Consider the following 70,218-nt stretch of genomic DNA (forward strand, 5'->3'; position numbering starts at 1 on the left):
TCCAGTATAATCGGTCCGCTGAAACTCATCCAGTGAGAAACGTTCCGCGGTGCAAAATTAAGTGCGATTAAAATGCGTTAAAAAAATTTAACGCGTTATTTTTGTGTAATTAATTAATCTTAATTAACGCGTTAAAGTCCCGGCCCTAGTTTAGATATATAGCATATTCAATTCTGCAGGTCTGCACACATCTACAGCATCTATCCTTTTTAATCTAAATTCCGTGTTTAGTGTTTAATATGATCATATACACTGCAAAAAATGCTTTTCTTACTTAGATTTTTTGTCTTGTTTCCAGCCAAAATATCTAAAAGATCTTGAATCAGCAAGGATTTTCTAGACAAGTAAAAATTATTATCTTGTTTTTAGTAAAAACAAGTCAAAATGAAGTGAGTTTTTGCTTAAAACAAGCAAAATAATCTGCCAGTGGGGTAAGAAAAAAAATCTTATTTCAAGCAGACAACTAGATTATTTTTCTTACCCCATTGGCAGATTATTTTGCTTATTTCAAGCAAAAACTCACCTAATTTTGACCTGTTTTTACTAAAAACAAGACACTCATTTTTACTCGTCTAGAAAATCATTCCTGATTCAAGAATTTTTAGATATTTTGGCTGGAAACAAGACAAAAAATCTAAGTAAGAAAAGCATTTATAGCTTCCCTTGTCAGTGTGACATTAGCTCATTAGATGTAAGGCCTACAATAAATAGGGTCACACATTTCACACCCAACCCTCACACCACAGTCACTGTTCAACTCAGGGGTGTAAACGGTATTTTCAGAGTTTGTATGCTGCTAAATATAGATTCGTGGGCTAGTTAGACGGACAGGGTGGGGATGCTTTCAGCTGAACAGTTATATTCAGATTTGCTCTCAGAAACTGGCGTCGTGCCACTCAAAACAGGTCCAGTGTTGAAGTAACGGGCGCTGCTGACTGAACCGTTGTCTGAGGCTGACTAACGCAAGCGAGGGGAAAATGCTGCCGCTTTCCAGCAGCTACGCATGAAATTCAGATGACGTATGTAAAAGATCCAGCCGCATGCAATGAAAGAGGGCCCGCGAGCGCGCGCGCCCGCTTCTGTCCATTCAAAGAGATGAGCGCGCGTGGGTTTCAGACGGAAACAGCTAATTGTATGCTACATCCTTGAGAAAGCGGAATAAACAGGTGAGGGCGAGAAAAACTCGAAAGACCAGACAAAAGCAACATCTTCAGACAAAATACTACTTAAATTATGCCAATCCTTTATCAGAGCCGTCAGTTTGCTAATTCTTCACCACTTTATTTTAATTTCTAACGTTTTAAATTAAAAATTAAATTAAATGTAAAAATTAATTTAAATTTAACGTTGTTTTGAATTTTTGCATCGTATCTTTTAAAAAATACATTTGCTGTTTACTTTTTAAGGACTGCAGTAGTGGGTTTGCACTTAAATCACGATACTCAGATGTAAATAACAGCATGGATTGCACAGTCAGTGTACTACTAAAAACATTGTTTTGCTAATTTATGCTGTCTAAATCACGAAAAAAATGTGGAAGCTGCTAAATCACATATAAGGACTTAGTAAGTAGGAAAGGGCGCAATATTTCGACAGACTAAAGTTAATTGGTGGTAAAAAGGTATGTACGAGCAGTATTAATTTAGATATTAACCTAATATTTCACCTGACTGGAAGTGATAAGAACAAACATGAATGTTGTCAAGATTCTTACTGACAACAGTTTTTTGCACTCTTTTTCTTGATTTGTTATAACTTTTAGCAGACTATAGTACTCCAAATGTTTTTTCCCGGTCCGACCAATTAGTACAGCCCAAAACATGACAATAATTGACCATTTTCAGCAGCAGTAATCAGCAAAATATGCAAGTTTCGTTCAGTTCAGTGGCATAGTTTATGTTCAGTCCCAGCAATATGGCCGGTTGATGACGCGTGGTGAAAACATTGATTCGTATGATTCGTCAACTCACAATCTTGAGGCAGAAGTTGTGCTTTTTCGGGAACCAGTGCGAAAACTTGTGTGTAAAAAAATGTAGGCCAATGTGGAAAAAACAGCAGTTTATGTTTTATATAGTGTATTTAATTAATAAACAAAAGATAAAACTGTTTTCAAACAATGTTAACCACAGACCTTTAATTTACTCATAAATCCAAAACTGACATTTCAGACCGTTAGAGATTGAACCCGTGACTGGAAAACGTTAATTCTCTTCTGGGTTTTAGGGCCACAAACTGAAACTAAACAGCTGTATTTGTGCCTGAAATGTCAAGGACAGCACTGACGCAAAAGAGGACCTGTGAGTGATCCACAGTTTTATGAAAATGTGGAAGGTGTGGCAACATGAAAGGAGAAACTGGAGTTTTTTTCTTTACGCTGCATGGTGCCCCGGTATAGGCTCATTAGTATCAGGACGGCGCCAAGAACCATTATATAACTGACATTAACACTCCTAACTACAGCGCTTAGAAAACTCATGCATTCATGGAAAAATAGCAGTCCTGACGTCACAACCAGTAGCCTCAGACCCTTTTATACACACCTAAAAAAACTGATGGAAGAACAGAGGCACAGTCATACTGCACATGGGATGCGAGAACCTTTATACCGAGTTTGATTGATTCCAACATAAGGGGAAAAAATGTGGATCTTAGCGGTATATTTAAGTCAGTGTTAAACAATCTAAAATAGACTGAATTTAAATGTAAACAGTGCACAAATAACAGTCTACGCCCAAAATAACATCAGCTGAAGGTTCACTTGTAGCCTATATAATGCATTCTCCTCTTGATCTTGTGCAGGGCAGGAAACCGTCTTCCTTTCCTGTTTAGTCTATGACGTGATGACATTCTTTTTCAGTGCTTTCTTTTTGGGGTGCTTTCATCAGTTTAAATGTTGTATGATGAAACTTTAGGCAACTGCATAAAGGTTTTAATGTAGATATACACTACTAGTCAAAAGTTTTCGAACTTCAGTGTCACATGATCCCTCACAAATAATTCTAATATGCTGATCTGCTGTTCAAGAAACATTTTTAAAATTATTTTTATCAATATTTAAAACAGTTGAGTACTTTTTGTTCAGGATTCTTTGATGAATAGAAAGATTCAAAGATCAGCATTAATCTGTAATAAAAAGCTTTTGTAACATTATACACTATACCATTTAAATAATTATACTATACCATTTTTATAAAGAAAGAAATTATAGAAATCAATACTTTTATTTAGCAAGGATGCTTTAAATTGATCAAAGTGATAATAAAGACATTTATAATGTGGAAAAAGATTTCTACTTCAGATAAATGCTGTTCTTCTGAGCTTATTATTCGACAAAGAAATTTCTACTTAGCTGTTTTCAACGTAATAATAAATGTTTTTGAGCAGAAAATCAGAATATTACAATGATTTCTGAAGGATCATGTGACTGGAGTAATGATGCTATAAATTCAGCTTGAAAATCAGGAATAAATTGCATTTTAAAATATATTCAAGTAGAAGACAGTTTTTTTTAAATAGTAAAAATATTTGAAAATTTTACTGTTTTTTACTGTGTTGGTGAGCAGAAGAGACTTCTTTGCAAAAAAAAAAAAATACAAATCTTACTGTTCAAAAACGTTTAACTGGTAGTTTACCTTCACAAAAAAAAAAAATAATATTGTGATTGTAGTGAAAATTAAACAAGTAAAAAAAAAGGGTTAGCAGTTTGCTCTCATTCGCTATAAGAAACATTTATGTAAAGTCTCAGCATTACAGTTGAATTATTAGCCCAATTATTTCTCTCTGTTACACAACTGCTATTCATATATTTATATATAGAACAGATAAAAAAAGGAAATGAGTTCATAATCTAGCTGATGCAACTGAGCCGCAAGAGAGTTCAAGAGTAAGGAAAAAAATCCCTTATTCCGTGTACAGGACTAACGTCCCTCTTTCCCATATTAGGAGAAGAACAACTGTTTGTCATCATGCCGTATCTGAGTGAGGAAATAGACTGAGCAAACATTGCTCGTCAGTGCCCAGACGCAGTAAGTATTAGTCATGTGACATTACACTCGAGCTAGTCAAGCTGTGGCTTTCCAGTATAAGACTTAATATTTGTTAGACATTAACTGTTTTGGTCAGTGAGTGAGCCATTCAGAACTAAAACTACATCTGCTCTATGTACCAAAGTAATGCATAGGTAAAACCTTATTCTATTATGGACAACTCTTATCCACACTAAACTGACCTCCAGAAATGAACTGAAATAGCTGTTCTTCAGGGTGTGTTTGCAGCCAAAACAAACAAGTACATTTTCTAGTACGTGTGTTATTTACACATGCAGACAAACGTGAGTAGAGGCACTCATAGACATAGTGTGCACACACTGCTTGTGCCAATATGAAAGAACATTGAGGGATTTATTTTAGATAATGTGAGTGTTGTAGTGTATTAGCACTGCTAGCTATGTACATTAAAAACTTTTCTAATGAGTAAAAAAACAAGAACATAAAACTGAGGCCTATTATTTGCCTAATTGTTTCACATATTGACAGAATGACCACATTTTAACATATTTTTGACCCTGAGTATTATAGTAATTGGTGCTGACATAAAGATTTGGCACTATTTTGTTCTTAATATTTAAAAAAAACATGTTTTTGAGTAATCTAGTTGTATTTTAGATTACACAAACATTAAAAAAAACATTCATCTTACAAAAAAAACATGACATTGTTTTATGGGTAGGGGGGTTAAGTATAAAAAGTAGTAGACCGAAACTATACAGTACTAAACTAAGTTCTCTTTTGTGTCTTATTGCACTTAAACTGTCAAATACACACAAGTTTACATTAAAAAAACACAGGAGTTATACAAACAGGAGGTTATGTCTTTAATGGTAAACAGTTAGGGAAAAATTGCATGTTTATGTTAGATCTGTGTGGCAGCAGTGTAATAGACAGTAAATAAATCAATAAATCCACTGCTGTCTTGTCTCCTCTAAAGGCTGGGACTCTAAATAGTGTTCTGTGCAACCAACGACAGAACAGTTAGCATGCTTTGCTCAAACTTTTGCCATGGCGCTAGAACTAGTACACCGCTAAATTATGGCACCGTGGGTAAACGTGCAGATGAAGGAGCAGTAATGTTATACCTCACAGGGAAGGCGAAATCTGATGTGCTTGTTTTTTTACATGCTTGCAGAAAAAGGCTTACCAAAAGAAAGTTGTCCTTTTCTAGGTTAGTAGATGCACTGGGGACCTGAATATAGCACTTAAATGTGGAAAAAAGTCAGAGTTTCATGATATGTTACCTTTAAGTGTTGTTTTGTCAGCTAAATCTAGCATCTTTTTTGTCTTATTTGTTTAACAAGTAGACAGTTTTTGTCTGTTCTAAAACATTAGATGGTTGCTTATACTTCAACTAGTTAAAATAGAATCTCATGTAATTAAGCAGTAGGCCTGTATCAGGCAATTAGATTGATGTTGTCCTAATGATAAAACTCCATGCCTGCTGCAGTTACTGTAAGGTTGTGAACTCCAAGCACATTACGGGAGATATGCTGCATAAATTGTCACAAGTAACTTAATAATGCTGTTCATGGCTCGCTTGCGTGTTTCTAAATTTAGCATCAGTGCTTTGTCAGAGGTGATACAAATATTCCATGCAGCAGTCTCTGAATCTGCAACAGCAGACAAAGTACATTACTTCTGAATATCTTATTGTTCCAAATGAAGAGAGAAATATATTTATATCACAACATCTCTTCTTAATAATGGCTCTCAGTCTTCTAGTACTATTTTGCCATTTGAAGAAGTTTAGGTAAGTTCGTTAAACAGAAGTTAGTATTGTCATCTTAAAACTATGTACAGTATATTAAATCTTAGAATTTGGAGTTTCTCCAAACCAACTAGCACAAGTGTAAAAAGTGCAATATACTTGTGAAAGACATCTCTCACTTTTTTTATTGATCTCATTATGATTAAACCGCATGACTAAGCACCTGAAGAATGTATTTGTGCAAGATAATGAATATTCACTGTGAAACTCAAAGTTTCACACAAACGCTTATGTAAAGCAAGTTAAACCACTTTAACTCAAGCATAGGAAACTGAACTATCATAACACCCTTAGGCAACATCACTCAGTATTATCTTTATGTGGCGCTTTGGATCAAACATCTGCTTAATGACTACATGATTACTAGAGAGATGAAGAGAAAATCTCCAAGCGGTTACGTCAATCACATTTTGGTCCATTAAAAATGTCTCCTTTTTAGAGTTGGCGCTGCCTGCTTTTTGAGATTTTCTTGTTTTTGCTGGAAAGTTTTCGTGTAGGCCTGTGAGATAAGATATGGAGGCTTTCAGAGAGAAGTGGGTGGTTACTCTGATTACTAAGATGTTGAGTTGAAGAAACACTTTTTTATGCTTTGCTTTCCTGAAGTTCTCAGACTCCACAAATAGCAACCCCACCCCTAAAAAAAACAACAAACCTTAATGGTCATTAGATTAAGATCAGAGCTATCACCAGAAAGATCACAGATATGACAATGAGTATTTAGTTTTGTACAGCATTTGCTATTAAATTAATTCGTTTTTTAATGTCTTACTCGCTCATTGCCATCCTACTGGCAAAAACATGATGTGGTTTACGTCAAATGCTTTACCCGTGACAATTGTTCAGTTATTCCTGCTTTGGCACTGTGCAGTGAACCTGGCGCACCATGTTTTTCATTTTGGGTTTACTTGAAAGACAGTATGTTTGTACTGAATATATTGGACTCGTTGTATATTTAGAGTATGTGTGTGTGTATGTGTGTGTTTTGTTGGAGGGGGGGGGGGGTTGGTTGGTGGCGTCACTGGCAGTTGTATAATAGCACTGCTGTGCTACCAGAGCTACTTTGGTGGGTGTGTCTCCCAAACCTCCCATTTGTTGATTACACAGGGGCTCAGTGTTCCTTTCTCAGTCCACACATATGGTATGAATTAACTCAATTCACTTTTACCTCTGCTGAAAAACCAAGAAAACTAATTAAAACATCAGAAATATAAGAAAGACATTTCATATTCTTCCTTTAGGTTTCTAGAAGTGAGATTCACTATTTAGTTGACAAAATTCCACAAAACCACACTGGTGGAAATCGTGTTCACCAATGTGTAGTGGACTAGAAAGGGATAAACATGTGCAGCATGGAAATAAAATCATACAATACAACCAAACAACAGTAGTATAGAGCTGAGAAAGCGCAGCACCGCAGTGCAGGAGCGCAAACGATGAACAAATTACAGCCAGTTTGCAAATAGTGAGTAGCAGTTTGAGGGGGCATCGGCAATAAGCAATAGTTTCCTGATAAATTACTCACCTCCATGTCATCTAAGATGTTCATGTCTTTCTTCAGTCGAAAAGAAATTAAGGTTTTTGAGGAAAACATTCCAGGATTTTTCTCCATGGTGGACTTAAATGGTGGCCAATGGACTGAAGGTCCAAATTACAGTTTCAATGCAGCTTCAGAGGGCTCTACACAAACCCAGTCGAGAAAAAAGTCTTATCTAGCGAAACAATCGGTCGTTTTCTAAAGAAAAATGATACTTTTTTAACCACAAATGCTTGTTTTGTACTAGTTTTGACCTCACACATTACATAGTCATGTTGGAAATGTCAAACGTGACGCAGGCGGAAGCATCGACCCAGTGTTTACAAAGCGAACATGCAAAGAAAGTCAAACAAGGTAAAACAACAATGTCGGACAATTTTGAAGTTGGAGGAGAAAATGAGATGGAGTTTTTCGCCCTACCCTAACCTTTTGAACCGAAGTACACAGACGAAGAACTAACCGCGTGTGACTTTTCCAGTGTAATAACGTAATGCGTGAAGACACGCAAGTGCATTGCAGAGCTAGTGCATTTGTTGTTAATAAGTTTTTAAAATGGCCATTTTTCCTCAGCTGGGATCATGTAGAGCCCTTTGAAGCTGCATTGAAACTGCAATTTAGACCTTCAACCCATTGCCACCATTTAAGTTCACTACATGGAGAAAAATCCTGGAATGTTTTTCTCAAAAACCTTAAAAACCCTAAAAACCATTGGATGTAAAGTTCACTTTTGCATGTTGTTTGAACATAAATGTGTGTTAGCAGTGTGTGTACACATCTATCCTATAATGATCAAAATCCACCCAGTGGTTTTTATATTTAATCTGTAAAAATAATTTTCCCTTTTTCAAATCAAGCCATTCTCAGATTCTTGTTGGTGTGACGTAACACCGACAGAGGCCGATCCCACGATAGATTGATTGACATGGCCATCTTACCTTAGACCTACCCCGAGTGAGCTGTAACAATCCGATCGCCATTGTCTCGATGCCGGAACAGGGACGTAGACAAGAATGGCTCCTAAGCGATTGTGGTGTTCTAAACATAGTAGTCATTATTTACTCCCGACATCTGAAGTGAATGACTTTTGTTTGTGAATGGAATGCACCTCCTGATCTACATAAATGCGTTCGCGTGAATCATCCGTGATCCAGCTTCACTTACAGCAGAAGTGAGTATATGTTTTTTTTTATTAATCTTTGAAATCGACTTTCCTAATAACGTGCTAGTTAGCAAGTTTCGCGGCTAAACACACTAAAGTAAAGTAAGAAGAGAGGGGCGGGGTGAGCAAAGATCATTTGCGTTTAAAGGAACATGCAATAGAATGAGTTTATTTTTTGCAGAGCTGATTTTGACAAGGTAAAAGGGTGTTTTTTTACACTACTATTGAGAATTTTCAACCAAAGTATATTATAGACTTTTCATTAAGACCCTAAAGAATCATATGAACTTGTGGAAAATGGGCATCCGATGACCCCTTTAATTTCTGTTCAACTGAGAAAGAAATACATAGACATCTTGGATGATATAGGGGTGAGTAAATTATCAGGAAATTTTTATTCTGGAAGTGAACTAATCCTTTAAGTGATTTGCTCTGGCACAATGGTAATAGATAGGATACCTTACCTCCTCCATATGAGAGTGGACAAGAAAATTTGGCATATTAGCCATTAGATTTCTCACGCCACTAACTGTTGAAGGTTCTTTGCTATGCACTGGTGTTTATATGCTAAATTAACCCATGTTAGTCACTCTCACAGTTGCATGTCTATACGGTCACGTTTTGTGTAATCTTTATAGCTCAAGTAGAAGTATTATAAAGTGGTCCAATCTTCTAATCAGCCATGATACTTCTAGTTTTTTGAAAAATGTAGATGAAAAGCTTTTTTCAAAAAGCACAACAGAACTTACTGATGATACAGATTTATTTGACATCCATTATCATGATCAAATTATACTAAAATTATACTTAAATTGGTAACTTTTTTTTGGTACTGTACAGTCTTACTGTTTCAACTTACTGTTTCTTTAAGGAAGGTGAAGGTCATATAGAGTTTTTTTTTACGACTCGTCATCAGTCGGCCATATTGGCGACACTGAATGTAAACAATGCCACTGAACTAAAACAAAACTTGCTAATTATTGCTTAAAAAGATCAACTATTGTCATGTTTTGGGCTGTACTAATCGGACGAACCAGAAAAACATTTTGAGTACTATAGACTGCCAAAAGTTATAACAAATCAGGAGAAGAGTGCTAAAAATGGTTCGGGGAACAAAAGGTGTTTGTGGTTGGCCAAACTGAACCAGGATTTCCAGGGCAAGAATCTTGACAACATTCGTGTTTGTTCTTATAATTTCCGATTAGGTGAAAAAGTGTCTTAATACTGCTAATACGTATCTTTACCTATTAACTTTAGTTTGTCAAAATATTGCGCCCTTTCCTGCTCACTAAGTCCTTCTCTACATGATTTAGCAGCTGCCACACGTTTTTTCCCATGATTTAGACAGCATAAATTAGCAGAACAATGTGTTCAGTTGTATTTTAACCGTGCAATCCATGCTGTTGTTTACATCTGGGTATCTCCAATATGGCCGCACATCCGGGTAACTGACCAAACCGTGATGTAAATGCAAACTTTCTGTTGAGTGTTATACACTCACTGATTTAATAAAGTGTCAAAATCTGACCATGAATTTATAAGAGAATACTGATTAAGTAATGTTTTGTCATTAATATACACACACATTGTATCATTGTATCACCTGTGCGTGCAGGTAAGCATACACCAGTCATGGTGAACGTGCAAAAAAACTGTACTAAATATCATAACAAAAACATGCAGGTGTTTTATTTCCTTATCACTCTTAATATTTACAGCAAGCTCGTCATGTTTTGATGTTATCTGAACTTCTGATTTACATATCTACTTGACAACCAGTGGCATTTCTCCCTCCGTCGACCGTGTGCAAAGAAACTATTGACTTTGTCTCTGTTTTTTTTTTTTTTTGACTTTGTCTCTGGTGAATCTTATTTTAGGTACATCGCTGACGCTTTCGTGAGGGCTGAACTTTGCCCACGCCCTCTTCATGCACTTCCAGCATTCGTTAACTCGGTCTCCTCATGGTTGCAAGTATAGGTCTCTGCAGGAAAGTAATGGGAGTTACTAGATCGGGGCGTTTTTAGACCATGGTACCTGATTGGCTGACGTCATAGTGACGGTAGGTTTAGGGGTGGGGTTAGGTAAAGGGAATCATTTCGATATCATGATTTAGAAACACCCAGCAGTTTGAAAACACCCACAAAATTCAGAAACGCCCACGTTTGCTCTGCAGAGACCTCTTCCTCCATGGTTGTCTTACATCTCCCCGCGGAGGCGTGCCCACGCCGCACAAATACAGGCTGCAGACGCGCGCCTGACTCATTCGGTTTGTCAGAGAGTACAGTGAGGTAAGCAGAGCCGCGCTGCCCACGCTAAGAAGAACATGCGATTGTCTGGTACCATACCCACTCCCGACATTGTGAAACAACGCGTTCGTCTCAGTGTATCGTGAAGCGACCTAACCGCTATAATTTCTATTAAGGTGAAAAAAGTTCTAGGAGGTGACAAAAGATACAACGGTTTGGACGTCTACTTTCCGTTCAACTGTTTGTGGAGCACGCATGATTTACCTGTGCCGGACCGAAAGCGAAGATTGCATGAAAGGTGAGAGTCTTTCAGTGGCAAATTTTGGCTTTAGAAATGTGGTAGAGCAATATATATTTTTTAAAAGTTGTACAAGTTTAAGATTGTCTTCCAGCCTGACTAACTAAAGTGGCTGCTCATCTCAGCTTATTTTTTCTTTAGCTAGAATATTTAACTTTTTGAATGAACTGTGAACTAGGGATGGATGTCTGCCAGGCTCATTAGTCAACTGAACAAATGTTGCGTAAAACAAGTGTTTATTTAATGTTAATCTCATTTACTGCTATTAAATTTGTATTTGACAAGTTTACTTGGCCATAGCTGCCAGCAAAACCAAGGTAGAAGTAGAGCAAACAATGTTAGACTGATTTAAGTAAGCAATTGGGATCAGTACTTAAAAAAAGCAATATCAGTCAACCACTATAAAGTAATTGCACTGGCTTGTAATAATTAACTTTTGAAAAGTTGTGGATGACCATATGAGGACCTCTGAGTAAAGATGGAGAAAGAGCATATATTTTAGTTAAGTAAGCAATATCAATATTGGCGTCAGTTACTTAAAAAGCAGTATCAGTCAACCACTATGAAGTAAATTCACTGGCTTGTAATAATTAACTTTTAAAGAGTTGTGGATGATGACATGAGAACCTAAAATTAAAGATAGACTTTCATTTAAAGCAGTGTGTTTTTTTTAATGCTTAATGTTGACTGCAAAAAAAAAAAAACTTGTCTGTAGCTATTATTAGTCTGCGACTAGACTATGAGATAACCATCAGAATTGCTTTACATTTACGCCAACTGTATTTGAATGTTCTTATCATGTCTTATCATGTTCTTATCAAATGAGGCAACATAAACACTGGACAAATTATCCAACTGTAAATGTATATAGCATTTCACAGAGTACAATCTAATTAAGATGTTCACAAAGGTATTCCAAAGGAAAGGTCATTTCCTTACAGATGTGCTTGTGTCTGTAGATCAAATCAGTCTGGGTTATTTCATGTTTGCATTTTTCACATGACACGCTATTACACACCATTGTCTTCGGGACGAGAAATATTTTGAAGGTGGTGGGATGTCGTCTAAAGCTGTTTCCTGTAGAAAGTTTCTCCTCAACAATAGGCATAGGGGCTAAAAACAGTTGGAGGTCTGAGCGGTGACCAACATCAGAAGCATCTAGGGATGCTGAAATAATGGGGCGGAAAAAATAAAATGCAAAACAATGGTATCGGCCACATGGCCAGCATGGTGTGGGAATAAAAGTGAGATGTTTTTGGGAATGCGAGATAAAAGATAAACCAGCTGCGAGAGTTACATAACTTCTGCAATGCAGAACTACAAAACCCCTCTGTGCATTTAGACTTGACCTATGAGGCCCTTAAAGGCATGTCAACACTGGTTTGATAAAATACATTTTTGAAATGGGTGATGTGCATGTTTTAACACAAAGTATATAATTAAGGGAAATGCTTAAACGGGCTGTGAGAAGCAGGGTAAAAAAGGAACTTTCTTACTTTCCTTTTTGGGAAGGTCATATGTGACCCTGGACCACAAAACTAGTCTTAAATAGCATGGGTCAAAAATGATTGATTTTTCTTTTATTTTTCTTAACTTGTATTAAGTAAAGATCATGTTCCATGAAGATATTTGTAAATTTCCTACTGTAAATATATCAAAACGTAATTCTTGATTAGTAATATGCATTGCTAAGAACTTAATTTGGACAACTTTAAAAGTGATTTGCTCAATATTTATATTTATAACACCCTCAGATTCCAGATTTTCAAATAGTTGTACCTCGGCCAAATTTTGTCATATCCTAAGAAACCAAAAAAATTACTCTTATGACTGGTTTTGTGGTCCAGGGTCACATATACCATAGATATGGGTCATCAGTTCTTGAAATTTGATAAATTGGTACCATGTTGGCTATCAGACAATATTCGATATTTATTTTCAGTATCAGTAGTAAATATTTTCCAATATGCATGCTCGTTTTTGACAATTTGTCAGTCCACCCTTTTTTTTTTTAAACATAAACACAATCTTATGAATAAGCCCATTCAAAATGATGTAAAGTTAAACATTGCTAATTTGAAGTGGAAAAGGACTTCTCGGTGTCTACACACGATTATCGTTCTTTTTCCAGCAGAGTGTCTCAGATGACTCACAGACGACAGACGTTCTTCCACTCTTGCTAGACGCGAATGTGGCCTGTTTAATATTTGAAGCTCCTGTGTGGCATGCAGGAGGACACAATGCATAAGTGTTTGTTAATGCTTGACTGAAACCGATCCTATCCTGAGATCTTCTTGGGTGTGGGTTTATTTGTAGCCAATTTTCCATGAAGAGCTGACAGACAGTTGCAGTCAGATTACAACATAGGAACATAATGTTCTGAATCATTTTATGTTTAAACATTAAGTCAGTGCATAGCCAAGTCTATGAAGAGAAAAGTAACACTTGAACCACACAAGTACGTAAATATGAGCTTGACAACATCTTTTTGTCTTCCTCCTTTGTTTCAGATCTCAAGGCTATACACAGTTGCGCCACACTGGGAGGCTTACTGGACAAGCAGGAGAAGCATCCCTGTGACTCCAAGAAACTGTCTCCACTTCTATCTTCTCCCACAATGGCCCTGGCCTCCTTTCATCTGATGCAAACTCTAAAGAACTCTCCGGCGGCTCTGCGTCGGCGATTCCGCCGCGACCGAACGGAGAGCCTGTCTCACGGCGATCCTCTCTTCAAGGTGCACTACCTTGGCACCAAGAAGATCTTCTCCCTAGACTTGGAGCAGGCGGAGGACGCCATCGATCGACTGTTAGATGGGGCTCCTGGGAAGCTTTCTAAAGATCACGCCCTGGTAGTGCGAAACCGATATGTGGAAGTTAAAGAACTGAGCACCGGAAGACAGCTCACCAAGACCTACTTGCAGGATATCGCATACTGTGCCTCGCACACGGCCAGACCAAACGTGTTTCTGTACATCTGCAGGCAGCCCGGTCAGCAGCTGCAATGCAGAGTGTTCTGGTGCAGTCGGGCAGAAAGGGCAAAGGACATGACCGCTTGCCTGGCGATGTCGTTTCAACGAGCGCTCAATGACTGGCAAAGTGGATGCGCCACGCTGCCGCAAACGGAAGGGATTGCTAAAGACCCAGAGATTCCTGGTACACCCACACCCAAAGGGTCAACGTTGCCAGCTAGTTTGGGAAAAGGTGAGTTTAACCAGGACAGTGTGGAGACAGATGAGTAGTATTCTCAAAAAGCAAGATAGCAATTTTACATTTCTTCAATGTCTGTTTTAGAGTTTTAACTGTATTTATTCTTGATTTTGTGTTGCAGTCCGTTGGAAGAAGAGGGGGTCGGTGTCCCGCAGCCCCCTACGTGCCATTTCCAGAAGAGGTTCTGCCAGTGACAACTGGCATTGATGGTCCCCGTCCCACCCTGAACCTTGTCCACATTAATTCTGTGATGCTTGGGAGTTTCCAGCATGGAAAGTGAGGAAAAGGACAACCACACCTAGAACTGGTGGAACTTTTGAGCTTTGATAGAGTTTGTGACTCAAGTTCGGAGTCTGAATTCTGAACAGCCACTGCATTTGAGTTTACGGATTTACCAAAGTGATAGGTTTTTTGGCTTAGGAAATTAATGGGAAAGTCATGCTGGTTTAAATTTCGTCTCAGTTTAAGAGACAAGACCAAAAGTTCTTATCTGAGCTGGTATCTAGTTTGAAGACTTGTGTGTATCACAGAGTTGAGTTTTTCCAGTCAGTCTCCTCCTCTGTGTACAGTACATGTCTGGGTAGTTTGTTAATGTGATTGATGAGCAGCCAGACAGTTTTTGTTTGTATTAGAGGTGTCAGGTGAGGATCTGTGTGGAAAGTGGGTGGATGCATGATGGTAAACAGTTGCAGGACCAGGCCCTTTGGAAAAACTGTCTATATCCTAAATGCACAAAGGAAGCAATGCTTTTATGCTGTAAATGGCATTTTAAAGACGATCAGTTTTATTCTAAACTACTGTATGCTTTCACATGCTCTTTTTAATATGGCCAAAACAACCACACATTGTCAACTGATGATTGAATTAACATTACACCCTCAATGTGATCATTCACAGTGTTATTTACTGCATATTTGCATACTGAGTTGACAATCAGCACTCATTATAATTTGGCATTGGGAAGACAGAGGTACTGATTCCTGTTCCTGGTTGGTCTATCATAGCCATATCCTGCTTTGCCTGGTTCTACCTCAATTTGCCATTTTTATTCAGATTTTTAATTATTCAAGCTTTGAGCTTGAAGCGTAGGTTCTAATTCCAAACAGACAATGAAGAACAGAGTTCACAATATTGCTGTGTTCTCTTAAAATGAGAATATTTTCTCTATGCACCTGCATTCCAGCTGTTTTCAAGGCTTTTTTGTTACTGCAAATTTTTTTTTTTTTACTACATCAGCCAATTTTTCTCTAAAAAGAAAAAACGCCAACTAAGTCACAGTCTCCAGGCAACAGCTTATGACGTCAGAATGCTGACTTATTCAAAGGTATGCTTGCATAGAGACATGTCCTTGAAAAAGCAGCATTTTTATGTAGTTATAAATCACAAGTAAGCATTTTTAAGTGGCCTGTTCACATAAACCAAGTATTTTAAACAAGGACGCCCTGCTTCGCATGACTGGAACAATAGTACAATAGTACAAAAGATTGTCCAGCACCATAAGTGGCTATTTCCTTCACACTGTTACATACGCTCACTAAGAACTGCATCATATATAAAATAGTATACAGTCAGTGCCTCATGGTATTAAAAATTCTGCTTGATGTGTTAGGAAAATTACATCAAAGGATTTTTTTCTTTCATTTTATCCTTATGGATTTTATTTAAAGTCGTATTAAACCGTATCTCGCACTACAACAACCTCAGATCTGTTGTTGGATCTGTTCTGTCTGCTTTATGAGGTGTTCAATGTTCTATGAATGTTCTTGTACCTTATTTTAAACCTATTTCCTGTACATATTTAAATATTAAATGTATTTTATGGAATATTAAACTTTTTATACATGAAACATCTGTGTCTTGTATTCTATTAATTTATTAAACACACAAAAGACAGCAACACTCTTAAAAATAAAGCGATGCCATAGAAAAAAACATTTTTGGTTCCACAAAGAACCATTCAGTCAAAGGTTCTTTAAAGAACCATCTCTTTCTTACCTTTTTATAATCTTTCACCACAAAGAACCTTTTGTGAGACAGAAAGGTTCTTTATGGAACCATTTAGACTAAAAAGGTTCTTCTATGGCACTGTGAAGCACTTTTATTTTTAAAAGTGAAGAACTAAAAAATCGTGTTGTTACTTGACTTTCAGGACAGATTAGGTCCTTAAAGAGGGAGTAGTTTGTGAGCAAGTCATGGGGCGCAAATCCTTTAATACGAGGGATTAAAATACTCTCGTCTAATTTAGTAAGTTTTCAAAAACATGAACATGGTTCACAAAAACATGCCATGGCTAACATTTAGATGCTTACAGGCTAAAGCTATTTTTATTAAACCTCTTTGTACATAAATTAGTGTTCCTTAATATAAAAAAATAAGTAATTAACAAAACATGTTAGTTAATGGTTCCGTTTGTTACAATTCTAGATTGTGATGTTTGGAGTTTTAGGCCAAATGATTTAATACCCTTGGATGTTGTTCATTTTTCATTTGGTGGGTAAAGGACTTGGAGTTCTGTCGCTGCTTTGAAACCTTTGGACCTCAGAGAGGCTTTGAAAATGAAGTCGTCTCAATGGCTTCAACTCTTCCACAACTGAGAAACAAAGTAGAGAAAACATGTATTAGAGGATGATGGTAAAATCTAGCCTAACTAATAACCTATGCGGCTATATGTAACCCTAGACCACAAAACCAGTCATAAGTAGCACGGGTATATTTGTTGCAATAGCCAAAAATACTTTGCATGGGTCAAAATTAAAGGTTTTTTCTTTTATGCCAAAAATCATTAGGATATTAAGTAAAGATCATGTTCCATGAAGATATTTAGTAAATTTTCAACCATAAATATATCAAAACTTAATTTTTGATTAGTAATATGCATTGCTAGGAACTTCATTTTGACAACTTAAACGGCGATTTTCTCAATATTTAGATTTTTTTTTCACCCTCAGATTCCTGATTTTCAAATAGTTGTATCTCAGCCAAATACTGTCCTATCCTAACAAACCATACATCAGTGGAAAGCATATTTATTCTTCCAGATGATGTATAAATCTCAGTTGACCCTGATTCTGTGCCACGGCAAAATGAATATATGCAACTGACACAGGATGTATGAAGCAGGCCTAAGACTTTGCTTTGTTTAGATTTCTGTATTGTTTTTCTTACTCACACCCCTTATCGTATGAGCACAATGACAAAAGAACGTTCCAAATATTTGGATCCTAGATTTCCCGGACTCCAGTCTTTCAAAGTAACTGGAGCTTTGTGCTCACCCAGATCGTAGAAGGGTTCCTCTCGGCTTCCCTGAACCACAATCATCTCCAAGAAATTCAGTAGGGCCCCAGTGACCAGGAAGCGCTCTGGGAGGGACAGGGTTTGGAGGTAGCGCATGTCCAGAGAGAAGGGGTTGTCGGGAGGTGGCATAGTGCACAGTCCCACCAACTCACTAACCACGTCCCACACATGAGTTCCTAAAGGGAAGATAGAAAGATTTGTGGGTTATGCAAGACCCTTGTAAAATTACAGTAAAACTACAGATGTTTGATTACTATGCTTTATTGATATACAACCTCCAGCCTATACATATTCTTTAACCTTGGTAAAAAAAGTTTCCAAACTTTGACCCAGGAACATAAAGAAATAGTGTACCTTACCAGTCAAAGGTTTTTGAACAGTAAGAGTTGTAATGTTTTTCAAAGAAGTCTCTTCTGCTCACCAAGCCTGCATTTGTTTGATCAGCAAAAACAGTACAATTTAAAAATATTTTTACTATTTAAAATAACTGTTTTCTATTTGAATAAATTTTAAAATGTAATTTATTACTGTGATTTCAAAGCTGAATTTTTAGCAACATTACTCCAGTCACATGATCAGAAATCATTCTAATATTCTGATTTGCAGCTCAGAAAACATTTATTTTACAACAAAAACATTTATTTACATTATTATTATTATTATTATTATTATTATTATTATGTTGAAAACAGCAGAGTAGAATTTTTTCAGGTTTCTTTGATCACTTTTGATCAATTTAAATAATCATTACTAAATAAAATTATTAATTTCTATAATTTCTTTCCCAAAAAAATGATACTGACTCTAAACTTTTGAATCGTATAGTGTATAATGTTACAAAAGCTTTTTATTTTAGATACATGCTAATCATTGGATGTTTCTGTTCATCAAAGAATCCTGAAAATGATGTACTCAACTGTTTTAAATATTGATAATAATAATAAAAAAAATGATTCTTCTCAAATCAGCATATTAGAATGATTTCTGGAGGATCATATGACACTGAAGACCGGAGAAATGAAGCTGACAATTTAGCTTTGATCACAGGAATAAATTACATTTTAAAACATTTTTAAATAGAAAACATTTTAAAATGTTACTGTTTTGCTGTACTTTGGATTAAATAATTGCAGGCTTGGTGAGCAGAAGAGACTACTTTAAAAAAAAAAAACATTAAAAATCTCACTGTTCAAAAACTTATGACTGATAGTGTATATAATAAAATTGTGAAAATATTGCTGATAAAAGTTGAAGATGGTGAAATAAAGACGTTTAAAGATCTTAAAACCTTGAGATGTTGAAACCCAGTCTGTGATGGACTTTAGCTTCATTGGTGTATCTTTGACTAGCGTGTCAGTTCCTCCAACGTTTACTAGGCGTTCATGATTGGATCGAATCCATGCATAAGGTTGCCCATACTTGGCATAGCCGGCTAACAGGAACAGGGTGCAGTTCATTTCCTGGAGTGAAAAAAAAAAATATCTTTGAGAGCCTTGACCACTTCAATTCTGTCTTGATATCTTATAGAAAGCTCAAACGCTAAAGAGAAAATAATGTATGTACAACATACAGTATTTTGAAAATTCAGCTTTGCTATTACAGGAATAAATTACATTTTAAAATATATTAAAATAACAAACAGTTATTTCAAACTGTAATAATGTTTCTGTTTTTACTGTACAAAAACATAAAAAAATCTTACAAACCCCAAACCTTTGAACAGTACCAAAACTAATTAACATTACCACAGCATTTTATGATTAGTAATGTTCTTAATATGTGAATTTGATACTGGTGATAATACTCACAGGAACAGCAATCTCTCTCTCACTGGGTGAGGCTGGGAGAAGATGAGAATCAACATTCCTGTAAGTGAGTAATGAAAATAATTGATATACAGAACTTAGTTTATTATTGCTACAATACAAGGATATTTTTTTTCTTCACCTGCTGGGTGTTTGTTGCTGTGTGGTTTCTGGTGTCTCTTGTTTGTCTTGGGGAAGTGGCCCTTCTCCTGCTAAAGGCGAGCTGGCGTAATCACTGTCCAGACTGTAACTGCTACTGCAGGTTGAGCTGGTATAGTTGGAGGCCACTGACACAGCAAACCCAGGAGAACGCCATCTCTGAGAACAAAGTAACATTGCCATATAACAGTCACTAGATATAACAGTCACTGAAGCAGCAGCACTTGAGCTTGATGTTTTCAGAGATATACTTTTTAAAAGAAGTTTAAAGCTGTGCTTTATGACTTAACACCTTCAAACATCTTTTCAAACACATTTATGACCCTGGATTACAAAACAAAAAAAGTCTTAAGTAGCAATAGCCAAATATACATTGTATGGATGAAAATTATAAATTGTTCTTTTATGCTAAAATCATTAGGAAATTTACATTTTTGTATTTTGTGTTTTCCTACCATGAATATATTAAAACTTAATTTTAGATTAGTAATATGCATTACTAAGAACATTTTGACAACATTTTGATTTTTTTTGCAACCTCGGATTCCTGATTTTCGGATTCCTCGGATTCCTGATTTTCAAATAGTTGTATCTTGGCCATATTGTCTCAGCAAACCATACATCAACTGAAAGCTTACTTATTCAGCTTTCAGATGAAGCATAAATCTCAATTTTAAAAAAATTTACCCTTATGACTGTTTTTGTGGTCTAGGGTCACTTTTTGTATATAAAAAGTCTGAAAGAGAAAATTATTAGAGAAAACAAAGACCCCACCAAGTCATCATTGACCACAGTAAGCAGAAGTTCCTCTCTCCCTCTTAGCCAAGGCTGAAAATAATGGAAACCCTACAGACAGACATAAAAGACAGTGGTATGAGCTTGTAAATGTAAATATGAAACTGTACATAGTATTGCTTTAGTAACAGCCCACCTGTAAAGAACCCAGTATTGCTAACTCCGACAGGAAATGCTGAAGTCTTGCCCTTTGTTCTTGTTCCTGCATCTTTCACAAAGGCACGTTTATATAATTAGTTGTTTTTACACAATACACACTTATATAACCGCAAACTGTTTATAACCGTCTAATGTTGAACGAACAGGATTTGATGAATCTCATATCTACTAAGGGCTTATGGCTTCGTTACTAGGCAACGGCAGCCAAGCCTGTTATTGCCAGCGATGGGTTGAGGAGAAAATAAAACCCTTTGCATTTATTATGTGAATTTACAATGAATAAATTCATTTTCACCAAACACATCACCATAATACGACATCTGCAACACCGTTAATAACAGTCAAACAAAATCTAACAGATTAGTTACTGGAGTTAATATGAGCACACGCGCATTAATAAGCATGCAATCAAAATAGCATAGTCATATACTCACACCAGAGCTCATGTTCAAACATACACTGATGAACAATCAAACCAATTTGCTGTAAATTAAGCAAAATAATGCAAGCACACTGTCACGCCTATTTCCACATCCACTTCTTTGTCTTCCCCCTCCTGCAATGCATTGTAACACTTCTGTAAGAGATTAATAATGCGAGCATTAGTCTCTTATCCTAATGTTTTCCCCCACGGTTTTAGGAGTTTCATTCAGGTCTTATTTCGTATTTCTCGCGATGATCATTGTGCAGATGTTTCTGCCGCAAGCAAGGGATCATCTGCTTGTTGTGCTCTTAATGAAAAACGTAAAAAAATCACAACGCCTAGAGAATACTTTGATGTAATTTTGGAGAGCACCATTTAACACACCATACTATTTAATACCACGGTTTAATAGCAAGAATTAAGAATTATATAATGTTTATGTAGCAAAATATAATAGCGCTGTGGTCAGGCATTGTAATTTAGCTTAGGTAGCATAGCAAGGTTATTATTTGCTTTTAGCCACAGTGCCAGGTCATCACATATTGCCTAATAGCCACAATTAACTGATTAAATAAAGAAATTATGTAGTATTAATGCTTATGAAACGGTGGCTGGTTGGCTGGTTTTAGCTGGTCAACCAGCCTGGTTTTAGCTGGTCATAGCTGGAAGGCAGGCTGGTTTTAGAGGGGTTTTGTCCACTTTTCCAGCCTGGCCAGGCTGGTCTTAGCTGGTCAGGCTGGGAAACCACCAGCTAAAACCAGCCTGACCAGCTTGGGAGACCAGCTAAAACCAGCCACTTCCAGCTTAAACCAGCTAAGACCAGCCAACCAGCCTTGGCTGGTATTAGCTGTTTTTTTCAGCAGGGCCTGTCTTAGATGGGTTAAACTGTGGTTTAGATGGTTAGCTTGGTGAACTCCCAGACTGGCCAGCTAAAACCACTCTAAAACCATCAAACCAGACCTCAAAGTTTTCTGATGTTGTATTATCATCTGTCTCCCACTACTAATACAGCCTGTGCCAAAACAAATTGGTGATTTAAGTACATTTGTATGTTTCATATAGGTTTTATCATTAAAGGTCAATCATTTTTTCATATTTAAAATCAGCACATTAATCAGTCACACATAGGCCCTACTATAAAATGTAGGTTCACATGAAAGGAATTAATCTTTAGCTGGTGAATTATATAATTCACGTCTTGACTAGAATTCAGCTGTAGACAGACAAATGACTCACTGCATATATCAAGCAAAATGATGTCATGTCACCCTGTTGCCCACAACAGGAAGTGAACACAATAGCAGGCGCACAACACTGCCAGGACAGATTCAGTGGAATGTGTATTGTCTACTAGAGTGGAGCTACAAAAACCCCCCCCGGGCCAGAATACATTATGTACTTTCTGTTTTAATCAGTCAGTGATCCTATTAATTGTTCTGCTGTAAAACCAAACGCTGCACCAATGTAATGATGTCACTGTTTCACTTTTAGTCACTTCTCAGAATATAATATAAAAAAAAGTGTGATATGAGATCACTGTTTCTCATTATAGTTTGTGATAGTTTCTTCCTCTTTCTCACGAGGGTACTAGTTTCATATAAAAATCGCATTTCTAAATTGGATGCCAAAAGCGTCAGCTTCTCACATTTTAGTTTTGAAAGCTATGAAATATTCAGTTCATTTAAGTGTGGATGGTTCACATTTCAAAGCTGACCTCACTTGCAGTATGACAGTTTAGCTGAGAGCATTATGCTCTTTTTAAACACTATCTATGGACATTCTGTGAATATTACATAGCCTGAAAAGAGCTTAATACTCAGCCACTGTTTAATTAATTAATCAATGTAAATAATTCACTTCTGGGCCTTTAGTGCGAGAATCTTTATAACCAAGAAGTACAGTATGTTTGCTCTATTCAATTACACTGAAAAGATTGTTTAATACGTTTTGCACTCAGTTTGCTCTTCCCATTCAGACAAACCCTTAAAATATATCCATTCATCAGCCTTACACAGAATATTCTTTTTATTTTTGCCCTGATTCATAAAAGCTGGAACCAGTGGTGCATGTTGTCATTTCATTCACTGCTCACTACGCAAAGCTTCATCTTCTGTCCTTGAGTGAATTGTTCTTGTCCATTTTATTGTATTTCTCTCTCTCTTTATTCTGTTTCCTCTCCACCTCCGATGTGGATGCATGCTGAAGGCCATGCTGAGAGTGCAGAGTAAGATTCAAATAGGAAGAAAAAGATGTAAAAGACGTCAGCGCCCATTTTGAAATGACAGTTTTGTAGTGCATTTGAACTTTATGATATTGGTCATATAGAAATCTGCCAATAAGATTCTCAAGCTCTCTTTCACTGTTTTTAGAAATTGAAAATTGAAACTCACTAAAAAACTCCCTATAAGGTTTTATTCTGTAAGACTTTCTGTTATTCCCCTTTATGGAAGGGAAATAAATGTGACTGATCACACAGATCTGGTCGGTCATGCTGGGTGCATTTCCTACAAGCATGTCATATCATGATGACACTGTAGATGTGACAATGACACAATCTCATGCTTGGATGTAGATTACAGAGTGCAAATTAGTTTTCATTATATGGTTCAGTTCTTGTTGTTGTGATATTTTATTATGTATTTTAATATTAATACAGTGGCAAGAAACAAAAATAGTGTGATGTTTCTATGACATTTTACAGTTAATTTGTAATTTGACAAGTGCAGAAAGCTGCTATAAAAAGAACAGTAAAGTATCTTGCAAAAGTGAGTACACCCCTCACATTTCAGCAACTATTTTAGTATATCTTCTTACAGGACAATAGAAATGAAACTTGGATGTATTTTAGAGTAGTCAATGTGCAGCTTGTATAGCTAGTATAGCTATAGATTTACTGTAGTATAGACTATAGTATAGATAGTATCGATTTACTGTCCTCTGAAAATAACTCAACATACAGCCATTATTGTCAAAATAGCTGGCAACAAAAGTGAGTACACCCTAAATGATAACAGCAGTGTGTTGTTTAACCATGCAAAGCCACATGTCCTATTCATCATGTTTATGTTTTGGTCTGCTTGACAGGACCATAAAAATGTGTATATCTTGTATTAGAGCAGTTAAAATTAGGTGCTTTAAGTACAATCTCTCATACTGACCACTGGATGTTCAACATAGAATCTCATGGCAAAGAAATCTAATTTGAGAATTAGAATTGTTGCTCGCCACAAACATGGTCAAGGCTATTAGAGGTTCAGTAACACCCTGAAACCGAGTTACACTACAGTGGTCAGGATCATACAGAGGTTTTCCAAGATGGGTTCCATTCGGAACAGGCCTTGCAAGGGTCAAACAGCCAAGTTGAATATCCGTTCTGTGTGTCATTTGAAGAACCTGGCTTCAAAAAACAGACGCATGAATGCTGCCAGCATTGCTTTAAAGGTTGCAGAAGTAGAAGGTCAGTTTGTCAGTGCTCAGACCATATGCCGCACACTGCAACAAGTCGGTTTGCATAGGCGTCGTCCCATGAAGGAAGTCTCATCTGAAGCTGGCTCACAAGAAAGCCTGCAAACAGTTTGCTGAAGACAACCTGTTCAAGAGCATGTATTACTGGAACCATGTCCTGTGGTCTGATGAGACTATAACTTGTTTGGCTCAGATGGTGTCCAGCATGTGTGGCGATGCCCTGGTGAGGAGTATCAGGAAAATTGTGTCTTGCCTACAGTCAAGCATGGTGGTGGTAGCATCATGGTCTGGGGTTGCATGAGTGCTGCTGGTTCTGGGGAGCTGCAGTTCATTGAGGGAAACATGGAATTCCATTATGTACTGTACATTCTGAAGCAGAACATGATGCCTTTCCTCCAGAAACTAGACTGAACTGCAGTTTTCCAACATGATAACGATCCCAGACACACCACCAAGATGACAACTGTCTTGCTGAGGAAGCTGGAGGTGATGGAGTGACCAAGTATGTCTCCAGGACCTGAACCCTATTAAGCACCTGTGCGGCATCCTCAAGCGTAAGGTGGAGAAGCACCATGTGTCTAATGTCCAGCAGCTCTGTGAGGAGTGGAAGAGGATCCCAGCAACAACCTGTGCAGCTCTGGTCAATTCCATGACCAGGATGATTAAGGAAGTGCCAGATAACAATGGTGCTAACAACAATATATTGACACTTAAGGCAAGTTCACTTAAGGCCCAATCCCAATTCTATTTTCTACCCCTCCGCCTACCCCTCGCCCCTTCCCCTTGTCCCTTAAAACAAAGTGTAAAGGGGAAGGGCTAAAATATTTCCCCTAAGAAATGGGACACCACTACAACACTGTGATACGTCATCATACGTTGTCGCTAGTTCCTAATGTTACGTCAGAGGACATGCGCAGATGTTTATCACTCATTCCAAGATGTCAAAATGTTGTCATGTTGCAAAAAGTACAAATGTAAGGTGTACGCACCGTTCATTCACATGTGGCCGTAAGCAAAACAAACAACGCATATCACATGCGCGGCAAATTGCTAATCAGTGTAGTGGTGCCTGGAGAAGTATATATGCTTCATTTGTGAATTTCGTTTTCAACTTTCTATTTGAACGCATTCGTTTTCTGGATCCTTGGACTAAAATGTTTACAGGGGTTCACTGGTTTAAGAAATTTCTGATCGTAAAAATCAGCTTCTTTTGATTTGTATCGTTTTTATTATTATGTACTGATTTAAATTACTGGTGCGGTGAGCGGGCGCATTAGGCGCAATCATTAAAGACATTTCAAAGCAAGCCGGCTCCACGGTCCTGACTGCATCATCACTGCCTTTATTGGGTGTTTTGAGCGAATATTTACATTTATTCACATGACTGGATGCGGTGGACTGCCATGATTTTGGCGAATGCAGGACACTACTGAATAATGCGCATCAGAGGGGATTTAAAAAGTGGAAATTGCCGTGCCACTGGTCTTTCATGTTTCTAACATGCAGTCAAGTGTATATGACATAAAAATATATTTTGTAATATCGTGCAATCAGTGCTATCTGCTAGCAAACTTTAGCGATTTTTTTGCAAACGTTTATTTACAAAACAACACCATAAACACAAACACAAGATTGAAGGTAATATAAATATAATGAAACATTGTCATGAAAATCCTTATTAAAGGCAAAAATTACTTATATTTACGAGTCTGCTTGCTCGAGTGAGCAGCCATGTTGGAAATTTCTCTTTGCCCTTCGTTTGAAGTGAGGTCCTGAAAAATCTTCGTTTGGAGGGCTATCTGGCCCTTCCCCTTACCCCTACCCCTCCAACCAAAAGAGAAATGAGACACCCCTACCCCTTCACGTAAACGCGCCAAACGGAGGGGTAGGGCTAAGTGTAGGGCTAAGGGGTAGAATTGGGATTGAGCCTTAGGGTGTACTCACTTATGTTCCCAGTTATTTTGACAATAATGGCTATATGTTGAGTCATTTTCAGGGGACAATACATCTATACTGCTATACAAGCTGCACATTGTCTACTCTAAAATATATCCAAGCGTCATTTCCATAGTTTTTCCCTTGAGAAGATACTAAAATGGTTGCTGAAATGTGAGGGGTGTACTCATTTTTGAGACATAATGTATATTGCAAGTAATTATGACAGCATGTACAGCCTCTATTTAACTTTTTTATTGGTATCACGTCTTCATATGTTATATTCTTAGTACATAATTTATTTATTTATTAATTAATCACTCTTTATATTTCTTTTAGGATTGTCAAAGTCTGAGATTTCAGCAGATGACTAACTCAAGTGTATCCCAGTTTTATGTATCTCTGCTTCCACCTTGTGGACATAAATATTACTACACTGGTTCAATAATCTCTCTTTTTAGTCAGATTTATTAAATTCCTTGATCTTGAATTATTTGTTGTATAGCTGAAAATGTTATATCTCAAACTACTAAATAAGAATAAACGGCTAAAATGAGTGAAATAACTTAAAGACCGAAAGAAACGAATGATTAGATATAGCCTATATTATGAATGTAAGTATGTATAAATCTAATGTTAAAGTGCTGGGTGGTTGGAACAATTTTATCTAAATTGGCTTGGTTAGTACACTTAAATTACACCTCAACTTTCCTGTTCCTTTACTTGTTTTACAGTGATTTTATTCCTACTTACTTTTGTTTATTTTATACAAGCCAACAAATATCAGCCTGCTAGACTAAAAATATCAGCCCGCAAATATCTAAACTGTGCTCTTCTTTCTCTCTTTCCTAACAGTTTATGACAACAGCAATGACTACCATATGTGCAGACCTTTGATTTCGGTCATTATTCAGACATTTTTCTGGTGTTTTTTCTTCTCTCATTGGTCGTTTTGTTGTTTCTGAACAGATGAAGTTCTAATGGAGAACTCACAAAGACATAGTGTAACAAAATATGGTTGTTGTCATAAATCTAAGCAATTTGTATATATATAAAAATAATCCGTATTTTTAATTTTCAGCAATTAGCATTTCTTTTAATTTTGGATGATGGGCGGAGCTTTCAGCCGACAAGGACGTTCTTTTAAAAAGATAACCAGTGACTGCAAGCCATGAGTTAATTGAAGTAGCCCAATAGTATCCAATCAACACATCCAACTGCTAACAAGTCAATCACATTACACATTTAAAATCTAGCCAGCAGTCACATGTTGTCATTCTTAGCCGTGTAGCTCAGGATATTGTGTTTTAGTGCTAATGTAGTTTTGGTAGTCTTTTAGGCTACCACACTACAGACACTTAAGTTAATCAGTGGCTATGGCTTTTGGATTTGTTTCAGGGTAATTGTTTTCTAAGACTTATTTTGCTGTGTGTAGCATGAATCCATTAGCAACTTGGGTTTGTTTGTTTCTCATTAGAGGGCTGCTGCTTCTTCTGTGTGCAGTAACTTGTGCTTTACTTGCCTCTGAAAACGCACAACAATCATCCAGACTACCACAAGGTAAGAGCTTTCAGAAAGATGTTTCAATTGAAGTTTAATGTGTTTTCATGTCTCAAACTGTGTTTTTGTCTGTTGTTTTGATCATAGTTCCCATTGTGGTTGAATGCAGAACCCTATCCCTGTTCATCTCAGTAGATATACCACCTGGCAGTGAACCTCGGTTTGAGGCCGTTGGTGCGTTTGAATCTAATTTTGTAAATTTAGTGTTCTTCTATAGCTGAACTATTTTTGTTGTTCCTCATCTTGTTCTTTCTGGTCTCTTAGATGCCACAGGTGCGTATCCTATCACAGAGAGCTATGGGCCTCAGTGCGGTTACGCTTATTCTGTCCAGCCTCTTCTGGGTCGTGCTGTTCTTAGAGCTTCATACTTCTCCTGTCACACGGACAATCAGGTACAGAATGCGTTCCATAATGATGGACTGCTTTAAGCATAATGCTCATTTGAGTGTGACCTACACTATTGGTTAAAAGGTTTAAGGTTAGGGTCTGTAAGAGGTGTGGTGTGGTTGGTTTTTATATAGATATTTAAACTTATTTGAAATGAGGTTTCATAACTATTTAAGTCTTTACTGTCACTAGATCAAAAGCATATTTGCAGCATATTACAAGTTTCCATATTTGTTTAGGGGAAAAAATGCTCTTTTATTAATGAAGGATTTGTTTAACTTGATCAGTTCAACTTTAAATAGGTTTTTTATTAGTTTTATATTCTTTTAGTTCAGAGACTCCTAAAAATCCATCACCGTTTGCAATTATTCAGCATGATTGTTTTTGGCATTAATTAGAAATATTATGTCTTGGATTGTGTGACCAGACTGGTGTAATGTCTACTGACCTCTCAGCTTTGTGTATCAGGAATACAATGTAAAATGTAGTTGTCGCATTTCAAAATATTACTTTATCAAGTAGCCATCTATTGTGTATCAAGTACAGTCAAACCAATAATTATTCAGATACCGGATATAATTTGTATTTAGTTAAACTAGTGTGTGCAGGACACACTAGGACACACGGTTCATTTATGTTAGTGAGAATAGCAAAATATTGCACCCAAAAATTCTTCATACAGTGGACTACCAGTGAAATTTATTCATTTGTGAACAGAAATTTGACCTGACCATGTTTTGTTGCATACCTTTCTATCAAAGTTATAACATGATTCAAGATGAATGTGTTCAGACACTGTTTAACTCTTGAGTTCCTCCTTTTATTATCATTTTCAAAACCGTAGCGAATGAACTGATAATGTGCGAAATGTTGAAGGTGTCTGAATAGATTTTGGTTTGACTGTGTAGTGTTTGTTTTTTTTTATTTATTTTTCTCAGAATGATGAGGTCTTCACTTTCATGTTTGGTGTGTTCATCATGGATCAGAGTGGCAAAGAGTCATTTTTCAATGTCTCCAAGACTTGCTCCATGCCTCCTTTCTCTCCAAGAGAGGTTACTTGTGAGGAAAATTACATGGAGGTATGAGTATGACTTTTCATATGGTGTTTATACCCTGCTTTTTGTAGCTTTTTATTTTGTATAAGTTTTTTTTTCTCCCGTTTTAGGTGTCTGTGAGACCTGATCTACCTTGTCCCACAGCTGGCAGTATTAAAGAAGACTTCTCTGCAGCTTACGCTGTTGTAAGTAGCTAGTGTGGTTGTGTGTGTGGTGTGGGTTTTTTTTATTTTTTGTCTAAATGGTCTTTGTGTGTGTGGTTTTTTTTTTTTTTTTTTTTTTTTTTTTTTTTTTTTTTTTTTTTTTTTTTTTTTTTTTCTTTCCTTCCAGGCCCAAAGTTCAGCTGTTCAGACCTGGCAGGTGATTCTTCAACAAGAGGGGCCGCGATCTTCTGCAGTCATGTCAACTGAAGATGCTGCTACTCTGGGCTACTTCATAACGGTCACACCTGGCAGACTTGTATTTCGAACAACCTTTGGACAACCTTATGCTTCAGTAAAAATGGTATGGTGGTTAATGCCATTTTTAATTTCCCTGGAAATAAAGGCACGTGACCTGATCTTGATCTCAAAAGTACACGCATTTAAGTTTTCCGTGTAATCACAATTGCTGCATCGAACATGTTTCAGGTCAATAATGTTGCAGTTGAAGTTATCCAAGCCACAGTGTTTTTCAAAAGGAACTGGATGGTGGTCATGGTTGACCTAGTTGCTGCCTGTTCACTGGGTAAGAACCAGTGTTTTTGTTTCAGCACCCCCCCTTTTATTTTATTTTTTTTTTTTTTTTTTTTTCTCTCATCTGTTACTCACTCTTTGCAGAGTTGTAAGGGCTGTCTTCAGATTTCATATTTAGATGGCCTTTATTGACTTTCAGATGAAGGCTCTTTTGATGGCTACAAACTTCACTGGAGGACCCCTGCAGTAATGACTCCTCTGGTTGTTGGACCTTCTGAGTTAAGGAGTGAGTACATAGGCATGGGAGTTGACAGTGAGGTCATAAATGAAGAGGATGCGACAGACCGAGGCTACTCTGTGACGGTCAATGATGAGGTTGTAGACAGTAGCATCCCGTATGCTGCTGAGGGAGGAATAAGAAAGGTATGATCCATGGTGTTTTATCCATATATGATCCTGGACTCAAAACATCCAAAGGTATAGTAAATGGATTAAGAGGTTATGAATCAAATGTTTACTTTTTTCTACAGAGCTTTGTGATGGACAATGTGTATAATGAGATGTACATGGTCCAGCTAACCTACCAGCAAATGTTTTTGGACCAACATGGTGTGGCGACCAAGCACAACGCGGTTCGCCAGATGGCTACTCCACCAATTCCTCGTCCTCCCTATTCGGTTAACCGTGAGTAACCTGTTGTGTTTGGGCATATCACTGCTTCTCCTTGGGTGATTGTTTACTACATCTGTACTGTCTCTTCCAGAAACGACCCTTGAGGAGCGAGTCTTCCAGGTCTACCTGGGTAATATTCCTTTTGATGTGGAACTGGTGTCCGTGGCGCTGAATGGGCAGGAGATCTCTGTGTTGACTGCTGCACAGATGGGGTACTCTATCACAAGAGTCTCAGAAGAAAATAATACCTTTGCGTACATCCTTAGGGTGCCATTTGAAGACCAATTTGTTGTGAAGCAGGTGCGTTTGCTTTTTACCGAGTTTTCTAGGTCAGTACTTTTCATAATAGACTTTCAAAGCAGTTTTGCAAGTAATGTTTATCTTCTTGCCTTATTCACATTTTACCAGGTTAGAACTATCTTTAATGTAGGCTTTGCGACCACTCAAGCAATTGAGATAAAGTTGGACCGATGCTTGTATATCCAAATTTATATAAAGAGCTGTCTAATAAGATGCCTTTGCAATATCTATATTTTCTACTGCTTAATGTGAATCCGTGTTGGATATCATTTTACAACTATATACTATACAAAACCATGTTCTATGGACTTGTCGCATGCTTTTAAGACTAAGTGGCCCTAATTTCAGACCAGTGTGTTCAATCTTTGTCTTTTCTCTTTCTTCCAGTACATTTCGGAAGGCTATTTTGAGTATTCTTTGGAAATTAAATGGACTTTGAACATCATGCCTCAAATGGAGGCCTATTACCACTATTCTTCAGTGTCGGCTTTCATCATTGATGCCCGTAAGAACCATTAACCTTTCGAAATCATAGTGGTTTAGATGTTGCTCTCATGTCCATTTTCAGAAGGCTCAAACACTTGTGCTATACTAATATAGTTACTTAATGTGTTCCATACATTGAATGGGTGTTTTAATTGTCTTTACAGTACCTCCAGTGTTTGACAGCATGTGTGCTGACAATGGCATAAGCTTCATGAAGGACCATCATCAGTACGACTACTTGTGGGACATTGCCATTGGGTCCTACACGCTGACCCCACAGCTGGCATCCGAGCGTGGCTACATCCTGAACAATGATAGCGCCACGTTTATATTGGATGTGCCTCTGTTTACCATAGGATACGTCTATGAGGTTAAACTTGACCACAAGCATGGCACAGCTGCAAAAACATTTTAAAATTCTTAGAATTGCCACAAGTTGTGACAGTGTGGCTTAAGTTTAACATGAAATCTTCCTCTGTTATAGGATATCACTCTGCAGCAGTTTTACGGCACTTTTGAACTTCTCACCAAAAATGCTCAAACCCTGGCGATTGAGCAGACCTCGTCCAAACGCTGCCTCTTCCAAACCACTGAGCTTTTGGGTAATGTAAACGGCTCTTATTTACTTCCCCCAAATCTGTGGTGATTGCATCAGGAAGCACTTTATTTATATTTTAAATAAGCTAGTTTCTGAGGTCTAATCTAATACTGGTCTAGGGATGGAGTGGTAAAAGGTTGTGTAAACTGATAAATGCAGTGTTCTAGTTTGCTCACAGCTGAAGTGTTTCCTCATCCTTGCAGTGTGCTCAACTGATGGTGTGATGACTGTAGTGAGTGACATCACAAAAGCGGTACCTTCTGCAGTCCCTGCCAGAACCACACTATTGGACCGACGCTGCAGACCCCAAGAAACTGATGAAGCCAGAGTCCTCTTCTCCTTTGGACTTAACACTTGTGGCACTAGATTTCAAGTAAGGTTGAAAGGGTTATCTGGGTTTGTTTTCTGTGAAATCTGAGAAGTACAAATTCCTTTATTCAACTTCTTGCTATTCAGGTTGATCATCAGTATGTGACCTATGAAAATGAGATGATATTTCATGAGTTGTATTCCACTGACACCAGGCCAGTCATCACAAGAGATGTTGCATACAGGTATGTTATTAATAGGACTGTTCACCCCCCCCCCCCCCCAAAAAAAAATAAAATAAATTTCTTTAATTACTCAGACCTTCGGAACACAAATTAAGATTTTATGTCCGTGAGCTTTTATGAAGCTATAAGTTCTTTTTTTTTTGTGTGCAAAGAAAACAACTTTATTCAACACTTTCTTCTCCCCCAGGACGGTCTGCCACCATTGAGAATATTATTATTATTATTATTATTATTATTATTATTATTATTATTATTATTATTATTTTTTTTTTTTTTTTTTTTTTTTTTTTTTCCCCCCCCCCCAAGCATAAGTATTCTCTTGGCTTCATAAACTTAGTTGAACCACTGTCACATGGACTAATTAAACAATCTCCTAATTTCACAATGCAGGGTCAGAAACCTCTCAGATTTGATCAAATATAATTTGTGTTCTGAAGATGAACAAAGGTCTTATTAGTTTGTAACGACAAAGTCTTGCAAAACTCTTGGGGTAACTGTCTCTTTAATGTTTAATGTCATCTGTGCAACTGTGATTCAGCTATTCCCAAGATCTTTTGATTTTTAGAGTGACCTTGAGGTGCATTTACCCAGTACGTGGCATTGAAAGTCTCTTTGTGGACCGGAAGTTTAGTGCCGAGATGCCTGGAATTGGACAAATCAAGGACCCTGTGAAGGGCAAGTTAATTGGCTTAAATATTTGGAGCCATTTGATGTTTAAGTGCCTATAATTTTGATGTCTTTTTATTTTCAGTTTCTCCCCAAATGCTCAAGCCCATGCAACCACAGAAACAAAGCATTATGAATCCCTCTTTTCAGTCAGCTGTTGCAAGGAAACCGGCTGACTATTCACGAGTGAGCCAGTGGACCCCGCCCCTAGACGAATATGCCCAGTGGTCATTAGGTAGTATTTGTATTTAGTATGTCTAAACTTGGAATAAGTTGAGTAATTTTAATTTTCAAGTTGAAGTTTAATGCAAGTTAACTTGTACAACCAAGTTCATTTTACTTTAAGGCAACAACTGAAATGGAAGTTTATTTACAGTAACACTTTGTTTTTGTTTTCCCCCAGGACCTAATGGAGGCTTTTAGATTTGATGTGATATTTAAAAACCTATCTTAAGTGTTTGTCTTGTGCCGTTTAAAATAAAAGCACTTTTCTTCAAGCACTTTTGGCATCCTTTTTTTTTTTTTTTTTTTTTTTTTTCTATTACATTTTAGTCTTTGAAACACTTTTGAAAGCAGAAATATCTTATGGCATTAAAGGTTTAAACTGTACAAGTCAGTTATTGGCTATCAGCCCATGGTTTACTGATGCTGTCCTGAATGCTCAAATGGAGCCCATTTACCATGGAGCCTCTGTTATAGAACAGGCCTCCTGTGTCTACACCGTGCAGGGAGCCCCATGTCTGCTGATGTCCAGCGTGGAGTTGTAAGGGAGGTGCTTTGGGCACAATCTGTGGATTCTGGGTAGTAGCCATGCAGCTGGTACTGCTGGTTGGGCATGCACTCTGAGTCTTTGTGCTCTGAAGAAAAGCCAGCTGGTTTTGTGACTGGACCAAATTCTGAATCAGACTTTGGGTCAGGATGTGATTCTGATGGTGGGTCTGGGTTAGGATTTGCTGGTTTGGATGAGCCAGTGCTCTGGTCAGGTTAAGGTTGTGGTGCTGGTTTGGGTGTATCTGTAGTTTTTCCCTCCAGTCCTCTTGCTGCTGCCGGTGGATCTTCATGTGAGCATTTCTACTCTTGATTTTATAAAACATCCTAAAAAAAAAAAGACAATTTGCAAGGTTAATTGGAAGGCTGGATGCCAATTAATGTCCAAAACAAACATGTGTTTGCTTTTGAAACCAATACCATGACTTTCAAACCATTACATACTAAAATAGAACAGGCAAATTTGTCCATACTTACTTTCCACATTGTTTACAGGGGAAGCTTGTGGGAAGTGATGGCGTATGAATCAGTCTGTCAATACTGGATTGGTTAACCAATGTTTTTGGGGCTGAAGGAACCTGTGGAGGAGTAAGATGTTCAATAGCCTGCTTTTAACAACATTTTGTAATGTATTACTAAAAAGGTCTGCAACTAATCTACATTTCTTTATTAAAATGTGATTTATTCCACATGGTGCCCAATGCCATCCTCCAGAAAATGTTCATATCAAAGGCTGTAGGCCATTTAAAGTTTTTACAATGCATCAATCGACTATATTGGCAGCACTGAACATAAACAATGCCACTGAACCGAATGAAGCTTGCATATTTTGCTGATGAAAATGGTCAATTGTCATGTTTTAGGCTGTACAAATCGGTTGGACTGAGGAGAAACATTTGGAGTACTATAGACTGCGCTCTAAACTTTTGGCAAAAAACTGAGCATTAAAAGTTGTATGTGGTTAGCCAAACTGAACCAGAATTTCCAGGGCAAGATGATTCTTGACAACATTTAATGTTTTGTTTATTTCTGGTCCGGCAGGTGTTATATTAGGCCAATATCTTAATACTGCTCGTACGTATCTTTACCACATATTTAGTACCACCTGACTTTAGTTTGTCAAAATATTGCACCCTTAAATTTCCTGCTAAAGTCCTTTGTGTAATTTGGCAGTTTCCTCACGTTTTTTCTGTGGTTTAGACAACAAATTAGCAGAACAAGGTACTCTGTAGTACATTTAACTGTGCAATCTATGATGTTGTTTACATCTGACTACCACCAATATGGCCCAGCATCTGGATAACTGACCAAACCGTGACGGAAGTGCAAACCCTCTAGCTCAGTGGTTCCCAACCACGTTCCTGGAGGCCCCCAACACTACACATTTTGCATCTCTTCTTTGTCTTTCACACCCATTTCAGGTCTTGGAGTCTCTACTAATGAAATGATCATCTGAATCAGGTGTGTTTGATTAAGGAGACAAGGCAAACATGCAGTGTTGGGGGGCCTCCAGGAACGTGGTTGGGAACCACTGCTCTAGCTGCTAAGAGGAAAAAATGTTCGGCCAAAACAAGCATTTTATCTACTTTCTCTAGCACGTTTCTAATATTCTTCATAAATAAATTAATTAAATTAAATCTTACGTCTACATACCGCTGCAATTTATAATCCCTCCGTTTGTCGCGCATGCGCATTCATGAAGTGAAATTTACTGTAGACTCGCTTGTTGTCAAGGCGAGACTTTTCTCCCGAATTTCTCACTACAGACGAGGATATGAGTATGACCGTAAAATGTAAGTCATGCACGGTGGAAAAACATTTCTCAAACGCATTTAACACCACACGCCACATCTTTCAAAGCACATGACACGGCAGACCTTCCTAAACTATGTTTTTAGTATGTCACTTTTTAGTATGTTTACTAAACGCTTCAAACAAACACAAAGTTTCGGACAACTGGTGGAATACACCGTTCCTAAGCTGCTCACCGTATGACCCCTGCTATTTTTCAGATGTTTTGTACATAACATGTTTTTTAATAGTTTTGGGAAAAACGAAGCTTTTCAAAACTTTGAATCAATTGAACCGATTCTTTGCAAATGATTCTTTGTTGCAAAGCTGTCCGAATACTACACGCTGGCGTCACCTGCTGTTCAAAGCAAAACTCAAACACGTATGAAATATTTTACGAACCAACTGTAATCTATTAAAAGTAATCTAACAAAAATACAGTTAAATATAAGTGTTCTGTAAAACTTGCATTTTTTTTAATGTGCAGAGCTTGTTTTGTGTGCTATTATGTAAGGCTGCGCAAACTGGGTCAGTTAAAGGAATTGAATATCGTTAACATTTTTGCATTAAATTGCTTAAAAATCAGCCTAAATGATAAAAACTGTTACGTACTCGTTCATGGGTTAACCGGATAGCATAATCAAAATAAGTCTTACCTGACTGATGACAGCTGCAATTCTCTCTTCCTCCAAGCTTTCTTTTTCTCTCTCCCTCTGCTTGTTTTGTTTCTCTGCAAGCCTCTTGGAGTTGTAGTAGAATTCAATACACTGTGACACCTGCTTTGTTCTCACCTGAAAGTAGGAGAACTGTAAATACTCCGGTCTCTGATATTTGGTGTTTTAGATGTAAATATTTGATATATTACCATTTTGTGTATAAAGGAGAAATCTTTTCCATAAATTGCAAATGCTTTATGGAACAGTCTTTGTTCACTCAAAGTCCACGTATCCATCCCTAAATGGAAAAGAAACAGGATTAGTCTTATAATACTGACTGTAAAAGTTTTGGATTATCAACAAATGTGTGTTTACCAGAATAGTGATAGTTCTCTGATGGAGGGGAGTCTTTAAATAACAGCATCTCCAGCGCTGCCTGTTAGCAGGAAAAATAATGAAACTAAATATTATGCTGCATTATTTTGTGCAATACAGGGATACAGAAGCAATCACAAAATATCATAATCTAATTATGAATATTGCACTTACTAGAATGTTTCCCTGGCAATGAGAAAGGCTGTGAAGAGCAAGTTCCAAATTGGCGCCACCTCCTGGTAGAACACTGGAGGCACTCAGGTCAAGAAGATTCTCCACTGAGGTTAGAGATCACACTCATTATTAAAGAAGAAACTAGTGGTTTAATGGTAGGTGAAATATTTTGTATTGTGATTACCATGCTGTAAAAGGGTGTCATTTTCCTCTAGCTCTGCCCAAGGTTTCCATAACAGCTCCTCCATGACTGGTTCCTCTGAACACACCTCATGCTCTCTCCCTTTTATCAGATCTGGCAACTCCGCTTGGAACTCTGGGCCTATATTTATGCACCTGGAGTGTGAATGTACAAGAAAATTTAATGAAATCATCTCAAACGCTTGACACATTTCTTAACGCTCTGGTGTTGTTTGGTCAATTTTGGCCAAAATATAGTTTTTTTCTATTTGAACACACAAAACAAATCATGGGCATATTGTGAAAGGTTAAATAGTCCTGAAAAATAGTCACATTTGTGTTATTTAAAGTAAAAAAATGACATGGAAATGAATGGGAAGCTAATTTGGTAACACTTTACAATTAGATGTAATTTGTTAACATTAACTAATGTATTAACTAACATGAGCAATACATTTCTTACACTATTTAATAATCTTTATTAATGGTAGTTAATAAAAATACAGTCATTCATTGCTTGTTTGTTAATTCACAGTGCATTAACTAAAGTTAACAAATACAACTTGTGATGTTAATAATGCATTACTAAATGCTGAAATTTAACATTAACTAACATAATAAAAAAAATAATAAACCTTACTGTAAAGTGCATTAATTTTATCTAGTAGAAACATTTGGTATTGCAGCCAAAACAAAATCATACTTTTTTTTTTTTTTTTTTTTTTTTTTTGGAAATATCAACCTCAAATTTGCAACACTAGTTTTAAAAATATATATTGCATATAAAAAAATGGTATTTTGTGCATTTTTCATAATAATAAACTTAAACTTCTGTTACTTTTTTGTTTCACTTATCTGCTATAAGTCTTCTTTAAAAAAAGAGACCAGACTAAAGTCTGTGCTCCAAGGCATTCGAGATTTACGACAGTTTAAGTTGGTTCAAAAAGTGGATCATAACTATTCTATAAATCTAATTTAGTGGCATAAATCACATAAAAGAACACAATATTAAAAAAAAAACATTATCAAACTACAGTATAGTACATTCATTTCACTGAAATAAAACTAATTTTTGACCACCATGCGAACAACGCCAAATGCCAACAAGCAGATGCTCACCTATTCAAGAAAGAAAAAATTTGACACCAAGTTTCTACCGACAGTTTATTGTTGCATTGTTTCAAATAGATAATTATTTTTAGACATAATACCAAAAAAAAAAAAAAAAAAAAGCTTCCAGTGTGACGTCAATGAGCGACCAAAACTAAGAAGAAACAAACAAACAAACATTTGAATGCTCACCTTTGTGAGTCATCATCTTTCCTCTCGTCTGTCCACAGTGCTCTGTTTTCCACAGCTAGGGAAGACAGTAGGTTGCAAAAGAGCCCCGTTCCACTACGTGTCGGGTTCAGCATTGGAGGTGGTGTATAGTGAGATGTAGTTTCTTCCCAGTTCTCCGTGAGCTCTTTACTCAACTGGATTACACTGTTGAATGGGACTCCAGTATATACCGAACTCGGAACATTCTAGATGAAGCAAATAAAGCTGCTTGTGAGTAATTCTGCTTAAAATGATGCTATAGAGCCAACCACAGCTTAAGAGCTGAAAACATAAATACTTGTGGTTTCAACCTGTTAACAGTCAGTGTTTTTTTTTTTTTTTTTTTTAAGCGGATATAACAGTTTTGCCAATCTCATGTTAGTCTTGAGTACTTGCACGACCTGTCAAAAGTTTTTGAACAGGAAGATTTTTAATGTTTTTTAAAGAAGTCTCTTCTGTTCACCAAACCTGCATTTATTTGATTCAAAGTACAGCAAAAACAGTAATATTTTTAAATTTCAAAGCTGAATTTTTATCATAATTAGTCTAGTCACACGATTCTTCAGAAATCATTCTAATATTCTGATTTGCTGCTCAAAAAACATTTATTATTCTCATCATTATTATTATGTTGAAAACAGCTGAGTAGAATTTTTTCAGGTTTATTTGATGAATAGAAAGTTCAGAAGTGCAGCATTTATCTGAAATAGAAATCTTTTGTAACATTATAAATGTCTTTATCATCACTTTAAAGCATCAGGATAATGTGACACTGAAGACTGGAGTAATGATGAGTGTAAATTGCATTTTAAAATGTATGTTAAATAGTACAAATATTTAAAAATGTTATTGTTTTTGCTGTATTTTAAATCAAATAAATGTAGGCTTGGTGAGTAGAAGAGACTTAACATAAAAAAACTTTTGACTGGTAGTTTATAGAGTAGTACTGTATAAAGTAGTATATAGCCGTGGGAGGAGCTGAAGAGTCTTGAGCACAGGTAGCTTTTGCGTAGTGATCATCTGCAAACTGTAACATTGACATAAATTAAACAGAAACAAAAAATGTATTGACTTAAATTAACTATAGCTAACAAATTAATTAATGAAGCATGCTGATGGGCATGCTCTTGCTCTTATTCTGGTTGATGTGTGCACGCGCTCTTCCAGGAAAATTGCCCATACACCTAATTCCACCCTTTATGATGTCATACAGGGCCATACTAAAAAAAAAAACTTTTTGAAACTTATATGAAGCCTGAAGGAGCGGCTTTGGCACAGAAATACATCCAACACGTTTTTTGAGACTTTGGTCGTGGTTTATATTTTTTACCATATACTACCATTCAAAAATTTAGTGACTGTAATTTTTTTTTTCTTGGAAAGAAGTGTCTTATTCTCACTAAGGTTGTTTATTTCAAAAATATACATCAAAATATATCAAAAATACTGTAAAAACAGTAACGTTGTTAAATGTTATCATATTGTTGTAATTTATTTGATCGAAAATGCTGTAAAAACAATAATATTGTATATTGTTCCTGTGCTGATTTTTCAGCAGCCATTACTCCAATCTTTAGTGTCACATGATCCTTCAGAAATCATTTTAATAGACAAATTCTGTGTTTGCAAACCGTGATGACGTTTTTTGCGGGCAGAGCTTATCTGGTAGCAGAAAATGACAGTTATCAAGTAGCAATCTATGTAGGGCATAGAATAAAAGAATTTAAAAAATTACATTACTGACTTTTTCTCGCAATTGTGTTGAATGAAATCGAGTTATAAAGTCCGAACTAGGAGATATAAACTTGCATTTGTGGAGAAAAAAAAAACATCAGAATTGTGAGAGAAAATAGGTAATTAGGTATTTAAATAGTATTTCATGCTGTAACTGTAATACGATATGTCTTCTATGAACTGAATTTTATATAGACAAATTGTTTAAATCAAATTTTTTCTTTTAAAATTAGAGTAATCATTCATAGACTGTCCGTTTGAACTTCTGTGTTTAGCTTTAAATGCTGTTTTTGACGACAGTATTTTATAAAAAATGATTTGCATTCCAATTCTGACATCCAAAGGCACAGCAATATATTTTTTCTCTTATTCCATGGATTTTACCTGTTTCCCAAGACTTGTTACCAGCGTTTTACTACCACAATGCGCGCACAGCTGCCGGTGACGAAACTGTAACATCTACTACAAATGGGTCTATATGCTGATTTGGTGCTCAAGAAACAGTTCTCATTATTATCAGTATTGCAAACTGTTGTGAAATGTTTTTTTGTGGAAATCATAATATTGTTCAGGATTCTTTGATGAATAGAACATTTTAAAAAGCAGCATTTATTTGAAATATAATTTATTTGTAACACTAGAAATGTCTTTACTGCCACTTACTCACCAAGGATCCATTGAATTGATCATTATAGTAGTAAGTATTAGTAGTATGTTTAAACTTTCCTTGAAGTCTTACTGAACCCAAACTTTTGAATGGTATAAAATAATTTAGTAATTTATTGGTCTCTTGCCTGTGTGCTGGAGGACCCCAGAGGTTTGTCTGAGAACCCAAGACCGAAGTTTAGTCCACAACCAAATCGTGTTCCTTCTCCAGGCCCTGACCCCTGCACATGGACACTAGACTGGTGCAGAGAAGGTCCAAACGAATGGGACGATTGCCCCACCTATCAAAATGAAAAAATTGGTTGTAAATAATTGGTGGTAATGAATGTTGCATGCCATCATATCCAGCTTAAAATGCATAAGAAACGCATGAAGATTAAATGAACTGCTATGATCTTAAAGCCATTGATGTCTGTGCTAACAATCTGAATGTGCAGATGACAGACCTGAGGCCATGTCATGTGATCTTCAGATGTGCTGTGCTCGTGACCCAGATCTTGCTGCACGCAGGTCTGAGGATGGTGATGTTGAACCAGTGCAGGGTTGAGGGACATTTGCAATGAACAGTCTATGCAAGAAAAGCACTTGTTTCATTAAAAACAATTAAGATTTGAAAATTACAGCATTGCGAGACAAAACATTGCACCATACCTTTCTGCAGGGAGTTCATTTGTTTCAGATGAGTCCCTCCATGCTCTGAATAAACCAGGGTGGAGTTTGAATCTTGTTGGAGGTGCTGCGTTAAGTCCAGGCTCTCGCTGTCATCAGCTTGCAGCTGCAGCCATATGGGATGATTGAACCTGCCGGTGGAGGGCGAAGGTAGAGAGGGAAAGAACTGCAGAGCCCCATCCGACTGAGTTTGTATCTGTGATTGACTCAAAATCTGGCCAGGCAAGAAGTGTTGAGGTCGTTTAGGAGGAGAAAAAGATGGAGGAGGCAGGGGCGTTGGCGGTGGGCTAAGAACCAAAGGGAAGGAGAGGGCATGTGATGGAGGAGTACCATTGTTAAAGCCACTCTGCTCTCCTCCACCCATCATTCTGGAAGTGCTACGACTGCAAAAGGCCTCGGAGAAAGAATCCAGTTTTTGCTGCTGATGCACAGCGGTTTCATAACTCTCTGATGCCTCTTGTTGATGGCAGTGAGAGCTCCAGTCAGTCTCATAAACTCCTGCTTGTGGCTTGTTTCTGTTCAGTCCCATAGAGGACACAGGGGATGTATTCCCCCAGTAAGCAGCGTTCCCCGACTGATCTATTCCATTCAGAGCACTTCCAGTGCCATCCGTGGCTTCACACGGGACCTCAAACGGCCCGAGCCCACTCATTGAACCTTGCTGGTAAAGGTTGTGGCTTGACCTTTGACCTTCGGTCTGAGGGCGAAACATAGGAGCGAAGGAGAGCGATTCTGGCTCGGGAGATGTATGGTCAGCCATGTGGTGTGTTGCAAATGGCCGCACCCTCGAGTTAAAGGACACTCATAGCATCTGAAAACTGAAAAGACACACAGAGACAATCAGAAGCCATCAAAACCCTTTCAACCTCATGAACGTTAGTGAGCCAAACCACACAAACAAATGCACTGAGATATTTTCCCAGCCGCTGAATAGTTTCTCTTTGTCTTCCTTTGTTACAATTGAATTTTAAGACAAATAGTCATACGGAAACAAGGAAACGTTACTTAAATGTTGCAAGTGAGAATCGTCTTCAGCTATCGAAAGAAAACAAACGGCCTTTGTTCTTTTGACTTTTTCTCTCATCTTTCTTTCCAGCTCTGTTTGTTTAGTACTCACCAGCGTTTCTCTTTCTTTGTCCATTACCTGTTGCTTTTGTTCGTGTGCTATCCGTTCATCTCCAGCTAACAGAATTAAAATACAGCCACGTGTGAAAGCAGCCGCTCTCTCTAGCTCTTCCTCGCCGCTTGTGCGCATTATCATACTTAAACGTGAAAACAGTTTCTCACACATATTTCTTTCGCAGGTGCCACCGATCAAAAGGTTAGTCTTCGGTTGTCATAGAGTCACCCCCTCCCTTAAAACCCTGAACCGAAAACCACATCCTGAGGAAGCAGTCACGGATCTCCCTCTATCTCTGTCTTTCTATACCTCTCTCCCTCTTCTGTCTTGCTCTCCTCCTTAACCTCTTTTTCTTCTCTGTCTATTTTTATCCATTCTCCTCCATCACATCGCATACTCACATTCTCCCATAGATCACCATCCTCTCTCTGTCCAGTGAGGGTCTTGTTCATGGTGAACATACAGACGGTAAAGCAAAGAGAGTTGAATCCACCCTAAATTTACTTTACTATACTTTTTTTAACAATTAACAAAAGCTGTAGGATGAAAGCATGCTGTCTTCAATGATGTTGCAGGTTATAAGCCTTTTTGGGCTTATTGTGCTTGCGGCTCAGAGTGTTATCTTGAGATTCGCATCTGTTGTGGTTAGTAACTTGAGTGTAAAGAACGTAAGAGTTGTCAAACTGGCAGGTAAGGCGTGGGTGTTCGTGTAAGTGTATACGACAAGAGTGAGAGGCAAAGCTTCCTGTTGAGTGTGTGTGTGTCGGTCATAAGAACAAGTTTGTGCATTTTTTTTTTTTGTATGTGTTTGAACGGTTGTGTTAAATTACTAACTTAATTGCTTTATTGAGATTTTGTGCATGCATGTGTGTTTTTCTGTGCATGTGTTTGTGTGGGCGACAAGACAAACTCTGTTTACGCCAGTGAGAATCTGTGGTTGCTCAAAATCACGTGACGGGAAGTTGACCATGAACGACAGAACAGGAAGTGGACAAGGGAAACCTCCGTACACCCCGCCTCCGCTCTCTCGCTCTTTCTGCAAGTGTATCCCGCTTATACCCACAATATAAAATCGTTTCCATACCGCATACATTGTCTCTGCACCCCTTTTTCCACCCACACATAGTGTTTCCCTCTCTTTCTGCTCTCTTTCTTTCTCTCTTTCTCATGCTAGCTTATTCGCATCATTTTTACAGCAGTTCAGCATAATCATGCATCTTTATTTTGAATGACAGGTCTAGGCTGGTCCACCCACTCTGTCTCCGTGTGTCGTATCTCGGTCAGAGGCATTAAACTTTGAGAGACTGTGAATCTGGACGGCCCCCACACAGGTTGTAGGTTTGGCAGTTTGGCTGATGAGGGTGATGTTAATTCAGTGGTGAGTACAGTATGAATGTACCTGCTGAAATCACCTACACAAACCTCACCATTAGCATAATGTGGGTGAAAGAATAAAGGTGTAAGACAATATGCAGAGAGTAGACGGATTCCTGGATCAGAGAAATGTAGATTTTTTACTCTCACTGCCCTAGTTTTTAGCTTTTGCCTTTTAAAAATCTACTATTTTTTGTATTTGAAAACAGGGAGTGTATGCATTTATGACTTGAAATACCAGCTTTGCTCCATGAATATGTTCAATATCGCATACCTGAAAGCTATACGTGATCAGCTCATTCTGAGGAAAGGGGCGAGTGGGTTAAAGGGGGACAAAAACAACATAGGATACAATTGATGGAAAGAGGAGTGTGGAGGCTGTTTTCTGGTTTTCTGTCAGATGTGTGAAAGACTGAACAGAGGAGGGGGAAAGCAGCAGAGCGGTTTGGACTTTTTTTCCTCTCTCTTTTTTCGCTATCATTCTATCAATCCGTTTATCTTATCTGTGAGACAACCTTTATTAGTGCATGCAGAGAGATCACAGACGAATGCGTTGAAAAAATGAAAGACGTGAGAACACTGAAAGGAGAACTTAAAACTCTCGTTGAATAAATCCTAAAGTTTAGGTTACGCAAATAAATGAATGTGCTTTGTACAGGTGCGAATTATGTCCTCTCAAATCTATAGCATCTAATTAATTCATACGCTTCTAATAGTCTGCCTATGATTGATGTAGAGTGAGATGTGCTGATGATGCATTTTAAGAGGAGTAACAATTAATTCATTTCTGAAACATCAGTGAATTCAGAAACGGCTAATGCGTTAAGTGAGCTTCCACTGTATTTCATTAGTCAAACTTTCCAGCCAGTTACAATTGACAACATGTGGTCAAAATGTCATGTCAGAGAAGAGAATAGCTGGAAATATGACGATATTAAAATCTCTTTTACTACTGGTGATTCTTTTTGTGGGTCTTGTAGTATGAATTTCTAGCATTGTGAGGTTCTTCATTTAAACTGCATAAATATTTCTACTAAATTGTTTAATGTAACTAAATATAAATGTACAGTTGAAACTGTGATACTTAGGCCGTCCATGTCTTCCCAGCTCTGTAACGGTAACCTTTTAAAGTAATGATAGCATATACTATTATAAAGACTAAACTGTTTTTAGTTTAGTAATTGTTTACATTTTGCTGGTGGTATTTTATATAATAGCTATAATGTAATGTTAAAATATATTAACTCAAATTAAAGAACAAACACAAAGTGTTTGCACACTGGTTAGTCGATAAATTATCTGGAGTCCGTTGAAAGAAGCAAAATCTGCAATTCAGATATATTATATTTTTGTAATTACATTCAAGTATGGTCTCACTTTACATTAGGTGCCCATGTACTTACATTTAAATTAATCATTTGGCACAATGTACTTATTGTGTACATGTTTTTACATTGTACTTATATATTTTTGAAAACCTCTATGTAATTACATTTGTAATTAATTTCTGTAATTACCACTGTTGACCCGTCCCTTACACCCTAACCCACCCTTAAACCTACCTATACCACCAAACCTGTCGCTAACCATACCCATATCCCACCTTAATAGAAGCAAAAGTATTGCAATGCAATATGACCACATTTCGTACATTGTACTTATTTTTTAATGTAAGTACATAATAGTTAAGGCCACCTAATATAAAGTGTGACCAAAATATTTTTTTGCAGATATTTTTTTTTTATAGGTAGTCTTTTTCGGTGCTAAATGTTACGCATTATCTAAGTGACCCTTGCTTAAATTATGTCTATATAAGGCGATCCTTATTTCAAATGCATCAGTGTTAGACCTGTAAAAGAAAAACAGTATAGAATATGAGAGAATATGATTTATGCAAATTAGATAAATCTATCATTAAAAGATCCACAAAAGTAATCCTAAATAAAGAAACAGTTTGAACGTGTGCTTTTATGCGATTACATGAATATGTTTTGGAGGGGTTTTGTTCAAAAGATTTTCAAATGAGAGCGTGAAAAAGATAAAATGACAGAGAGAACAACATCTGTATGCTTCTCACTGAGTCACTGCAGTATCATCCATATAATGATTATTGATCAGATTTATCACCGATATGGTCAAATTATTGTTTGTTTATTTGCTTGTTTTTTATTATTGGAAAATAGTACATTTAACAAGTTCTCCACAGAAGTTCTAATGTGTTTGAATGTTTATTGCGAAAGGCTAAACATGAATGCATATAAACAGGCATCGGAAGCAATCTGTCCTTTTAACAGCTTTGAAAAAATCGTACATTTTCACGCCATATCCAGTATTTGTATAAAATACAGTCAAACCAAAATCTATTTAGACACCTTCAACATTTTTCATATGATCACAGTTTATTCGCTATAGTTTAGAAAATGGTAATAAAATATGATAAGAACTCAGAGTTAAACTGTGTCAGAACAAATTCATCTTGATAATCACAAATGAATTACAGTCAAACCAAAATTTATTCAGACACCTTCAAAATTTCTCACATTATCACAATTTATTTGCTATAGTTTAGAAAATGGTAATTAAATATGACAAGAACACAGGAGTTAAACTGTGCCAGAATAAATTCATCTTGATAATGTCTGATAACCTTGATAAAAAGTTATGTAACAAATAATGGTCATACTTCATTTTGCTTTATTTGGTTTGACTGTATATCTAAAAAATTATCTGATGTAATTATCTGCATTATCTCTGATGGCTTACAGATACAGCTTCCTTTTTTTTCTGTTTTGTTAATATTAAACAGGTGCTACCTAAATTGATGATCCTGCCTTTCATACTCAATTAGTAAAACATATTCATAGTCAAATAACTGGAACGCAACAACTGTTAAGTGATGTTCCTAAGGACTCATAGAGCCTCGCATCCTAACCTACACTCTTAAAAAAAAAAGATGCCTCACGATGCCATAGAAGAACCTTTAACATCTGAAGAACCAAAAGGTTCTTTGTGGCGAAAGAAGGTTCTTCAGATTATAAAAAGGTAAGAAAGAGATGGTTCTTTAAAGAACCTTTGACTGAACGTTTCTTCTTCGTCTGTGGAACCAAAAATGGTTCTTCTATGGCATCGCTGTGAAGAACCTTTTAAAGCACCTTTATTTTTAAGATTGTACAGTACATACAAGTACACAATTTATTTCTAAATGAACACATTATCACATTATTGAGATTTAGGATTACTATAGATTAAACCAGCTAATACATTTCTTAAATTTATTTGTCTGGCACTGTCTGAATATGCGATTCATGCATTTGACCTAAAATATGAGTCAGTTTACATAAAACCAACTCTGCATTTTGTTTTGCATATTTCATTATTTAAAAAAAAATTCATTTGTTGTTGGTGACCATCATTTGACCCAATACAAAATAATGGAGATCTGAGTTTTAAAATCAACTTACGCCACACAAAATGCCCACCACCAATTCAATACCTGTATAAAAAAGATATAACACTGTACTGTTTAAGCATTTCTCATGCATATTAAAGCTAAATTTGGCCGCAGTGATCAGTATACAGGAAATATGCCCTTGGTGGATGTCAACATCCTCACAGAATAAAGACTTGCGTAGACATAATTTAAATATCCAAAAAGGTTAAAGGGTACAGTGCAGAAACTATTGCAATTCTGTTAGTAGAAGAATTTTTGTTAAATTCTAATCTTTTTTCCTCCCTTTCTTTTCAAGTGTAAAGTATAATCGCTGAACTTTGTGGCTAATTTTTAATTATATATTTTCAGGAATCATCATCGCTTGGATGAGTAATATGCAGCACCAGAATCATAGAGGCGGTTGTAGGATTTTATCCATCAGGTGAGTTTAATTTCATAAATAACAATTCTGAATCACTACATGAATTCTCTACATGACATTATACTTTGTAATAATAACAAAAACCATCCGATAATTCTTAAGTTCGCTTATTAGACGCTGTTGTGTAAAGACGAAATGTATGGAAAAGACAGAAGTATCAGAGCCTGAGTTATTATTCAGATGGTCCACCATCAACAAAAAATACCGACCACTGTTTGTGTTAAATGGAAGAACCTTGCACACACTTAGTGGTTCAGGAATATCAGACCCATAATCACTGACGCAGCTCTTCAATGAACTACATTGCACATTAAAGGTGAGACAGTGAGAAATTATCCTCAAAGCTACAAAAAAAATATTTTTACCCATTCAAAAATATTTCTGAATATGACTTACAGAAATAAAAAGCTTTGCTTTATCATAGAGTTTATGTACTTAGAGCACAGAACCAAAAACAGCTTTTTCTCGTAGGATTATACGCAATCCGATTATGTTTCTCATGAGAATGACTCACAAGGACACGCGCCGTCTACAGATGATCAGAAAATAATCAATATTCTACTTTGTCTTTCGCAATGCGAAGAATTTCGCAGAAGCCAGTTGAAAATACTCATGGAGCGAACTATTATTAGTGTTGAAAATGCTAATGAATGTTATCACAGTACGCATCTCATAAACTAAAGATGGTGTTCATTAATCAAACATAAAAAGATATACATTAGTCAAAAAGATACCCCATTCAATCCACACTGAGAATCTAATGTGTCCTCTATACTCCAGTCGTTTTCCGAAACTAGGCCTCAGCACCAGTGAAAGCTTTCATGCTACATGTAGATCTATGATGAAACAGTTTTTGCGTAAGTCTACGAGTTTGGTGCAATGCACAATCTTATGACTTTCAAACACAAGCGTCTACATCGCTTTACATTCAAGGTGAAAAAACAAACAACACGAGTGTCCGCATAGCCATGTCTCTGTCTTTTAAAGCTTTGTTTGTAGAACTGAAATACATGTGCACATACTTGTAAAACACTACTTATTAGTCAGTTTTACCACTTGCTAACTCACTTCGCTGTTTGTTTTTTGTTGTCTTGTTCATAAACAGAGTAAGATGTCACCTACCTCTTAGTTCTGAAGTCAAGGCCTGCAGGACAGTTGAACTCTATGAGCTACATGCACGAGTCAATGAAGGAGGGATGCACTGTTAAGGTAAGATAGACAGAGAGAAAGACATAGAGAGATTCTGCGGAGGCGTTAGTGATGGTTAACTTTTCGGAGCGGCAGTCTTCTCTTGGTTCCTCTGATCTTTTGAAGCCTTTGTCATTGTGATCCTGGAAACGAGTGAGAAAAAACATCATACGCCATAGAGAGAGAGAGAGAGAGAGAGAGAGAGAGAGAGAGAGAGAAAAAAAAACTGTATTGCTCCAACATAGACCTCAGAGGCAGCTCTCAGTTTGACAAAGCGCCTGTCCTTAACCCTACATTTTTTTTTCACTCTCTCTTATCCATCTTGTATTTGATTGTTATTCACAGCTATTAAATGCTGTTTGGGAAAAACAATTCTACACTCGATTGGTTGTACGACTTTGATCTTTTGTATTTTTCCATGTTGTATGTCCATGGCCTTCGGGGGCTTCAACAAAGGTACCTCATTGGGTCAATGGAGAGAAGACTAATAATAAACAGCAAAGTAAAGCATAATAGAATTAATACAGAATGTTGCAATAGCAGAAAAGTTAATTTAATAAGTAGCTGATTTTAGATATAACATGCTAAGAGCAGTTTTTAGTGGATTTAATCTAAATCTAAAGTCAAAAATATTATTTAACATAATTAAATCAACCAAAATGTAGGTTACAATGCATCAGGTACTAATGGCCCTTAGAAACTCACTCTTAATATAAATTTAGTCATCATTTGTTCAACTTGATGTCGTTTCAAACCTGTATGAGTTTCTTTCTTCTGCTGAACACAAAGGAAAATATTTTTGACTTTTTATGTTTATACAGTAAAAGTTAAAGGGGTTCAAAAATGACTCTTCTATCGACTGCTTTCAAAATATCTTCTTTTGTGTTCCACATAAGAAGTCATACAGTTTTAGTGACAGAAATTGTATTTTAAAAATTGCAACCTTCGTAGTTTCCCATCTCTATGTGTAGGTGACATATTTCAAGAGGCCATTATTAATGATGAGCTATGAAAATGATCGTTGAAATTGCAACGCAGCCGCCCTCATTCATTTTAGGGAGAGTCACTATTTCATGCAGAGATTTTTAAGAGTTTGACAAGCAACGGCATATCTGATATCGAAAGTCACACTTTTGCTGAGAATAATATAGAGTTTGGTGATGATGATAATGGTAGTGATAATGGAGGGGATGATGCTTATGAAAAAACGTTTGCGATGAAGATAGGGTTCAAGATAACAGGGTTTAATGAAGTTTAGTGATGTGAGTAGGCTGTAAGCAGTAAAACCGAGAGTCAGGCATGACTGGGCATTGTTCGGTGAGGAGTTTCACATCAACAGGGCGAGAGGGGGCGTTGTGTCTTTCTCTCTCGTCTCTCTTATTGAGAAGGAGGGAGGAAAAGAAGAGAGAGAAACTGAGCCACAGATGATAAAGCTTGTACAAAACCCAAATCTACAGTACATGAGAATAAAGTGTGGTTCAAAGTTACCAGAAATGTTTCCTGGTTTTAAAGGCAATAACTTTAAATAAACAAGATAAGCTGCTGTGTGATTTGGCTCCATTTTCAAAGTCTCAAAAAACCCGATTCACTGCCGTCAAAAGTTGCCCAGAGTCAAACTGAAACCCCCGTCCCCACAGAAAAGACACACAATCACACAGGTACACACACACACGCACAAAGACACGTCTGACAAATACATGTAATACACACACGGGTTTGTGACCACACTCTTGTCATCTCAAGAGTGCGACGTCGTGTTTTACCAGAAACACGTCGCTGTCTCCGTCGACTCTGAAATATCACTGTACCCCCGCTGACATTCAGATCAACACACACACACACACACACACACACACACACACACGTATGCACAAACAGCTGATGTTATAACGTCGTCTGAGACATAATCAAAGTATCACAAGTATTTACAGTACGTGGACAAATATTGCTTTGCATACTTTTAATAAACAAATAATATTACAGTAAACTATATTTCGTAAATTAATTTAGTCCTTTTGTAATGTTAATATTATACCATTTCCAAAATGTAGAAAACTTTGGTTCATGTGTTATCCAGTGCTATTTTTCTATCAAATAACACATGCATTAAATAGTTAAATTGTCTTAGAGAAATTAAATAAATTAAAGTTTGTAGCAGTTCAAATAAGTGTTTTAATACCACATATTGCACATAAGTTGCAATTACTTAAACACAGCTCTAATATTTAACAAAAGGTTACTGACATCTCTTTTGATGTGGAAAAGTATGCAATGTTTTGATTTTTAAGTGTAATAAAGCTGAAAAGCACATGCTTTTGATTTAGTAATTCAGTTTAAATATTAAAACAGGAAAACGCTAATTGTAAAGTATGTTACATTTAGAAACCGTGTTGTTTTTTTCAGTCTTAATCTGAACATCTATTGACCTGGATGTTTTTTCCCTTTTGATTTTGGCTTTTACTAAACACCTTTTAGTTCTCACCAAACATTTTTATGATCTATTTCTATTCTTTACCTTGTGTCGTGTATGTAGTAAACTTCACTCAACTTGATTTAGATTTTATGAATTTTAGTTGTTATTAGTAATATAATTGTAATATTAATTGTATTTTAAGAATTGTTCTTTTATAATTAACAGAAATAAGTAAATGTATTGATTTGATATTGATATTTTTAAAGCCTTCTGATATGTACTGGTTTATCACTCCAGTTTAATACAAAAAATCCTCTACCCTTCTAGTTTGTCTGGATTTTTATCTTTTCTGTACTGTAAAATTTTTCTTCTGTCTGTGGGAGGATGCAAACGAACAGCCCTCATTACCACTTCTATCTGGGAAAGTTCACAATCAGAATTGGATAAAGATTTCTTACAAGATCGATCTCTTTCTGTCTCATACACACAGAGATTCAAGCCCAGCATAATGCTTATTGCTGAAGTAAATATGATATGGGACCAGCAGAAGCTAAAGGTAAGTAAATGAGATATATACACCCTTGAAATTTCAAATTTGACCTATGACCTTACATTAATCAACACTAGACAGTCATTTAAAAAGATTAACAAATGTGGCATCAGGTAAAATTACAAATTACTAAATCATCTTGTTATAACTGAAAAAAGAGGCACTTATGTACTAGTGCACATCCTGAGTAAAAAAAATTGTACAAAATATTTTATTAACTGTATAAATGAAACCTTGTGATGTTCATCTATCATATTACTTATTTCTTTCTTAATGATCTTGCATGTCATACTGATAAATGCTGAACGCAGCATTTATCTAGGTGTTTGAAAAAAAGTGTTCATTTTTTTTTACGAGCTACAGTGTGCAGGAAGTAATAGAGTTTTATATAGTACATATCGCAATCGCACATGACACACATACACACACATACACACACCTGTTGACTTTAGAGTCTTCCTTTTCCTGCCCTGAGAATTAACGACAAATGGCATAGAGCCAAAACACAAGTGCACAACAAATATGTGTTGTGTGCATAAAATCACAAGGTAAAAAATTGTCAAAGATATTTTGTGCACACAACAAAAAAAGAGTCTGTTTTATATTTTTCATTTTAAAACATAGATAAAAAAAAAAAGATAGAGACAGAGCAGTGAACATTTATCAGCTTTGTAGTTAAGCTGATTTGTATAAACACGTCTTTGCACTGAAAGTAGATAAGGAAAACCTTTTTATTCAACTTTATTAGTAGATCAGAGAAGTCAAATGTAATACACACACTGATTGAATTTTTAAATCACTTTAATTTAAAATTCAAAAGCATTTAGATTTTGTCTACTTAAAAGATTAGTTCTCCCAAAAAAGAAAATTCTGTCATTAATTACTCGTCCTCATGTTGTTGTAAACCTGTAAGACCTTTGTCCATCTTGTAACACAAATTAAGATATTTTTGATGAGATCTCTGACCCTCCGTAGACAGCAAGGGTCCTGCCACGTTCAAGGCCCAGAAAGGTACTAAGAATATCGACAAAATAGTCCGTCAGTGGTTCAAATCATAATTTTATAAAGCGATGAGAATATTTTTTGTGTGAAATAAACTAAAAACAAAAATAACTTTATTCAACTATTTTTGAATCTCCTTCTGCATCAGCCTAGTACTCTTGTAGCTTACAATTATGATTGAACCACTAGACTATTTTGACAATGCTCTTGGTACCTTCCTGGGCCTTGAACGTGGAAGCACCCTTGCTGTCTATGGAGGGTCACAAAGCTCTTGGATTTCAAAATATCTTAGTTTGTGGGTTTGGAACCACATGAGGGTGAGTAATTAAGGACAGCATTTTTTTATTTTGGGTAAACTACATTTTATAAGGCCTCAGAGAAAATCAAACATCTCTGAGACAATATGCAAGGATCTGTGTTTCTAACCAGCATAAGGATAAGACAACAGAACAGCCTGTTTGGGCCCAAGCTGCAACTTCTCTATGGAGACCATGCTATCCACAGCTAGTTTCTCTGTATCTGTGGTGAGGCGAACCTGAGCTTGAGTCGGCATGTCGCTGGAAGCGAGTTTCATGGTTACAGGTTCATTTCCCCAGTTCATGGCAGTAATGAAACGATCGCTTTGATCCCAGAGGCGGCGAAATGCTAATGAACTGCGTGCACTGTGAAGGCTGACATATTCTCCGTGCAGAAGCGATCGCTCTCTCCCCCTCAGTTCACTAAGTGTTTTGAAGAACTTAAGAACTGCGATACGCTCCTCCTGCTGAGTCTGAATGAGTGGAAGATGGAAAGAGCGAGATGCAGTGTGCTGGTTTTAAATTTGTAATTAGTACAGTGATGAGATCACATCTACTTGTTATGAATAGTCGTCATGTGAATAATCAAAACGTACCTTTGCTGCTACATTCTTCTCTTCTGGGTTTTCCAAGTCCCACATTATTTGAGGTTTTTCCTGTAAAGGAGGAATCTTAAGTCATCTGCATTATAAACTGGTAACTTGGCTAAATATAAACCTAAGACTAAGGTCTCTGAAGTACTTGCTTTTAACACTTTTAGCTACACAAGCTTATTTTAGAAACATGTTTTAGAAATGTGTCAGATTCAATTCATAGCACAACGCAAGCAGCTCTATAGCGCATTAGCGTAAACTGACTTCTAAAAGAAGTTCATAACTAATATGATAATTTGAAGTAATTGTTTAAAGACTTTTTATAGCTTTTCTAATGTAAGTTACCTGAATAAAAATCACATTTGTGACCCTGGACTACAAAACCAGTCTTAAGTAGCACGGGTATATTTGTAGCAATAGCCAACAATACATTGTATGGGTCAAAATTGTTGATTTTTTTATTTTTTATATTTTGTCAACTTCCCACCGTAAATATATAAAAACTTAATTTTTGACAAATAATATGCATTGCTAAGAACTTAATTTGGACAACTTTAAAGGTAATTTTCTCAATATTTTGATTTTTTTGCACCCTCAGATTACAGATTTTCAAATAGTTGTATCTCTGCCAAATATTGTCCTATCATAACAAACCATACATCAATGGAAAGCTTATTTATTCAGCTGATGTATAAATCTCAATTTAAAAAAAAACCTTATGACTGGTTTTGTGGTCCAGGGTCACATTTGGCTTAATGAACAAATATCAAAAATATCAAATGGGACATTTGAAAGTAACTTTATTTATTTGTGACCATGGACCACAAAACCAGTCATAAGGGTATTTTTTTTTATTTGAGATTTATATATCATCTAAAGCTTAATAAATAAGCTGTCCATTGATTTATGGTGTGTTAGGATAGGACAGTATTTGAGATACAAGTATTTGAAAATCTGAAATCTGAGGGTACAAAAAAATTGCCTTTAAAGTTGTCCAAATGAAGTTCTTAGCAATGCATATTACTAATCAAAAAAAATAGTTTTTATGTATTTACAGTATATACAAAATATCTTCATGGAACATGATCTTTACCTAATATCCTAATGTTTTTTGGCATAAAAGAAAAACTGATTATTTTGACCCATACAATGTATTTTTGGCTATTGCTACACATACACATGTGCAACTAAGACTTAAGAATTTTGTGGTCCATGGTCACATTTATTTTTTTGGTGTAAGATCCTTAAAACAGACTAAATTTAAATTACAAATTACAAAACAGAAATACTTATGAAAGCAACCTCTTATATCCCTTATTCTTCAGAGCTGTGTGCTAGTTGGAATTCAGTTCATCATTTTAAAATGAACTTGAATTGAGATAGAGAACAGGAATTGCAATTTTGATTGGCAAGAAAGTGTAATTAAAAAAGAAACCTGAAATAAAAATTTTGAATTAATGTTTAAAAATATTTTAAGTTGGCATTAAATGTGAATTCACTCTACCTAAACTCTAAATGCATGTTATTATTGTAATTGTAAATAATTAATCTATTGTTAATCTGATGTTTAATTTTTTTGACCTTGTAAGTCACAAGTTGTAAGACCAGCTACTTTGTAAAGAGTTTGTAGTTTGTAGAGTGTAAGCCATTTAAATCAAATTCTAACTAATGAATTTAATAGGAGACCTTTTTTATTTATTTGCATCCAAACACTAATTCAGCTACCCGTTTATTTAATGCTCTATACTTACCTCAGTCTTCAGTCCAACCTCATCTCCAGCGCTGAACACAGGTGTGCCTGGGAGGGTGAACAGAAGCATTTGATAGAGTCTAACAGGCCATGCTGGACTTCTGGAAGCCAGAGAACCCACAGACGGTCCACTCAGACTCCAGCCCAGATTCATCTGCCGGTGACTGGAGTAGAGATTCTTTATTCCCTCTGCCTGTTTTTCACCTGACTCAGATGGATCAGGCAGTCCAGTCAGAAGCAGGTCAACACCTGAGCGGTTCAGCACGAGAGAGACATCATCCGGAGAGAGACGGGTGACTGATCCCATCAGAGCTCTGAAAGTAATGAGAAGAAACAGAGAGGTTCTGAAAAAAAAATGAAAGCTAGAAAAATAACTTTTGTTTGAAAGCTAAAGAAAACAAACAGATAAAGTAGAAAGACAACTGGCCCAACTAGAGGGAGCAAGCAGCAGTGCTCATTACTTCATGTGGCCAGCAGGTGTCTCTATTTCATTAAATAAATCAGAAGAATATGAAATCACTATCCACCTTATTCTTCAACGCGAAAGTAAGCCTATGAGCAAGACGTCCGGTCCATTAGCCGCTATATATAGCGAGAAGAATAACAACATGCAGTAAACGGTAAAACTGTTTGCACTACAAACCGGTGTGTTCATAATTAAGATAATACATTCAAATAATATGGTGAGAGACTACTTTGCAATATTAAGCAGCAAAAAAATAGCTGGACGCCGATGAGACCGGAAGCCACACCCATAATATTTACAAATGGTCGCACCCGCTTTTAGTGGAAAAATAAGGTGGATTAAAATAAATTCTTAGCCCACAGAGCACATACACTTTTTTGGTTTCATCAGTTTCGTTGAATATAGCTTGTATAGATGGCCAAGGTTCAGTTTTTATGATGTCTCCTAGGTCAGGCAAGAAAATACCACCAAATCCTTTTTTCAGCCAGTGTGTGCATGCGTCCTAAAACATAAATAAAAATAGTTAATTTATTTATATATATATATATATATATATATATATTAATTAGTATAATCCCTGCTAAAAAAACAGCTAAAACCAGCCTAGGCTGGTTGGCTGGTCTTAGCTCATTTAAGATGGAAGTAGCTGGTTTTAGCTGGTTGTTCGAGCTGTCTCAAGTGGCCAAAACCCCTCTAAAACCAGCCTGCTGACCAGCTAAAACCAGCCAACCAGCTTAGGCTGGTTTTAGCTGTTTTTTTTTTTTTCAGCAGGGATATGTGACCCTGGACCGCAAAACCAGTCATAAGGGCCAATTTTTTTAAATTAAGATTTATACATCATCTGAAAGCTGAATAAATAAGCTTTCCATTGATTTGTTAGGATAGAAAAACATTTGGCCGAGATACAACTATTTGAAAATCTGGAATCTGAGGGTGCAAAGAAAAATTAAAGTTTAATTTAAAGTTTTCCAAATTAAGTTCTTAGCAATGCATATTACTAATAAAAAATTAGGTTTTAATATATTTACAGTACTTAAGACTGGTTTTGTGGTCCAGGGTCACATATACACTTGTATGCACGTTGTAATCATAAATCTGCTGTTTTTCAAAGATAAGAGATAGGATCTTACTTGTTTGGCTATTTAAAACCTCCTTTCTCATATGTGTCAAAACTATCCTTTCATCTACCCATATTCACTCTCCACAAAAATAGGCCTCCCTGTACAATTTCCTCTTTCTTATCAGCACTTACTCTGATTTTCTCAGCAACAGCAGTAACGTTGTTGAACCAGACTGAACCGTTTTCATAGTTGGGTGTTAAATTCAGCACTATTGAGACACCTGGGAATGAGAGAGCAAACAAATACCAAGTTTCATTTACATTTACAAAATCCCTCATCTCCTGATTTAAAAAAAAAAAAAAAAGCTTTAGAACACTCTTTTGACTCTGCTAATATCAGTGTTGGGGGTAATGCATTAAAAGTAACGCGAGTTATGTAATCTGATAATTTTTTTCAAGTAACGCATTACTTTTTCATTTACAAGAAAATATCTGATTTGCTTTTTTAAATAAGTAACGCCAGTTACTTTGTCTTCTTATTTGACAGCTCTCCTCTCCCCATGTTAAGAGAACTCAGGAGTAAGTTCAAGAGTAAATACACAAATATCCTTTGTGTATTTTATCCCAATTTAACCAATGTCTTTGCTGCCGACCTTTAATGATCCAATTTAACCATACTAATTAGCAAAAATTACTTTAGATAAACTAACATTTGTGCTTCATTTTTTTTTTTTTTATTGCTGAAGACGGTTGAACTTTCTTCTTCTACTGTACGTTCTGCTGTGAATTTACTTTTCATTCAGCCTGAGGCGTATTTATTTCACCTTTGGTGTAAAAGGGCTTTTACAATTGCCAAAAATAAAACTTTTTATATTTTAAACAAACAAGCAAGCCCTGCCCAGATTAAAAAAAAATAATAACGCAAAAGTAACATAATGCCTTACTTTCCATAAAAAGTTACTTTTTTTAGGGAGTAACGCAATATTGTAATGCATTACACTGGCTAATATAATGTATTTCCTAAATTAAAATAAACTAATGACTCAAAGGTGAAACTCATCTTCTACTTCATCTCTACTTTAGGCAGACTTTTAATAATATCATACTGTAGCATCAAAGAGCGATTAATAGACCAAAGGTCAAAGTGACTACAATGTTAAGAGTCTGTTTTGGATTTAGACATAGAAGATTATTACAATACAGCCCTTTGACATATTAGCAAGCCTTCGTTGGCAGTCAGATTTTACAAGGTACTCCTGTGTAAAAGAATAAAGTATAAAGTCGGCAACACCAAAGCTCCAAAAATATCAAAAAAGTTTTATTTCTAAAAAAAACATAGCATAGCGTACGTAACGTTTCGAGCACGCAGGCTCTTCATCATGCGTGCTCGAAACGTTACGTACGCTATGCGATATTTTTGGAGCTTTGGTGTTGCCGACTTTATACTTTATTCTTCTACTTGTTGCTTTTTAGTCGAGCACCCATTTGAGTCTGATGTGCGTGCATTTGTTTTGCTTTTACTCCTGTGTAAAAGGCAATTCAGCGTCAAAAGTCACCTTTTTTATGTGCTTGGTCCAGCAGAGATTCCAGATCTTTCTCAGTGCCTACTTCAGGGTTAACTGAAACCAGATTTAGTGTATCCAGCTGGTTTGCTTGCACAGTGTGTATCGGACCCAGAACAAGACCCTTCATCTTCATCTGGGACATATAGTCCAGCTGTTTCTCCACTCCTACAGACAATGAGAGAAAGAGAAATGATTGCACTGATTCAAATAAATATATTTGTAGCAATAGCCAAAAATGCATTGTATGGGTTAAAATGATCAATTTTTCTTTTATGCCAAAAACCATTAGGATATTAAGTAAAGATCATGTTGCATGAAGATATTTTGTAAATTTCCTACCGTAAATATATCAAAACAGATTCCAAACCTCAAAACCTGAGATTCCAAATCTTCAAATAGTTGTATCTTAGACAAATATAGCTAAGAAACCATACATCAATGGAAAGCTTATTCCATTTACCTTTCAGTCCCTCATCAGAAAAAGCTTTCACGTCAGATATCTGGTACAGAGAACCCTCGTTCCACCAGTTCATCTCAGGAATGGGTTTACAGCGTGGGGCCTGTACTATGAGTATTATTGCTCCAGCTAACATGCCAATCCAGCCGAGCCAGAACAAAACCAGCAAAGCCCTACGAGTCCGAATCCACCTGTAGAAAATATGCAAATCTATATCAGACAGACAGACTGTCAAATGTTTCATTTTAATTTCATGATCTTTATGTAGTTTGCCTACCCAGCTGTGCCAGCGATTCTTATTAACTCGTCTTTGGAGAGGCCAGTATACTTCACTCCAGCATTCTCTGGGACGGTGACCTTCACGCAGCCATTTTTTTGAGTTTCTCGGGTCATTAGCTGTTTTTCCGGATCCATTTCCTTTAGTTCTACGTCCTTCATTTCTCTTTATGTACAGATTCATAAAAACACTGAATTAAGGCAGATTAAAACAGAAAAAACTAGTGAACAGATTAATTACATCTCAGGAAACACATGGCTTATGGTATATATATATATATATATATATATATATACCATTACCAAGTAACATTACACTAATCTGCTGCTGTCATAATTATACAGTAGCTTGATGTCAACATATATAGAATTAAACTTCAATCAACAATCAATAAATAATTCAAAAACAAAAATATTTAAATACCTGTAGAGAGTTGAGGCAAGGTGTCCTCTGTGTTGTCGGGCAGAACAAGAGCACAGTTTGGTGGTCAGTTCACTTTTATAAAGATGACTTCATCTGTTCCCGCCCCTAAGAGCCAGCATTTATCCAGTACTGAAAGGAGTAACATCAGAGAAAGTCATAGATTTTTGCAATCAAATAAAATATATCATCATGCATTAATAATTTTATACTGTTACTTTTTTATAGAGTTATATTTGTGACCCTAGACCACAAAACCAGTCTTAAGTCGCTGGGGTATATTTGTAGCAATAGCCAACAATACATTGTATGGGTCAAAATTATTGATTTTTCTTTTATGCCAAAAATAATTAGGATATTAAGTAAAGATCATGTTCCATGAAGATACTTTGTAAATTTCCTACTGTAAATATATCCAAACTTAATTTTTGATTAGTAATATGCATTGCTAAGAACTTTGTGGACAACTCGATTTTCTCAGTATTCAGATTCAAATATTCTCCTATCCTAAAAAAACATACATCAATGAAAAGCTTAATTTTTCAGTTTTCAGATGATGTATAAATCTTAATTTAAAAAAAAAAAATGTACCCTTATGACTGGTTTTGTGGTCCATGGTCAAATGTGTATAATACCTATGTATATTATTGGTCCTTAAGAAGGTAAAAGTATTTTTTTTTTTATAAAGTACAAAATTACCCTTGAAAAGCAAATTTGTAATAAATACAGTAACTGCAGAATAACTACTGCAGTCACAGTGTGAACTCATTCCAAACACTTGCTTTCAATGTGCTTAACACCCAAGATAGAACCAGACACAGAGCTGTTTTTTTTTCTGTCACAGGAAAGTGTAACCAACACAACTGTAAAGCACTCAAAATGACCTCAAAGATCTTCCTAGCCTGCTATTCTGTCTCCTTCCCTCGGTTTAAGATGAACAATACCAGCTGAGGGGAAGAGGAAGAGTCTGAGGAGTGTGGTTTGTTTTCTCTGCGCTCTGCATGAGGTCCTGGGGTTCACAGATGCTCTGTAGGGGTCTGGGTGGACCTTCCTAAGCCTGTCTGATCCTGCTGTCCGGAACCTCTTTCAAAGACATGAAAAAATATGACAGTCCATAACCAGATGGAACCGGTTTTATCTATTTTTTTTTTTTTCCCAGGCGTGTTTATTGTTGCTGTTGTAGGCTTTGAGGAGTTAATTGGATTGTGTCGTTTGAGAAGATGCAGAATTGTCTTTCATTCATGCAGGTCACTAGTTTAATGTAAAGTACTGTAAGAACTGTGTGTGTGTGCTTGAATATGTTTTTGGAGACCATTTGTGACCATGGACCACAAAACCAGTCATAAGGGTATTTTTTTTAAGTTGAGATTTATATATCTTTTACATTGATGTATGGTTTGTTAGGATAGGACAATATTTGGCAGATAAACAATATTGGAAAATCTGGAATCTGACGGTGCAAAATAAAATTCTTAGCCATGTATATTACTAATCAAAATTTTTATTTTGGTATATTTACAGTTGGACATTTACAAAATATCTTCATGGAACATTATCTTTACTTAATATCCTAATGATTTTTGGCATAAAAGAAAAATGTATAATTTTGACCCATACAATGTGTTGTTAGCCCGTGCTACTTATGACTGGTTTTGAGGTCCAGGGTTACATTTTAGTTCCTCACAGAATTTTTCAGTAAACAATAAAAAAATGGTTTTGCTTAGTGTGAAGAACAATTTAAAAAAAATCTAAATTACATTTTTCTACTAAACAGGATCTTTTGTGCATTGGAACTGTTTCATGGACATTAAAGGATCTTTGAACTATCAATTGAAATAAAAAACTTTAATTTTTATGAGTGTTGTATGAATTTCAATGCAATTTATAGTGAAAATCTTTTTTTTTTTTTTTTACTATTTTATCTGATACGTGTGTTGACTAAAAACAAGAATTTGTGTTTAAAAACACAAATAAATAACATAGACAAAAAAAAAACAATATGATGACAGTTTTCCATGTAGATATTGCTAGGTGCAATATCTTAACTTACAAAACATGTACTTATAAAATTGTAAATTATTAATTAAAGTAGTAAATAATTGTTAAAGATAGGCATCAAGGTTTATGGCTGCATAACAATTATTTGAGGGGTTTTAGACATAAAAAATGGCATGAATTTCTTTGCAGTGTAAAAAAAAAAGTTGCTGATTTGTAAAAACCAGCTTAAACGGCTATATACTTTCTTAGTTGACTGATACCTCGATTAATGTGCAAAATTATGGGCTTGCATGTTGAGGACATAAAGTGCCCTCTAGTGGCATATTGCAAATGGACTGCCCATGCAGAACCTTCTGACCATCTTTTTGTGGGAAACCATTTTTTCTAGCTCTGTCAAATCGATTAATCAATAAAAGTTAGTGTTTACATCATTTATGTGTGTGTGTACGCTGTATATTTATTATGTATATGTGACCCTGGACCACAAAACCAGTCATAAGTAGCACGGTATATTTGTAGCAATAGCCAATGATACATTGTATGGATCAAAATCATAGATTTTTCTTTTATGCCAAAAATCATTAGGGTATTAAGTAAAGATCATGTTCTATTAATATAATTTGTAAAATTCCTACTGTATATATATCAAAACTTTTTAATATTAATACGCATTGATAAGAACTTTAATTAGCCAACTTAAAAGGCAATTTTCTCAATATTTAGATTTTTTTTTTTTTTGCACCCTCAGATTCCAGATTTTCAAATAATTGTATCTCGGCCAAATATTGTTCTAACAAACCATAAAAAATGGAAAGCTTATTTATTTAGCTTTCAGATGATGTATACATCTCTTAGTAAAAAAATGGACCCTTATGACTGGTTTTGGGGTCCAGGGTCACATATATGTATATATTTAAAAAAAAAAAAAAAAAAAAAAAAATTATATATATATATTTATACTTGTATATAATTTATATGTAAATATAAATATTTTATATTTAAATCTAACATTTTTTCTTAATATATATAAACTGTATACATAATATACACAGTACAAACATATAGCATGTAAACGTAAACTTTTATTTTAAATGTAATTAATCACGGTAACGTTTTGCAGCCCTAAAATATATAGGACATATTTCTTAAATATATCCATGCATGTGTGTATATTTATAAATATACACAGTACACATATATTATGCAAACACAAACTTGTTGGATGCAATTAATTGTGATTAATCGATTCGACAGCACTATTTTTTTTCATTGCTTCTGTGATTGATAACTTTAAAAAAAAAAAACATTTAAAATATAATTTTCTTGGTAACAATGTAAGTGTTTACCATCACTTTTTGATTGTTTTAATTCATACTTTCTGAATAAAAGTACAAATTTCTTTCACTAAATAAATATTTCATCCCAACCATTTGAATGATTCATTAAATTTTCCAGGCATTTTTTTTTATAATATATTGTACTTTGTAGGTTTTATTTACAGTTTTTAAACAAAGTCTTGAAACCACACCAGTAAAAAAAAAGTGGACACAGTTTCACGCAAAACAAAACGCATCTTCAGTAGCCATTTTATTTATTATTACATCAGTGGCTTTAGATCTACAACTGTTCTACAACAACTGTAACACTTTCACAACTAGGACTTTTTCATATAGCTTTACAGTTAGTGCTCCTAAAAGTATCCCTATTAGAGAATACAATTCAAACTACAAACTCTTCCACTCAAAAGTGTGCACAGTGTTGAAGCTGATCTGAGATGTTATGGACTGTCTGTGTTCTTGTGTCTAGCCAGGAAAAGCATAAGACAACAAAACAGCTTGTTTGGGCCCAAGCTCAAACTTCTCTAATGACACCTTACTATCCACAGCTAGATTCTCTGGATCTGTGGAAACACGGACCTTAGCCTCAGCCGGCAGGTCGCTATTGGTCAGTGTCATAGTAACAGAGTCACTTCCCCAGTTTAAGGCGACCAGGAAGCGTTCGCTCTGGTCCCAAAGGCGGAGAAATGCTAATGAAGTGGGTGAACTGTAAAGGCTGATATATTCTCCATGCAGAAGCGATCGCTCTTTTCCCCTCAGGTCACTAAGTGCTTTAAAGAAGTCACGCACTGCGGTACGTTCCTCCTGTATGCTCTGAGTCAAAAAAAACGAAAGAAAGAAACAGTGTGTTTTTGAAATGGCCAGTTACTACAGTGATATATATATATATATATATGTGTGTGTGTGTGAAAAGGTGATAATGAAAGTTACCTTTGCTGTTGCATTGTCATCTTCTGTTTGACTTTCCAAGTCCCATATTGCTTCAGGTTTCTCCTGTACAGGTGAAATAATGTTAGCTTATGAACCTATCTTAATTTTCATTTTAATTTACAAGACTGCACGCTCTACTCACCCCAGCCTTCAGTCCGACCTCATCTCCAGCGTTAAACACAGGTGTGCCCGGGAGGGTGAAAAGCAACATTTGATAGAGTCTTACAGGCACTGCTGCACTTCTGGAAGCCAGAGAACCCTGGGTCCGTCCGCTCAAACTCCAGCCCAGACTCGTCTGCAGGTGATCGGAGTAGATTGTCTGTATCGCCTGGGCCTGTTTTACACCAGGCTCAGTCGGATCAAGCAGTCCAGTCAGGAGCAGGTCAACACTGGAGTGGTTCAGCAGATGAGAGACGCCATCCGTTAAGAGACCAGTGACTGATCCCATCAGAGCTCTGAAAGTCATGAGGAGAAAGAGATGGTGAGGTCTTTGCAAACTGTCTATCTATAACAGGCTGTGATCAGTACCCCAATCTGGCCACCAGGTGTCTCTGTTTTATACACATACCTTTTTTTAGTCCCATCAGTTTTGTTGAATATGCCTTGAACAGATGGCCAAGGCTCTGTGTTTGCAATGTCGTTCAGATGAGATAAGAAGATGCCGTCCACCCCCTTATTGAGCCAATATACGCAAGCTTCCTATAATAAAAGCATAGAAAGGAACAAATAAATCTATTTACATGGCTAAACATTGATTAATAAAATATTGTTTTAATAATTACATCACTCATAATAGTAAAATAAACTTTGAGTGTCCATTTACACTATTATTTAAAAGTTGATCAGAATCATTTAAAAGAATTCCTGATCAACAAGGCTGTTTATTTGATTGTGAAATAATATTACAATTTACAATAACTGGTTTTTATTTGAATCTATTTTAAAAAGTAATTTATTCCTGTAATGCAAAACTGTGTTTGTGTCACATGATCCTTCAGAAATCATTCTAATATGCTAATTTAGGGCTCAAGAAACATGTCTTGTTATCATTAATAAATGAAATTGTTTGTAAGGCTTAATATTGTTACTGTCATACACTTGCCTGTTTTTTTTTTTTGTGTTTTTGTTTTTCATTTTTGAGGAATATAGTTCAAAAGAACATCTGGATTTTATCTGGATTTATCTGGATTTCCGTAACAATTGAGAAGAAATTTAACGTTCCCTTGCTTAAAATGAGTAATAATAAAAAATAAATAAAATTATATTACTGAAACCAAAAAATACAATAATGCTAATGTCAGAAGTTTTTTTTTTACTAATATGAGATACACTTTAAGTCAAAAGTTTTTGAACAGTAAGATTTTTAATGTTTTTTTTAAAAGAGGTCTCTTTTGCTCACCAAGCCTGCATTTATTTGATACAACGTACAGCAAAAACAGTAACATTTTAAAATATTTTTACTATTTAAAATAACTGCTTTCTATTCAAATGTATTTAAAAAGGTAATTTATTCCTGTGATCAAAGCTAAATTTTCAGCATCATTTCTCCAGTCTTATTTTTCACAAGGTTTTTTCAGAAATCATTCTAATATGATGATTTGCTGTTCAAGAAATATTTATTATTATTATCATTATCAATATTTAAAACAGTTGAGTACATTTTTTCAGGTTTCTTTGATGAATAGAAAGATCCAAAGATCAGCATTTATCTGAAATAAAAAGCTATTATAACATTATACACTATTCAAAAGCTAGGAGTCTATAATTTTTTGGGGGAAATTATAAATTCATGTTTATTTAGCAAGGATGCTTTAAATTGATCAAAAGGGATGATAAAGACAAATGCTGTTGCTGAACCTTCTATTAAAACTTTTTTATCAAAGAAACCTGACAAAAAAAATCTACTCAGCTGTTTTCAACATAATAATAATAAAAATGTTTTTTTGAGCAGCAAATCAGAATATTATAATGGTTTCTGAAGGATCATGTGACTGAAGTAATGGTGCTAAAAATTCAGCTTTGAAATCACAGGAATAAATTACATTTCAAAGATTAGAGTTATTTTAAATAGTAAATATATCTCAAACTTTTAGTTCAAATAAATGAGACTTCTTTAAAAAGGATTACTGTTCAAAAACTTTTGACTGGTAGTGTACGTTCTTACTTCAGCCCCTTCATACATCTCTAAATCTTTGTCTTTTCTCTCACCAACTGACCGTCAATATATCAGCACTTACTCTGAGTCGCTCAGCAACAGAAGCTGCATTGTTGAACCAGGCTGAAGCTCCCTCATAATTGGGTGTTAGATCCAGCACTATGGAGATTCCTGAGAGGGAGAGAGAAAAACAAGTAGAAAGGGGATGAAAGGCAGAGGAGAGAGTCAACAAACCAGAAGGCTGTTAAATGATTTTTCTAGAGTTTATCTTTCCTGACAAAACCAAAAGCCTAATATTTGTCTTGTATGAAGCGTTTATTTCAAGCCATATGGCTTTATTTTACTGAAAACCACAAGGAGGTTCCTGCTAAACCAACACAAGTGTGTTTGAGTTAGTGAATCATTTCCAAGCCAGTCTATTTTGTCACTAAAATGGCATAATGCATATCATATGTGCTATAAAATGGTTTGTGGGGTGACTATACTTTGATATATTTCAAGTTATACATAAAGGAATAGTTACAAACAGAGTTAAAATGATCAATGCCACATATTCACAGCTTCCCCTAAAACACAGCAACCGGAGCTTAATGGAGGAGGTCTATCCTATGACTTATTTCATGATTTCAAAACAGGTCACTGGATAAGTGACAGGCTTGATGATTTTTTTTCTTTGTTTTGAAACCAACGATGTTCACCTTTTCTATGTGCACGCTCCAACAGAGAAATCAGCTGTTCCTCAGAGCCAAAATCTGGGTTAATGGAAGTTAGTTCCAGTGTGGTGGGCTGGTTTTCTTGCACAGTGTGTATCGGACCCAAAACAAGGCCCTTCACCTTCATCTGGTTCAGATAGTCCAGCTTCTCCTCCACTCCTACAAAGAGAATGAAAGACAAAAAGGTCAAAAATGAGGAAGTGAATGAGAGATCATGAAAGATCAGGGCTGTCTTTTAATTATTAATCTGCTTTGACCTGAAGATATCAAGGTTTAAGGTCACTGTACTTCATAATCTCAATTTATCATGTAGATTGTCTACTCTACAGTATTTGTGTGAGAATATAATATGGTAACTACAAACTCAGCCAAAAGTTGCGGTAAGAGCAGGAATGTGATGAGGGGGATGAATTTTGCATTGATCAGCACATGCTTCCTCACATGAGCGAGTCACAAGACAGTCAGTCACTTCTGACTTAGCTACATCATCATGTTCTAGGTTTTTTTTTATGCCATTGTAGCAAAGAGCTAAAATACTAAAATAATGTACTTGACCCCTGTTGTTAACCTCTGTAAATTTTTATCGAGTACAAATAAAGTTAAGAGATGTTTCCTACATTTGTTTCAGTGATTAACACAAAAAACAAGCAATTACCTTTTATTCCATTTTCAGAGAAAGCATTCACATCGGATATCTGATACAGAGGTCCTTCGTTCCACCAGTTCATCTCAGGAATGGGTTTACAGCGTGGGGCCTGTACTATGATTACTATTGCTCCAGCTAACATGCCAACCCAGCCAAGCCAGAACAAAACCAGCAAGACCCAACGTGTCCGAACCCACCTGCAAAAACACAAATACAGTCAAACCAAAATGTATTCAGACACCTTCAACATGTCTCACATTATCACGGTTTATTCGTTATAGTTGGTAATAAAATATGACAAGAACTCAGAATTAAACTCGTTTTAGTAATCACAAATAAATTACAGTCAAACCAAAATTATTTGTATTTATGTAGTATTTTAGCAATAGTTTAGAAAATGGTAATAAAATATGACAAGAACTTAAGAGTTAAACTGGGTTAGAACAAACTCATCTCGATAATGTCAGATAACTTTGACAGAAATATATAACAAAACATGGTCAGGTCAAAGTGTCGATCAAATTTTTGGTCCCAAATTTGTATTAAGTTCACTGGTAGTCCACTGGATGAAGAATTTTTGGGTATAATATGTCACAGTTTACTTTATTTTGCTATTCTCATAAATGAACTATAGTGTCCTGCACCCACTAGTAATTTTTTCCCCTAAAATGATATCTGGTGACTGTATAAGATTTGGTTTGACTGTATATATTAGGCAGATAGACAGAGAGATAACGTACCCGGCTGTACCGGCGACTTTCATTAACTCCTCTTTGGAGAGGCCCGTAAATTTGACTTCGGTGTCCTCTGGCACTTTAACCTTTACGCAGCCGTTTTTTTCGGTGCCTGTCGGGGTTTCTCCGGTCATCGGCTGTTTTTCCTGATCCATCTCGTTCAGTTCTACTTCCTTCATGTCGTCGTCCTTATTCATGTTTGATGGTGGTTTCAGTGTTGTCTGTTAAACGGAAAACGATAAAGTCAAAATTGTACATTTCGTGCATATTTTGAATTTCTTTAAAATATAGCGTATAAAAACTGTGCACGTTATTTAATTGTCAAATGGTTGAGAACAGTTCGCGATCCATTTCAGAGATATAACCATAAAATATTTTGAAAGCATATTAAATTTGTTTGCAAAAGAATTGTGCAGAAATTTCTACAGAATTTCGTTTTTACCTTGAAACACTAGGCTATAGAATAATCTTAATGAATAAATGTACAAATAACACATACCTGCAAAAAGAAGCAGCTTTTGTTTGACAACCAGACTCCACAGAGGCTGGTTCTGCGAGTCAGTGCAGTTTATATAGTGGCGACTCTACTTGCATCCGCCCATTCGCTATCTAAAGAAACACTCAAAAGGAACTTTGACACCGATAAAACTACTTGATAAACTTCTGCCACATCATCAAATAACGCGCGTTCTAATGCACTGCATTTAAATAGGCTACTGCTCGAGAATTTACACTATAATCACGACTGTAATACAGTCCTAAAGAGTTTCCACCTTAAACTCCCCCCTTTCCATATCCCGGGCCCATCAGCCTGAGTTCACTTGAGTGAACTGGAATTCATCCCGCAAACATGCCCATGAGAACCAATATACCCTCCTTAATGAAAAACATGAATAAAGTGGATGAATTGTGCTTTTCTCATAATCGTCAGGTAGGCTTGAGATTGTTTTGATCAGCAATACTTAATAAAGTGCAAGACTGAATAGTCTGCTGGATGCACAAGCATGTCATAAAACATGTGGTTAAACAGTAACAAAAGTATTAGCACACACAGGATGAATCGTTTGATCAAGGTAGAGGCTGTTGATAGGAGACAGTTACAGTAAAGATCTGTAAAGTAATCAATCCTTTTTAGTTATTTAAAAAAGCCACAGACCACAGCCACATGCAAGCACATGATAGCTTGCAAACAAAAACAAAGGTCTCATTTCATGCGTCTGATTTATATTTAGGTCTCTAAAGTGTAGTCACATTTTCTTTATCTCATGACTGTAGATTATGGTTAGATTACAGTTCCTTTCAGGAGAAATCACATTAAACATTGTACTTCCAACACTGTGCTTCCCTTTAAGTCCTCAACTGACATTTTTCTGAACATTTATGTGAGTGTTCTCAAAACTTTTCTTAATGCTTCATTTTAGTTCAGAAAATAAAGACTCTAAAAACACTCTTGACAAAGACCTGTTGTTGTTTTTCGTTGTGGCTCTCTCCCACAGTAATGTTCACTTTTCCTCTTAGCCTACCAGTAGAACAATGTGTGAGTGTTTTTCCCATGTGACCGAACAGTATGTTGGCCCCCTCTGCCTCACAGTGAGGAGAATTTCAAACAGTCCCGGGGCAGCAGGGTCACAGGGATTACCAATAATTTTCTCTACTGGCGTGTTCTAGCCAACCAGTCTGAAAAGTTGTTTTTAAAAGAAGTCTCTTATGCTTACTAA

General features: G+C 36.2%; 7 protein-coding genes across 9 annotated transcripts in view; 2 read left to right on the top strand and 5 right to left on the bottom strand.

Annotated features, from left to right (window-relative positions):
• Positions 1 to 7,348, bottom strand: part of LOC141331603 (thialysine N-epsilon-acetyltransferase-like) — a 14,813-nt gene extending 7,465 nt beyond the window's left edge. Inside the window, exon 1 of the mRNA XM_073836652.1 lies at positions 7,343 to 7,348. Within this exon, the coding sequence (XP_073692753.1) occupies positions 7,343 to 7,348 (6 nt within the window). The remainder of the gene's footprint in view (positions 1 to 7,342) is intronic.
• Positions 7,349 to 10,795: 3,447 nt separating this feature from the next.
• LOC141331315 (uncharacterized) lies at positions 10,796 to 16,110 on the top strand. Its single transcript, XM_073836337.1, has 3 exons — positions 10,796 to 11,057; positions 13,568 to 14,257; positions 14,385 to 16,110. The coding sequence occupies exons 1-3, from the start codon at positions 11,015 to 11,017 to the stop codon at positions 14,468 to 14,470; spliced, it is 819 nt and encodes a 272-aa protein (XP_073692438.1). The 5' UTR covers positions 10,796 to 11,014; the 3' UTR covers positions 14,471 to 16,110.
• A 124-nt stretch (positions 16,111 to 16,234) lies between these two features.
• On the bottom strand, positions 16,235 to 21,157 carry LOC141331314 (uncharacterized). 2 transcript variants are annotated; one of them, XM_073836336.1, is made up of 8 exons: positions 20,910 to 21,157; positions 20,453 to 20,518; positions 20,296 to 20,367; positions 19,505 to 19,680; positions 19,366 to 19,423; positions 18,846 to 19,017; positions 17,536 to 17,733; positions 16,235 to 16,853 (listed from the first exon to the last, which is right to left on the bottom strand). In XM_073836336.1, the coding sequence occupies exons 1-8, from the start codon at positions 20,919 to 20,921 to the stop codon at positions 16,747 to 16,749; spliced, it is 861 nt and encodes a 286-aa protein (XP_073692437.1). In that variant the 5' UTR covers positions 20,922 to 21,157; the 3' UTR covers positions 16,235 to 16,746. The 2 variants fall into 2 exon arrangements, with proteins under 2 accessions (XP_073692437.1, XP_073692436.1); XM_073836335.1 differs by having other exon boundaries at positions 20,453 to 20,524.
• Positions 21,158 to 27,675: 6,518 nt separating this feature from the next.
• On the top strand, positions 27,676 to 33,674 carry zpax4 (zona pellucida protein AX 4). Its single transcript, XM_073836653.1, has 19 exons — positions 27,676 to 27,698; positions 27,777 to 27,859; positions 27,947 to 28,033; positions 28,124 to 28,251; positions 29,185 to 29,325; positions 29,412 to 29,486; positions 29,632 to 29,805; positions 29,931 to 30,027; positions 30,175 to 30,398; positions 30,506 to 30,659; positions 30,739 to 30,947; positions 31,335 to 31,452; positions 31,598 to 31,803; positions 31,918 to 32,035; positions 32,235 to 32,404; positions 32,488 to 32,585; positions 33,151 to 33,260; positions 33,337 to 33,486; positions 33,655 to 33,674. Exons 1-19 carry the CDS (start codon positions 27,676 to 27,678, stop codon positions 33,672 to 33,674), a joined length of 2,385 nt encoding a protein of 794 aa, XP_073692754.1.
• LOC141331605 (uncharacterized) lies at positions 33,665 to 42,393 on the bottom strand. The gene is made up of 11 exons (XM_073836654.1): positions 41,567 to 42,393; positions 41,362 to 41,483; positions 41,044 to 41,196; positions 38,498 to 38,721; positions 37,200 to 37,351; positions 37,016 to 37,119; positions 36,842 to 36,902; positions 36,676 to 36,764; positions 36,467 to 36,601; positions 34,497 to 34,597; positions 33,665 to 34,346 (listed from the first exon to the last, which is right to left on the bottom strand). The coding sequence occupies exons 1-11, from the start codon at positions 42,342 to 42,344 to the stop codon at positions 33,869 to 33,871; spliced, it is 2,397 nt and encodes a 798-aa protein (XP_073692755.1). The 5' UTR covers positions 42,345 to 42,393; the 3' UTR covers positions 33,665 to 33,868.
• Positions 42,394 to 52,835: 10,442 nt separating this feature from the next.
• LOC141332165 (amino acid transporter heavy chain SLC3A2-like) lies at positions 52,836 to 60,038 on the bottom strand. 2 transcript variants are annotated; one of them, XM_073837271.1, is made up of 9 exons: positions 59,991 to 60,038; positions 59,568 to 59,732; positions 59,294 to 59,481; positions 58,825 to 58,998; positions 57,461 to 57,549; positions 56,580 to 56,710; positions 55,744 to 56,056; positions 53,996 to 54,055; positions 52,836 to 53,872 (listed from the first exon to the last, which is right to left on the bottom strand). In XM_073837271.1, exons 2-9 carry the CDS (start codon positions 59,726 to 59,728, stop codon positions 53,525 to 53,527), a joined length of 1,464 nt encoding a protein of 487 aa, XP_073693372.1. In that variant the 5' UTR covers positions 59,729 to 59,732; positions 59,991 to 60,038; the 3' UTR covers positions 52,836 to 53,524. The 2 variants fall into 2 exon arrangements, with proteins under 2 accessions (XP_073693372.1, XP_073693373.1); XM_073837272.1 differs by having other exon boundaries at positions 59,568 to 59,757; positions 59,991 to 60,031.
• Positions 60,039 to 63,555: 3,517 nt separating this feature from the next.
• Positions 63,556 to 69,216, bottom strand: LOC141331316 (amino acid transporter heavy chain SLC3A2-like). The gene is made up of 9 exons (XM_073836338.1): positions 69,000 to 69,216; positions 68,507 to 68,721; positions 67,776 to 67,963; positions 67,106 to 67,279; positions 66,490 to 66,578; positions 64,821 to 64,951; positions 64,395 to 64,707; positions 64,253 to 64,315; positions 63,556 to 64,135 (listed from the first exon to the last, which is right to left on the bottom strand). Exons 2-9 carry the CDS (start codon positions 68,695 to 68,697, stop codon positions 63,788 to 63,790), a joined length of 1,497 nt encoding a protein of 498 aa, XP_073692439.1. The 5' UTR covers positions 68,698 to 68,721; positions 69,000 to 69,216; the 3' UTR covers positions 63,556 to 63,787.
• Positions 69,217 to 70,218: the final 1,002 nt, after the last annotated feature.

The sequence above is a fragment of the Garra rufa genome, chromosome 3 (assembly GCF_049309525.1).
Source record: "Garra rufa chromosome 3, GarRuf1.0, whole genome shotgun sequence".
Classification (NCBI taxonomy): domain Eukaryota; kingdom Metazoa; phylum Chordata; class Actinopteri; order Cypriniformes; family Cyprinidae; genus Garra; species Garra rufa.

Bases quoted from the DNA above. Each gene is read 5' to 3' on its own strand.
- zpax4 (XM_073836653.1), top strand. From the start codon at position 27,676: ATGGCTTTTGGATTTGTTTCAGG. The intron at 29,487-29,631 runs GTAAGTAGCTAG...CTTTCCTTCCAG, and splicing joins TCTCTGCAGCTTACGCTGTT to GCCCAAAGTTCAGCTGTTCA. The intron at 33,261-33,336 runs GCAAGTTAATTG...TTTTATTTTCAG, and splicing joins AATCAAGGACCCTGTGAAGG to TTTCTCCCCAAATGCTCAAG.
- LOC141331316 (XM_073836338.1), bottom strand. From the start codon at position 68,697: ATGAATAAGGACGACGACATGAAGGAAGTAGAACTGAACGAGATGGAT. The intron at 67,964-68,506 runs GTACGTTATCTC...GTGTTTTTGCAG, and splicing joins AAAGTCGCCGGTACAGCCGG to GTGGGTTCGGACACGTTGGG. The intron at 66,579-67,105 runs GTGAACATCGTT...TCTCCCTCTCAG, and splicing joins GGAGCGTGCACATAGAAAAG to GAATCTCCATAGTGCTGGAT.
- LOC141331605 (XM_073836654.1), bottom strand. From the start codon at position 42,344: ATGGCTGACCATACATCTCCCGAGCCAGAATCGCTCTCCTTCGCTCCT. The intron at 37,352-38,497 runs GTGAGCATTCAA...TTCACACTCCAG, and splicing joins AAAGATGATGACTCACAAAG to GTGCATAAATATAGGCCCAG. The intron at 37,120-37,199 runs GTAATCACAATA...CTCTAACCTCAG, and splicing joins TGACACCCTTTTACAGCATG to TGGAGAATCTTCTTGACCTG.
- LOC141331315 (XM_073836337.1), top strand. From the start codon at position 11,015: ATGATTTACCTGTGCCGGACCGAAAGCGAAGATTGCATGAAAG. The intron at 11,058-13,567 runs GTGAGAGTCTTT...CCTTTGTTTCAG, and splicing joins AAGCGAAGATTGCATGAAAG to ATCTCAAGGCTATACACAGT. The intron at 14,258-14,384 runs GTGAGTTTAACC...TTTGTGTTGCAG, and splicing joins GCCAGCTAGTTTGGGAAAAG to TCCGTTGGAAGAAGAGGGGG.
- LOC141332165 (XM_073837271.1), bottom strand. From the start codon at position 59,728: ATGAAGGACGTAGAACTAAAGGAAATGGATCCGGAAAAACAGCTAATG. The intron at 56,711-57,460 runs GTAAGTGCTGAT...TTTATGTTTTAG, and splicing joins CTGTTGCTGAGAAAATCAGA to GACGCATGCACACACTGGCT. The intron at 56,057-56,579 runs GTATGTGCTCTG...CATTACTTTCAG, and splicing joins ACTGATGAAACCAAAAAAGT to AGCTCTGATGGGATCAGTCA.
- LOC141331314 (XM_073836335.1), bottom strand. The intron at 20,368-20,452 runs GTGGGCTGTTAC...GTCTGTCTGTAG, and splicing joins CAATACTGGGTTCTTTACAG to GGTTTCCATTATTTTCAGCC. The intron at 17,734-18,845 runs GTTTTAAGATCT...TCTTCCCTTTAG, and splicing joins CTGGGTTTCAACATCTCAAG to GAACTCATGTGTGGGACGTG.